The 70523-nt window shown below is 39.3% G+C and overlaps 2 protein-coding genes across 2 annotated transcripts; both read right to left on the bottom strand.

Moving 5' to 3' along the window:
* Positions 1-33992: 33992 nt before the first annotated feature.
* LOC111876217 (uncharacterized) lies at positions 33993-35122 on the bottom strand. The gene has a single exon (XM_023872755.2). The coding sequence runs from the start codon at positions 34996-34998 to the stop codon at positions 34180-34182; it is 819 nt and encodes a 272-aa protein (XP_023728523.1). The 5' UTR covers positions 34999-35122; the 3' UTR covers positions 33993-34179.
* A 28891-nt stretch (positions 35123-64013) lies between these two features.
* Positions 64014-64829, bottom strand: LOC111876218 (uncharacterized). Its single transcript, XM_023872757.2, has one exon. It carries the CDS (start codon positions 64827-64829, stop codon positions 64014-64016), a length of 816 nt encoding a protein of 271 aa, XP_023728525.1.
* Positions 64830-70523: the final 5694 nt, after the last annotated feature.

The following is a 70523-nucleotide window of genomic DNA, read 5'->3' as shown; positions in this document are numbered from 1 at the left end:
TATATATATATATATATATATATATATATATATATATATATATATATATATATATATATATATATATATATGTAAAGTTATCATTATATTAAATTGATAATAAATTTTCATAAATGCTCCAAACAATTTGATTTTTTTCATAAATGCTCCAAAATATTACACTTTGTTATGGAAAAATATTATTTTATAAAATATTTAATGTTTATATATTCATATTAATTTTTTTAAAAAACTCGTGTAATACACGGGTTTCACATCTAATTTGGAATAAAAGGAATACAGGTCTAATTACATTATATTGCTAGTTAATTATTCAAAATTATTGATTGTCGATCGTTTCCTTTTAAAGGAGAAAATACCCATCGAGGTTGTATTACATTTTTTGAAAACTAATAATTAAATGTATAATCTCTTGACAAAACTGCAAAAATAGTTTCTATGGTATGAATTTTTTTAAGGTTTAGTTTAAACCTTGATTTTTTTATCTTTTATTTTATTATTATTATTATTTTTGGCTTCGTGGTCTTTTTGACCATGTTTGTTGGTGATTTTGGTCCTTTGAAAAACTAAAAAGACGAAAATGCCATTCTGATATACTTTTTATGTTTTTTTCTATTTAAATTAAAATTTTATCAATTAGAAAAATTGAGGGCCCACCTCTCTCTCTCTCTCTCTCTCTCTCTCTTGGATAATCACCCTATTAGATCCGTTCATCTCTCATTTGTTTAATCCCTAGGTTGGTCACGTGAATGTTCACACAAACTTGTATATCCGACATTGTAACGGATAAGAAAAACACAAAAATCACCACTCATCCCTTCCCTTTCATTTTTCAACAGATATAAAGAAAAAAAAACAAACCCACCTTGATTCCATCTTCTTCTTCAACAAACTCACACCTGTATCTCCATATTTCCTTCTTCTTCAAATGAATCATGGGTTTTTTTGGTTCATAAACGAACTCGCACACACACACACACATCTATTTCATAAAATAACTCGCGCACACACACACAAATCGATAGTTGTAGATATGTGGGGTTGGGTTTTCTCACTTTGAGCTCTCAGGAATAAACTTTGAAATCAAATAGGAAATCAAATCTGAAAAATTAGTCAAATCTGAAAATGTAGTTACGGATATGCAGGTATGTTCTTGAGCTCTTTTCTCTCTTTTCAGATGAAAACGTAGTTGTGTGTGGGTATGTGAAATCGAATCTGAATACTTCATGTGTCTGTGTGTGAATTCGAATCTGAAAACCTAAACATGTGTGGGTGTATGTATGTATTTAGTCGATTATGGAAAACAAACATATTGGTGTGTATTTTAAGAAAATGTTTATGTCAAGGTGTTCTTGGGTGGATTTGAACTCTCTTTCTTCTCTTCAAGAACAAAATTAAAATTGAACAGGTGATTTTATGAATGAAAGGGTTGCTTTGGGTTCACCAGATCTAGATACGATTTTTGTTCTTAGGTGATCATCAGATCTGGATACGATTTTTGGTGAAAGGGTGAAGAAGATGAAGAGCAAAAACTAATGATGGTGTTTGGTGGTAGCTTCAGTGATGGGTATGGTCGGTAATAGAGAGAGAGAGAGAGAGGTGGGCAATTTTTTTATTTTAATCATTAAAATAAATAAATAATTATTAGATTTTTAAAAAAATGAAAGAAAAATTAAAAAGACAAAATTGCAAAAATGATCCCTATGGTATGCAAAATTTTGGGGTTTTAGTCTAAACCCCGAGTTTTTTGGATTCATGGTCATTTTGGAGTGGTTTGTATGTAAAAATAGTCCATCCAAAAGTTGAAATGACTATAATACCCTTGGGGTATATATTTTTCATTTATTTTCATTTTTTTTAAATTTAATATTTATTTATTTATTTTAACAATTAAAAAAATAATAAAGGACGCACCTCTCTCTCTATCACTCTCTCTCTCTCTCTTTCTTCCAACACCCACGAACACCTTCATAATCTCAAGAACACTCAAAAAGATATTCATGAACTTAAGAATATATTCCACAATCACCACCCTTTGACCACCGTCTACCTCCACCACCAGCCGCCACCACCTTAGTCTACCACTACCACCGTCTTCCACCTTCATATATGGTTCCACCATTACCCATAATCCCCTTCCCCTCCATCATTCACCTCCTCCGACAACCTCTTTTCAACCATTTCCGACAACCGTTCACCTCTGAACATGACCATTGTTCACCTCCAACAAACACCACAGTTCACCTCCGCCAACAACAACCAATCACGACATCCACCACCATTGTTGAAATCTAATTCTAACCTCAAATCAAAACCAATAGCTTAAACTTAAAATCTAACATGCAACTCAAATCTAAGCATGATAACTGAAATTAAAAAGAATTTACCACCTGACTTCAAATCCCATCTCGATTTACATGATTAAAACAAGAATAGGCTTGTTGAACTGATTAGAATTTTGAAACTCGTATGATGAAGGTTCAGACCCAGATACTTGGAAGGTTGAACCATGAAGTTGATAAAGGAAACAATGTTCTAGGGATATAGGACCATCGATATGATATTCAGAGATCAATGAGGAGAAGAGTGATGAACATTGTCGCTGCTTCCTGCGATTGATTTATCCCAAATGATGGTGGCGGTGGCGTTAGATTTAGGGTTCTAGTAGCATCTCCGGTAATAGGGTGGAAGATGATTTTGATGAAGGTATTATCATCAAGTTTGGTTTCATTTGATGCAGATGGTAGTCCCAATGTGTGGATTTTTCTATGGAGGTAGATGTGAAGAAACACAAGAGAAGATGAAGCTGGTGATTGGGTTGTGGGTGATCTAGAGAGAGAGAGAGAGGTGGGGCCCTTCATACTTTTTAATTATTTAAATAAATAAATAAGTATTTTATTAAAAAAATGAAAGTAAAATAGAAAATAAATACCCCAAGCGTATTACAATAATTTTAGTTTACCGAGGGACCAAATATGCAACCAAACAAGCTCAAAAGGACCATGAATCCAAAAAACTCGGGGTTTGGACAAAAACCCCAAAATTTTGCATACCATAGGGACCATTTTTTCAATTTTTCAATAAAAAATAAATATCCCAAGGGTATTACAATAATTTTAGTTTATTAAAGGACCAAATCTGCAACGAAACTAGTTTAAAATGACCAAAAAGCCAAAAAAAATCAATGTTTGAAATAAACCCCATAAAAATTGCAAACCATAGAGATCATTTTTGCAATTTTGTCTAATTTCTTTTTACCTACTTTTAACCTTGTTGGTTTAATTACCTTATATTGCTTTTCTCAATATGTTTTGTAGATTTCACATATTATATATATACTAGGCGAATATCCGCGTGTTGCGCAGAAACACCGATATAGTTGAAGTCTTTACAAATATATATTTTTTAAAATATAAAAATAATGTTGTTGTTAACTTTGATATAATAATTCGTATACTAAATTGATATAATATATTGGTTATTTTGAATTATATAATAATATATACATCTATTATAACAACATTATCTTAATCGTTTGAATGACTTTTATGAGCGAGTTACACATGAATAAAATTAAATATAATATATGGATTAATTTTATTTATAGTTATTTTATTGTTAATTAATTTTTTAAAATTTATTTGCTTAATGTTTTAATTTATGTCATTATAATTATTTAAAACATCAAACAATGTTTCTTGATTTTAAACGTAACAATATAATCATTTATATAAAGTTATGTTTAACTACCGTTATTGTAAGTTATTTTACGCTACTTATTAGAAAAACATTTAATGATTATAAAAATATTTTTAGGAAATATTTTAGTTAAATTGAGATTGCAATTTAGTTTTTGCATTTATCACTATAATTTATCACTTTTAACTAGTTACAAAATATTCTTTGGTTTATTTAAGTGTAACTAAAGTTTATATTTAAGTTCACACTGTAATATTATATTTAAAGTAACAATTTAAGTATTTTGTCTAAACTGTCCAAAAGTTATACCTTTAAACTGATAATGGTTTACATACAACAACATTTTAAATCTAATAAATTAAGTATAACATGTTAAAAGATATAACTTTATAAATAGAAGTAAATATATTATTTTAAAATTGAAATTTAGTTTATTTATGATTACACTTTAGGTTTGATATTTATTTAACCTTATTAAACAACTTATAATCATTATTACAAAAACACTACAATTTATCACTTTTAGCTATTGAAAAAAATATTTTTTGGGTTGTTTAAAGTAAACTAAAATTTATATTTAAGTTGACCCTGTAATATTATATTTAAATTAATAATTTAACTATTTTATACAAATTGCTCCAAAACTGTATCTTTAAAATGACAATCGTTATATCCAACAATATATTAAAACTAATAAATTAAGTATAATATGTTAAAAGTTAAAAACATAAATTTGTAATTAGAAGTAAAGATATTATTTTAATATTGAAATTTATTTTATATATGATTACATTTTAGGTTTGCTATTTATTTAGCCTTACGAATCAACTTATAATTATTATTAGAAAGAAATTGAAAAGTCATTCGAGTTTCAAATGAATGTGGTAAAAGGAAAAATGCATGGGAGTTTCAAATGCATGAGGTTCAAGGAAAAATGCTAGCTTTATTTGATATATATATATATATATATATATATATATATATATATATATATATATATATATATATATAATATTGAAATTTAGTTTATATATGATTACACTTTAGGTTTGATATTTATTTAGCCTTATGAACCAACTTATAATTATTATTAGAAAGAATTGAAAAGTCATTGGAGTTTCAAATGAATGTAGTAAAAGGAAAAATGCATGAGGTTCAATGAAAAATGCTAGCTTTATAATATATATATATATATATATATATATATATATATATATATATATATATATATATATATATATATATATATATATATATATATACTCCATCCGTCCCAAAATTATAGTCCATCTTTCCTTTTTGGTTTGTCTCAAAATAATAGTCCACTTTTAAAAATAAATAACATTTTTACCAAAATACTCCTTCATTATTAGTTAACCAACTAAGCATTTAATGGAAAATTAAATGCAAAGTAAGGACAAAACTGTCATTTTATTATATAAAGTTAGTGGTAATTAATGTTTTTTCTTAATCTGTGTGTTTTTTGTCTGTGGACAATAATATTAGGACGGAGGGAGTATTAAAGTGGGTCATGACTTATGAACAATAATTTTGGAAGTTGTGCAGATTTGATCATTTTATTTATCTCAATAATCTAGTATGGTCCTTGAAATACTAACAGGACAATATCATCTTCATCTAGGAGTACACAGTCACCGTCTCTCCAATGAATTCCTTACACAGTTGCTGCCTCCCACCAATTTCTTTTTCTCACAGTTGATTCTTCTTTTTCTTGGCCTACTTTTTCCATTGATGTAGAATGCTAAAACATCGACGATTTGTCGTCTCCTTCCTAGACCCCTCCACCGGCTCTTTCCATTTGGGTTTCTTCTCCATCTGTTATACTGTTATCGTCTTCCTTTTATCTATCTGCTACAAGTTATACCCAAATCTTTATTTGATTCCTTAACATTAACTAGGTAATTTTGGAAAGATTAGTATCTATTGATCTAGTAGATTAAAAGATCAGTAATGATGTCTCTCTTCGTACAAAAAGGAAGAACCCTAACTTCTTGCAGTAGCCTCGAACCATGTCTTGACTTCCTTCATCATCTTCGACCCCCTCCTCCAAAAGCCACCACTACTTTTTTTCCTGCTCGGAGTATACCATCATCGAGCCCAACACCTACAAAGAACGACCCGCATATCGATTAAAGAAGGAGGAAACCTGTGTTATTTTTGTGGATTTGATTTGATTAAGAGGCAAGAAATGAGGTGGGTATCCATACGCATGTTGCATCGATACAAATAATGGGAAAGGGGTAATTGATTGAGAAAGGGAAAGAATAAGACGTCTCCTTATTGCTGCCACAATGCCAACTGCCACCAGCGCCTTAACGATCTTCACCAAGCGAACACCATAATCTTCAAACTAGGAACAAATTTTGGAATTACCAAACCGGGTTTTAATTAATGTCATTGTATGTGGTACTCTACTCATCTCTACGTCGTTCCTCTATTCCTCAAAGGCCACTAATCATATCTTCACCAAAATCGTTTAATCATTGGTTTTTCTTTTGGATTTTAGTAACAAATCTATAATCCACTAATTATATCTTCACTGATCTTGTGACATCCCCATTTTCACGGTCAGAAAAGACCGATTTTGTTTATGCTTTATGAAAATCAAAGTACCACTTTTAATAAAAATGTTGCGGAATTTAATCCCAAAAAACCACGATAAATACGTTATCAAAGCATTTCCGAAGAAACGTATTTTATTCATTTTAAAACATTTGGGATGTCATCGTCAATACAGAAACATAAGCATAAACAGAACTTACATTCATTTACACTAGTGATCTATATCTCCTTAATCTCTCAGTGTAATGTCACTTCATATCGGCACCTGTGATATAAATAACCTGAGTGGGTCAGGTTGAGAAACCTGGTGAGTACATAGGGTTTTCAACCCACAATAATATAATTATTATGTTTAAACAATCAAACAATCCACCCAATTACTCATCCCCATTATCTTCTTTAGTCTTAAGGATCTGCCCTAAGAATCAGCTATTCCTCGTTCATTCATTCCTAAGGATCATCCTAAGGAATCGACACGAAGTCCATCGTTGCCACGGTTTACACAACGGGCACTAAGTCTGCATAGTCGCCAGGGCTTAGGCACTAAGTCTGCATAGTCGCCAGGGTTTAGACACTAAGTCTGCATAGTCACCAGGGTTTATACAACAGGCACTAAGTCCGCATAGTTGCCAGGTTTTGGCACCAAGTCTGCATGATCGCCAAGGTTTAGGCACCAAGTCTGCATGATCGCCAGAGTTTAGAGTACACCGGGTGAACACATCGTTCACAACACCTACAGGTTGCGAGCCTACTAGTGTTCCATTGGATTGTCTAGAATAGTCCGTGGTTGTCATCCATACTCTGCTAGATGATGGGGCTAACATTTGGGAACAAGGCTTCTCACATCGTCCACCTCTCACCCTTACCTCATGGTCTATATCACCTTTCAACTCATCATCCAACTCATATTTCATCTACCCATGTTTTACCCAACATATTATGTAGATATAAATGCATATACAATTTAAATCATATAAAACCTGTATAAAATCGTTCATTCAACATAGATAGCAAGTATACAGATAATATGCACACATAACACGTAATTTATATAAAATACTTCATATCTATGTGTAAGATGAAAGTAACTATGCACTCACTTGATAAGGTGGTGACTCGATACTCGGACATCGCTTCGTTTACTTTAAAATAATTTCTTTCGACGAAACCTAGTATTATTACCACTAGATTTTAGTTTAATATTTACCGTTACTAATTATTAGTCTTATTATTATTATTATATAAGCGTTTAAACAATACTTTCCAATCACTATGTACAGACAGGGCCAGACATAAAACACCGGAGGGCAGGACCATTTTGGCATATATCACTTTTGAAATCCAACAACCCTATGTGGCCCTTTAAACCAGATTCCCCGTACCGCGAGTAGTTAAAAAGATATTATAATGACACTTATATAAGTCATAATAATAGCTCAAATATTTATTATAAGTTCATAATAACAATACTAATTTTAAATATAAACTATATTTAAAATAGGGTAAACATAACATATTTACAATGAGATTTTAGCTAGGAGTCGGGCTCTGCAGGGGCAGAACTTCGACGCTGAATCTTTCTAAAAAAGATTCGTGCAACGTTTCAGCGCTCACCTTACTATACTAAAACTACAGAAAGAGAAGTCGAATCACGAGGGGCCGAAATGCTCGGGGGGATAAGAAGAGAAAGACTCTTGAATCAAGAGAATGGTGCAAGAAATATGAGATCTAGAGGCTCTTATTTATACTAATTGAATTTTCAAAAACTACTCTCCATAATTACTTAATAACCTTATAGTTATATAAAGGGAAATCTGCGAAAAAGTCCCAATATTTTAGGCCAGTTTACGATTTAGTCCCAAATTAAATTTTGTTTACAAAAAAGGACAGATTACTGGCTAAAACTTCGGATTAACCCTTCGTGGCCGGTTTCATATATTTAGCCGGTATCTCGTTGTAACGCCCGGGTTTCAGGGCTAAGCATTTTTGTCAATGTAATAGTCTAGGTCAACTCTTGTAACTCTTTATTTGAAGTAATAAAAATGAAATATTTGAGTATTATGTGAATTATGTGTATTTATGTGCTTATAATTTAATTATAAATGTATAATTAATAAATAATAAAAATAAGCGTCAAAATTAAAGTATAAGATAATCCCAATATCTCTACATAAAGTTGTAGAATATGTCTCAAGGTTTTCGTACATATAAAGAATGCCGAAATCCGAGTTATAACGAAGAAGTTATGACCCGTCGAAGTTTTACGGCAAAACCGGCACGGCATCGGGAAGCGTAAATAGTGAATTTACGATAGAGCAAGGTTTAGCCTTAGCAATCTAAACAAAAGTTGTAGAATATGTTAAACTAAGAGCGTCGATAAAAAGAACGCCCAAATCTGACTTCGTATGAGGAAGTTATGATTTTTCTAAGATTCGGCTTAGCAGTGCACGACCCGAAACTCGAATTTTAGTTCGAGCGGTTTTTGGCCTACGCAACCTAAATGAGAGTTGAAGATCTCATTAATAGGAACTCAACGGTAAAAAGATGGACGAAAACGGAGTTCGTATGAAGGAGTTACGAATTCTTCGCGGTCATTTAACAGTCTAAAGGCCTCCTACTGTTAAATTTGAGATCGGTCAAGAATAAGCTGACGGAGTCTAAATGAAAGTTGTAGAGTACGTCTTCACATACGCGTGGATATAAAGAACGTCAAAAACGGAGTTTGTATGAACGAGTTACAAATTATAATAACATATTTACGTATTAAAATAAAGTATAAATCATGTATACGTACACATATATATACATATGTATATATCATTAGAAAGGTATCGACGATGCGGTCATTATAAGACTAATGTTGAGTTCTTTCGACATTAGTTTAGTACAAATATCATTAAATCTATTTATAATAGTATTATAGAGGGGTGTTTAGTTGTTTATATAACTAAAAGGTCATTAAGTAATTATGGAGGGTAGTTTTTGAAAATTCAATTAGTATAAATAAGAGCCTTGGGCTCTCATATTTCTTGCACCATTCTCTTGATTCAAGAGTCTTTTTCTCCTTATCCCCCGAGCATTTCGGTCCCTCGTGATTCGACTTCTCTTTCTGTAGCTTAGTATAGTAAGGTGAGCGCTGAAGCGCTGCACGAATCTTTCTTAGAAAGATTCAGCGACGAAGTTCTGCCCCTGCAGAGCCCGACTCCTAGCTAAAACCCCCTTGTAAGTAAGTTATGCTTACCTTATTTTAATATAGCTTATATTTAAAATTAGTATTGTTATTATGAACTTATAATAAATATTTGAGCTATTATTATAACTTATATAAGTGTCGTTATAATATTTTTTTTTTAACTACTCGCGGTACGGGGAATCTGGTTTAAAGGGCCGCATAGGGTTGTTGGATTTCAGAAGTGCTATATGCCAAAATGGTCCTGCCCTCCGGTGTTTTATGTCTGGCCCCTGTCTGTACATAGTGGTTGGAAAATATTGTTTAACGCTTATATAATAATAATAATACTAAGACTAATAGTTGGTCACGGTAAATATTAGACTAAAATTTAGCGATAATAATGTTAGGTTTCGTCGAAGGAAAATAGAATCGTTAGAAGCAAGCGCTGCCCGATTTTGGAATCATCACCTTAACAAGTGAGTGCATAGTTACTTTCAGCTTACACATAGATATGAAGTATTTTATATAAATTACGTGCTATATGTGTATATTATCTGAATACTTGCTATCTATGCTAGATGAACATTATTATACATGTTTTCAATGATTTAAACTGTATATGTATTTTATATCTACGAAAATGTTGGGGTAAAACATGGGTAGATGTAATAGCTGATGTGTGATAAAATGATGAGAGGCCTCGATGTTGATGTTGTTGTTTCTGTCATCTAGCGGAGTATGGATGACGACCACGGACTCTTCTAGACAGTCCAGTGGAACGCTAGCAGGCTCGCAACCTGTAGGTGTTTGTGAACGACGTGTTCACCGGTGTACTCCATCCCCCACATGGTTGCCTTTAGGACATTTATTGCTGAGGAATCCCCTTAGCAGTAGTGTCCGTCCCGATGATGATCCTTAGGCTAGGTCCCTTATGATAGGTGTTTAGGGACGTAAAGTGAGGATAACGGGAACGGGTAATCGGGTTATTGTTGATTGAATTAATAAACTTATTTATTGTGGGTTGAAAACCCTATGTGCTCACCAGGCTCCCAAGCCTGACCCACTCAGTTTTATGTATTACAGGTAGTGGCGCATGAGCATAGGTGTGATGTTTTGGACGAGGGATTACGGATATAGGCCTGTAGATATGAAATAATGTAGTAAGGCTTATATTGTACTGTTTATGCTTTTGATCTGTACGAACATGACATCCCGATTCTTTTAATGAAATACATTTCTATGGAAATGCTTTTGATAAATCTTTATCATATTTTTGTTTTGGGACAAATTCCGCAACACTTTCATTTAAAATGTAACTCTGATTTTTAAACAAAGCATAAACAAACCGGTCTTTTCTGGCCGTGATTTTGGGGATGTCACAGTTGGTATCAGAGCATTAGTTTAAGCGAACTAGGAATTTGTAGGATTTCTAGACTTAAACTTAGAATGCTAAGCGATGATTGTGAGGTGTGAGCACTAGCTTATTTTAGGAATTGTGCCTAAAATGCTTTTATGTGCTAAATGCTTTGTGCATAATATGCTGTTAATTGTTCGGATCTATGGTCTGTTGCCGACCGGATCTGGAAACCTTATGTGTTTAGAATTCTAAACGTACGACTACGATATTAGAACTAGCATGTAAACGTTTCGGAGTGATAAGGACGATTTAAACGTCTATCCTAAATAAAGATCTAAATTCACCTTATTCGGTGTATAGATCAAGATGGCAAGGACTCGTAGCGGAAACGTGAACGCGAATGGAGATAGGAACCAACCCCCAGTGGTTCAACAAATACCTGTTGTAGAAGAAGTTGCACCTGAGCCAGTCACGATGGCCGGAGTGCAAGCGATGATCCAGGCTATGTTGGATCGTCAAATGGAGGAAACTAGACGTTTGCTCCAGCAAAATCGAGAGGAAGGCACTATTCAAATCGAACAGCCCGAGTTGAACGAAGGGCAGACTGAGGAAGGAGACTACAGTGGAACTGTTGGTCAAGTCAACCAACCAATAGTTCAAGAAAATAACCAAGATGACGGATTCGAGAGAAATGGATGCAAGTACAAGGATTTTCAGACTTGCAAGCCATCGACTTTCACGGGAAAGGAAGATCCAATCGGAGTCATGGATTGGATCTCGGAGATGGAGTTAGCTTTCATGACATGCGGTTGCAGAGGGAAGCTACAGACCACGTTTGCAGTGTGTCAGTTTCGAGGAGGCGCTGTACGTTGGTGGAATACTTTGGGGAAGACTTTAAGCCCCAACAAACCCTTGGAACTGACATGGGCAGAATTTCTGGTACAATTCAAACGAAAGTACTGCTCAGCTCAAAACCTGCTCGAGCTAGAGAACCAGTTTCTAACCCTAAAGAAGGGGAGCATGTCAATCGATGAATACACGAACAACTTCACAGAAAAGATGGAATTTGCCTTGCGTCTTGTTCCGGATGAGCTGACGAAAATTGATAAGTACGCAAAGGGATTACCATGGGAGTACGCGGTGCTAGTGCGTCAGGCACCTACTTTGGAGGCAGCTATCTGGGCTGCCAAGTCTGTGGAGGATATGATTAAGGGAAGAGCTGCCAGCAAAGTCGAGGTTGGCGAGAAAAGGAAATTTGACGGATCCTCAAGGTCCAGTAAGAAGGGTAGATTCTCGAAGTCTGGTTCGAGAGGAGGAGGATCAAAAGCGAAGTGGTGTGACAAGTGCAAGAAAAAGCACTCTGGGAAGTGTGACGGAGGGGTCACTTGTTACAAATGCGGAAAGCCTGGGCACTATGCCAATGAATGCACGTTCACTAAGAAGGTCTGTTATGAGTGCAACGAGGAGGGGCACATTTCAAGGGATTGCCCGAAGAAGAAGGAGACGGGAAGACCCAACATACCACCGAAGCCGAAGGCAAGAGCCTTCCAGATGACGCTCGAGGCTGCAAAGGAGGCAGCAGACGTCGCTTCAGGTACCTTTCTTGTAAATGGTTTGCCTGCAAATATACTATTTGATTCCGGAGCCAACTACTCCTTTGTATCACATAAATTTGGTGGGAAATTAGCATTGCCTGTAGAAAAACTAGATAATGCCCTGATTGTAGAAGTTGCCAGTGGCAAATTCGTACCTGTTAGTAATCGTATTAGGAACATCGTCATTGACCTAAACGGAAACGAATTCCACGAAGAGCTATTACCCATAGAGTTAAACGGTTTTGACATCGTTTTGGGTATGGATTGGCTTAGCGCTAACGATGCTGAGATTCAATGCCGAAAGAAGATAGTAAAGGTGAACCCACCCGGAAAGGAATCATTTATGGTGTACGGGGACAAACGCAGAGTGAATTCTGGAATCATCTCCCTGATGAAAGCCAGGAAATGTTTGTCAAAGGGATGTGCATCATACTTGGCATTCGTAATCGATGCCAAGAAGGAGAAGAAAGAGGTGCAGAATATACCGGTTGTGTGCGATTATCCGGAAGTCTTTCCCGAAGATCTTCCCGGATTACCACCTGATAGACAAGTGGAGTTTCGTATAGACTTGTTACCAGGAACAACACCGATAGCAAAGGCACCTTACCGATTAGCACCGACGGAGATGAAGGAGCTTATGACGCAACTTCAGGAGCTGTTGGACAACGGTTTTATTCGACCTAGTTCATCACCCTGGGGAGCTCCGGTGTTATTCGTGAAGAAGAAAGACGGAAGCATGAGGATGTGCATAGACTACCGAGAGCTGAATAAGGCAACGGTGAAGAACAAGTATCCATTGCCGAGGATTGATGACCTATTCGATCAGCTGCAAGGTTCGAGCTACTTCTCAAAGATCGATCTTAGGTCAGGATATCATCAGCTGAAGGTGAGAGAGCAGGATATTGAAAAGACTGCATTCAGAACAAGATATGGACACTACGAGTTCTTGGTTATGTCATTCGGACTAACCAATGCTCCCGCAACATTCATGGATTTGATGAATAGGGTTTGTAAACCATTCCTCGATAAATATGTGATAGTGTTCATCGACGACATTCTCATCTACTCGAAAAGCCAAGAGGAGCATGGCAAGCATCTACGGGAAGTATTAGAAGTGTTGAAGAAGGAGAAGCTTTTTGCAAAGTTCTCCAAATGCGACTTTTGGATACGGGAAGTCCAATTCTTGGGTCATGTTGTTAACCAGGAGGGAATAATGGTTGACCCGCAAAGATCGAGGCTGTAATGAAGTGGGAACGTCCAAAGAGTCCCACGGAGATTCGAAGCTTTCTAGGATTAGCTGGATATTATCGACGATTTATCCAAGGCTTTTCTTCGATAGCTGCTCCATTAACAGCTTTGACTCATAAAGGAGCTATGTATACGTGGAGTGAGAAACACGATGAGGCATTCGAGAAGATAAAGAAGAAGTTATGTGAAGCACCGATACTTTCTCTACCCGATGGAGTCGAAGATTTCTCGGTTTATAGTGACGCTTCTGGAGTCGGGTTGGGTTGTGTTTTGACCCAAAGAGAAAAGGTGATAGCATACGCATCTCGACAATTGAAAGAACACGAAAAGAACTACCCCACTCATGATCTGGAGTTGGCAGCGGTAGTTTTTGCCTTAAAGATATGGAGGCATTACCTCTACGGCACGAAGTGCAAGCTCTTCACTGATCATAAGAGTCTCCAGTATCTCTTTAATCAGAAGGAGTTGAACATGAGGCAACGACGCTGGCTAGAACTTCTCAAGGACTACGATTGTGAGATACTTTACCACCCAGGTAAAGCAAATATTGTTGCTGATGCTCTCAGTCGGAAAGTCAATCTGGAAAGGAAAAGGCCAAGAGCGTTAAGAATTGAAGTCATTTCGACGATTGTTGAAAGTATCAGGAAAGCTCAAGAAGAAGCTTTAGAGAAAAATGACCGAAAGGAAGAACGTTTGGGAAGAACGTCAGTGTTCGGTACAAACAGTCGAGGACTGAAGGTATTCCAAGATCGAATTTGGGTACCTAAGACGGGAGGAATAAGAGATCTTCTGATGGAAGAAGCACACAAGACCATGTACTCGATTCATCCCGATAGCACTAAAATGTATAGGGACCTAAAACCCTACTACTGGTGGCCGACGATGAAGCTCGATGTTGCGAAGTATGTGGCCGAGTGCGTAACATGTGCGAGGGTTAAGGCACAACATCAGAAACCGTATGGGAGTTTAGAACCCTTACCTGTACCCATGGGTAAATGGGAAGACATCACCATGGATTTTGTGACTAAACTGCCCAGGACGAAGAACGGTCACGACATGATTTGGGTAGTCGTGGATCGTTTCACCAAGAGTGCACACTTCATAGCAGCCAACGAGAAATGGTCTATGGATAAGCTCGCAAATGCTTACGTGAAGGAAATTGTAAGACTTCACGGTGTCCCTCTTACGATTGTATCAGATCGTGATAGTCGTTTCACGTCAAGGTTTTGGAGGAGTCTACAAGAGGAGTTAGGTACAAAGTTGTGTTTGAGTACGGCTTACCATCCGCAAACTGATGGTCAGAGCGAAAGAACGATTCAGACGTTGGAAGATATGCTGAGAGCATGTACCCTTGAATTCCAAGGGAATTGGGACGAGCACTTACCTCTGGTAGAATTTTCCTACAACAATAGTTTTCACTCGAGCATCAAGATGGCTCCTTATCAAGCCTTGTATGGGCAGAAGTGTCGTACGCCGTCTTGTTGGCTTGAAGCCGGAGAGAAGCAGTTTATGGGCCCCGAGATAGTCCATGAGACTGCTGAGAAGTTGAAGGAGATTAGGGAAAGGATGTTAGCAGCCCAGGATCGTCAGAAGAGCTATGCTGACAAGAAAAGACGACCGATAACTTTCAAAGTTGGGGATTTCGTTTTGCTTAAAGTCTCACCGTGGAAGGGACTTATACGATTTGGGAAACGAGGAAAGTTGAGTCCAAGGTTTATTGGACCGTTCAAAGTTCTTCAGAAGATAGGGAACCAAGCTTACAAGCTGGAATTACCCGAAGAACTCAATGGTATTCATAACACCTTCCATGTGTGTTATTTGAGGAAATTCACGGGAGATGTTCCCGACATAATTCCAATCTCAGAGTTAAGGATGGATGAGAATAAAAGGCTGATCGAAGAGCCTGAGGCAATTGTTGACCATAAGACTAAGAAGTTACGACGCAAGATGGTCGACTTGGTGCTAGTCCGATGGAAACATTCGAATGGGCCGAATCTCACTTGGGAAACAGAGGATGACATGATGAGTCGCTATCCACATCTGTTTGCTGATGCATGATTCCGGGACGGAATCATCCTAAGGGGGAGAGAATTGTAACGCCCGGGTTTCAGGGCTAAGCATTTTTGTCAATGTAATAGTCTAGGTCAACTCTTGTAACTCTTTTTTTGAAGTAATAAAAATGAAATATTTGAGTATTATGTGAATTATGTGTATTTATGTGCTTATAATTTAATTATAAATGTATAATTAATAAATAATAAAAATAAGCGTCAAAATTAAAGTATAAGCTAATCCCGATATCTCTACATAAAGTTGTAGAATATGTCTCAAGGTTTTCGTACATATAAAGAATGCCGAAATCCGAGTTATAACGAAGAAGTTATGACCCGTCGAAGTTTTACGGCAAAACCGGCACGGCACCGGGAAGCGTAAATAGTGAATTTACGATAGAGCGAGGTTTAGCCTTAGCAATCTAAACAAAAGTTGTAGAATATGTTAAACTAAGAGCGTCGATAAAAAGAACGCCCAAATCTGACTTCGTATGAGGAAGTTATGATTTTTCTAAGATTCGGCTTAGCAGTGCACGACCCGAAACTCGAATTTTAGTTCGAGCGGTTTTTGGCCTACGCAACCTAAATGAGAGTTGAAGATCTCATTAATAGGAACTCAACGGTAAAAAGATGGACGAAAACGGAGTTCGTATGAAGGAGTTACGAATTCTTCGCGGTCATTTAACAGTCTAAAGGCCTCCTACTGTTAAATTTGAGATCGGTCAAGAATTAGCTGACGGAGTCTAAACGAAAGTTGTAGAGTACGTCTTCACATACGTGTGGATATAAAGAACGTCAAAAACGGAGTTCGTATGAACAAGTTACAAATTATAATAACATATTTACGTATTAAAATAAAGTATAAATCATGTATACGTACACATATATATACATATGTATATATCATTAGAAAGGTATCGACGATGCGGTCATTATAAGACTAATGTTGAGTTCTTTCGACATTAGTTTAGTACAAATATCATTAAATCTATTTATAATAGTATTATAGAGGGGTGTTTAGTTGTTTATATAACTAAAAGGTCATTAAGTAATTATGGAGGGTAGTTTTTGAAAATTCAATTAGTATAAATAAGAGCCTTGGGCTCTCATATTTCTTGCACCATTCTCTTGATTCAAGAGTCTTTCTCTCCTTATCCCCCGAGCATTTCGGTCCCTCGTGATTCGACTTCTCTTTCTGTAGCTTAGTATAGTAAGGTGAGCGCTGAAGCGCTGCACGAATCTTTCTTAGAAAGATTCAGCGACGAAGTTCTGCCCCTGCAGAGCCCGACTCCTAGCTAAAACCCCCTTGTAAGTAAGTTATGCTTACCTTATTTTAATATAGCTTATATTTAAAATTAGTATTGTTATTATGAACTTATAATAAATATTTGAGCTATTATTATAACTTATATAAGTGTCGTTATAATATTTTTTTTTAACTACTCGCGGTACGGGGAATCTGGTTTAAAGGGCCGCATAGGGTTGTTGGATTTCAGAAGTGCTACATGCCAAAATGGTCCTGTAACATCTCAAATTTTTCAAACAAATTTTTCATTTTTAAAACATAATATTTTCCATTAAAAACAAGGCATAAATAGTTTAATTATTCGGTCAATACAATTATTCAAACTCCCAAGATCCTAAAACAATCTTCAGTGTGTATCGATCATGCCGGCGCCTTCCCACGGTCCTCGCTAGTACCTGAAATACATACATACACAACAACTGTAAGCATAAATGCTTAGTGAGTTCCCCAATATACACTTACACACATACGCCTTTCCAGGCCCTGACCTTCTGGTCCTCATTACAACGCCTTCCGGCCCATAACATAATCGCCTTCCGGCCCATAACATATTGCCTTCCGGCCCACATATCATACATAGCACATATAACACCTAACTTACCACATTTAGCATACATATCCACATAACACTTAACTTACCACTTATAGCATATATATCCATATAACATATTCGACCTTCCGGTCACACAGTCAAACCCTTCCGGGTACAGTATAGTGAGAAGACTCACCTCGTAAGTGCTGAAAGCTAGCAACTCCTGAAATCACTCGCGCACCAACCAACGAGCTACAATCCTCCTATAACATTACATAACTCATTAACACTCATATCATCTAAGTGTGACTATCCCTAAGAAGTCAGACTTAGGTCAACTCTGGTCAACGGTCAACGGTCAACTCGACTGGACTCGGCGAGTACCATGGCGACTCGGCGAGTCTAGTCGTCCTCACAGATTCCTGAATATTCCCTTTCTACTCGTCGAGTATACCTCTCGACTCGACGAGGTCCTCGTGGAAGAATCGCGGGGCCACCCCGACTCCACTCGCCGAGTCTGATGAACAACTCGGCGAGTCCCAGCACATCTTCAAGCTACTCGCCGAGTCTGAAGAACAACTCGGCGAGTCCATGCCATGCAGACGAGTAACTGCTTCCTGGGATAGGTCTCGTCCCGAAGTACAAATGCATGGGACCTTCTGGACCTTTAAAGGTCCTAATACAAGACTATAATCGTGGGGTAACAAGGCATTTCTTCATCAAATCACTAAATGGGTTCTATAAACCCTAATTTCATAAATACATCAAGGTAACAGATTTGGTCCGAGTTATTACCTGGAAACGCACTCTCTGTGTCCCCCAAATCTCAGAACTCAATCCTGCTTGATATTCCTTTAGGCGAATCCCCCTTCTTCTTGCTTAACCAATTCTTCCAAGTTCCAAAGCTTTCTCCCTTGCTCTAGGCGTCCACAGCGATTAGGGTTTCTCTCAATTGACCAAAAGACTGAAAATGACGGCCTAAGAGGCGTTAAATACGATCCAAACTGAACGGTTAGGGTTTCTGCTGAACAGCGTCGACTCGCCGAGTCCATAACTGGACTCGTCGAGTCCAGCCGCGGACCCGCGACCAAGTCCGCGATCCTACTCGGCGAGTCTAGGCTCCAACTCGCCGAGTCCCCTCTTAAATCACCCCAAAAACATAATTTTAATAATACCTGAGATTCCGGGCTGTTACAATTCTCCCCCACTTGGATTAGACTTCGCCCTCGAAGTCTCATTCTGCAAATAGTTCCGGATGCTGCTCCCGCATTTCACGCTCCGGTTCCCAAGTCATTTCTGATCCCTTACGGTGTTGCCATTGAACCAACACCAGAGGTACTTCCTTATTCCTCAGAACCTTGATCTTCCGATCCCTGATAGCCACTGGTCTCTCCGCGTAATTCAGGCTCGCATCCACCTGAATATCCTCCAATGGAACCACTGCCGACTCATCGGCTATGCACTTCCTCAACTGCGACACATGAAAAGTGTCATGGATCTGACCCAACTCCGCTGGCAACTCCAAACGATAGGCTACCCGGCCTACCCTTGCAACCACACGAAATGGCCCAATATACCGGGGCCCCAATTTGCCCCTCTTCCTGAATCGAATCACTCCTTTCCAAGGAGAGACCTTCAGGAGAACGTAGTCGCCGACTTGAAATTCAAGCTCGGATCGGCGCCTGTCTGCATAACTCTTCTGTCGGCTCTGGGCAGTCAATAATCTTTGTCTCACTTGTTGAATCTGCTCTGTCGTCTGGAGTATGATCTCCGTGCTGCCCATCACTCTCTGTCCCACCTCTCCCCAGCAAATGGGGGTCCGACACCTCCTACCATACAACAGCTCGAAAGGTGGCATACCAATGCTCGAATGATGGCTGTTGTTGTAGGAGAACTCTGCCAATGGTAAGTACGCATCCCAACTACCCCCGAAGTCTAACACACAAGCTCGGAGCATGTCTTCCAGCGTCTGAATTGTCCGTTCGCTCTGACCGTCTGTCTGGGGATGGTATGCGGTACTAAAATGCAATTTAGTACCTAGCTCCTCATGGAATTTCTTCCAGAATCGGGAAGTAAAGCGCACATCACGGTCTGACACAATCGAGATCGGCACCCCGTGCCGAGACACCACCTCTCTAACGTATATCTCCGCCAATTTCTCCGCCGAAGAACTCTCACTGATGGCAAGGAAGTGTGCACTCTTTGTCAACCTATCCACGATCACCCAAATTGCGTCAACTCCCCTAGCAGTCCTCGTCAATTTGGTGATAAAATCCATAGTAATCTGTTCCCACTTCCACTCGGGGATCTCCAATGGCTGTAACTTGCCATGCGGTCTCTGATGCTCAGCCTTAACCCTACGGCAGGTCAAGCACCTCTCAACGAACCATGCCACGTCCCTCTTCATACAGGGCCACCAATATTCCTTCCTTAGATCCAGATACATCTTTGTAGCACCGGGATGGATCGAGAATTTCGATTTATGAGCCTCTTCCATCAACGTAACACGCGTACCGCCCACGAACGGCACCCAAATCCGACCCCGAAACGTCATAAGGCCTCGACCATCCTTGACAAACTCTGAGACTAACCTCACAACCCGCTCCTTCTTCTGCATTTCTGGTCGCACAGCCTCAGCCTGTGCCCTACGAATATCGTCCAATACAGGAGTCATCACGGTCAGTCTCAAGCACACATCTCGCAATGGAGTGCTCTCCGCCCTGCGGCTCAATGCATCGGCTACCACATTAGCCTTGCCTGGGTGGTACAGGATCTCACAATCATAATCCTTGACCACATCCAACCACCTCCTCTGACGCATATTTAGGTTGGGTTGGTCCATCAAATACTTCAAACTCTTATGGGCCGTGTATATCGTACATCGAACCCCATACAAGTAGTGGCGCCAAATCTTGAGAGCGAACACTACTGCCCCCAGTTCTAAGTCATGCGTGGGATATCTCGCCTCATGAGGCTTCAGCTGCCTCGATGCATAAGCTATCACATGACCCCTCTGCATCAATACTGCACCCAATCCCGAAATCGATGCGTCGCAATACACCACGAAATCTTCCATCCCTTCTGGGAGAGCTAATACCGGGGCTTCGCACAATCTCTGGCGAAGTGTCTTAAAGGAGGTCTGCTGCTCGGGCCCCCATGAGAACGTAACACCCTTCCGGGTCAATCTGGTGAGTGGCACTGCGATCTTGGAGAAATCCTTGATAAATCTCCGATAATACCCTGCCAACCCAAGGAAACTTCTGATTTCAGAGGGTGACTTCGGCACCTCCCAACTCATCACCGCCTCAACCTTGGCCGGGTCGACCAATATCCCTTTCTGATTAACCACATGTCCTAGAAACTGGACCTCCCACAACCAGAATTCACATTTGGAGAACTTTGCATAAAGTTTCTCCGACCTCAATACCTCAAGGACCTCCCTCAAATGCTCCTCATGCTGCTCTCTCGATCTCGAGTACACCAGAATGTCGTCGATAAATACGATCACCGACCGATCCAACATCGGTCTGCATACCCTGTTCATGAGATCCATGAACACAGCCGGGGCATTGGTGAGTCCAAAAGGCATCACCACAAACTCATAATGCCCATATCGCGTCCTAAATGCTGTCTTCTGAACATCCTCATCCCTTACTCTCACCTGATGGTAACCCGACCTCAGATCGATCTTGGAAAACCAAGATGCTCCCTGCAACTGATCGAATAAATCATCGATCCTCGGCAACGGGTAACGGTTCTTGACTGTTAGCTTGTTCAACTCCCGGTAATCAATGCACATCCGGTGTGAACCATCCTTCTTCTTGACGAACAAAATAGGTGCTCCCCATGGCGAGCTGCTCGGCCGAATGAATCCCTTTCCCAGCAACTCCTGGAGTTGCGAAGACAGCTCTTGCATCTCTGGAGGTGCAAGACGATAGGGCACTTTAGCAATAGGCGCTGCCCCCGGCACCAGATCAATACTAAACTCTACCTGCCTCACCGGCGGTACTCCCGGCAACTCCTCGGGAAAGACATCTGAAAATTCGCGCACCACCGGGACTTCCTCAACTGACTTCGGTCTCTCGGAAACCTTCCGCGTATCCATCACATACGCCACAAAACCTTTACAGCCCTGCCGTAGACACTGCCTCGCCCTAGCGGTCGAACAAAAAGCTGATCCCGAACGGGTACCCTCGTCGTACACCGAAAGAGCTCCCCCTCTAGGGTCTCGTATAGTCACCAACTGACGCTCACAGTCAATGACAGCGCCGAACCGGCTCAGCCAGTCCATGCCCACGATGACACAGACATCCCCCATCGCGATAGGAATCAGATCAATTGGAAATCCAATCCCGAAAATCTCTAGCACACATCCCCGAAGAACCTCCGTAGCACAAATCACCTTCTCGTCAGCTATAGAAACTTTCAAAGGTCGACTCAACGACTCACGACTAACGCCGATATGCTGACTAAAGGCCAAGGACACAAAGGACCTACTCGCACCCGAGTCAAATAACACTAAGGCAGGCACAGAGTTCACAAGGAAAGTACCTACGCGCATGATAATATAAGCATAACATATCGACATTAAATAAATACATGAATTACAACATACCTGCCACAACATCGGGCGCAGCGCGGACCTCCTCCGCAGTCAGCTGAAAGGCTCTCCCACGAGCCCTCGGGGCCTCGACCTTCACCGGTCGAGTCTCAGTAGTCCTGGCAACAGGTGCAGATCCCTGACGAAGCTGAGGGCACTCGACCTTCCGATGGCCGGTCTGGTTGCAATGAAAGCAAACCATAAATCCCTTGGGACACTCCCTAGCAATGTGTCCCTCCTTGCCACACTTGTAGCAAGCACCGGCTCGACACGCCCCATCATGACCCTTACCGCACTTTACGCAAGTGCGGTTCTTCGAACCTCCCGTCCTCGAATCGGCGGACTTGATCCGCTTGGCTGCCGGCTGTGACTGAGCCGGTCGCCGGTCTGCCTGCTGAGACTCGGCCTCCTCCCTGGCCTGAGTCTCTAACTCGATCTCGCACTTCCTGGCATTCGCCTGAAGCTCAGTAAAAGTATGGTAAGTGGAGTTTGACACAAACTCCCGGATCTCCCTCCTCAGAACACCCAAGTACCGGCTCATCCGAGCCTGCTCTGTGGCCACTAGCTCAGGGCAAAACATCGCCCTCTCGTGGAACTTCCGCGTGATCGCCGCCACCGAATCAGTACCCTGCTTGAGGGCTAAGAACTCCTGAACCAATCGTTCCCGCTCCACCGGGGGAACATACTCATCCCTGAACATGGTAGTGAACCCCTCCCATGTCACTGCCGCAGTCTCTGCTAAAGTGAAGTTCGCCGTCACGAACTTCCACCAGTCCTTGGCTCCCAGACGGAGCTGGTTCAAAGCGAACCGTACCCTCAGGTGCTCCGGGCATGAACAAGTGTAGAAGCACCCCTCTATATCTGCGATCCACCTCATCGCAGCAATCGGATCCTGCGTCCCATCGAACTCTGGTGGCTTCGTGTTGCTGAACTCTCGGAACAGCAATGAATCACCCCCCTGTGGCCTAGCAGCGGCCACAGCTGCGGTAGCTGCAGCGGTTGCAGCCTCAGTCAATGCGGCGTACCGCTCGTCGAACGTCTCCATAAGGGTGGTCTTGATAGACCCAAACATCTCCGGGATCTCAGCCCGGATCGCCGCCGCCACCTCCTCCTGAATCATCTGACGAATAGCCTCGTCACTCACACCGCTCGTACTCGCCCCGTGCCGCGGTCTAACCATGATATCTCTGAAATACAACATAAAACTATCAGAGATTCTACCGAGTATAATCGTACTCGACACGCAACCCTACTCAGTCCCAGATATCCAGGGATTCTTACTTGGGCCTCCCACTGACCCGGTGTCCTCGGTAGTACGGGCCCAATACTACCGACCACACCGCATCAATGTTCATCCCAAGTCCTCCTCCCCAAACTCCAGATAGTGAGTACTCTACTTCTGATACGCTCTATCTACCCGCATACTAGCAAAGCATCACATATAGGCAACTTCCCTAGACTAAGGCATCACAAATCAGGCCACTCTAGTCCTATCATGAATACCTAGTCTTCTAGCATGCATAACAATTCATATCATATAATATTGTAAGGTATTTTGGGGATCTTTTACCGTTCGGGCGCTGACTGATCGTACACACTGCTTCTTTCTTGCTTACCACAAAACCATTTACAAAAGTTTATGCCTTTATTTGAAAAGTTTCCTCAAATCCTCGGTTTGAGTTCAGTTACCCCCGAAGGTGCACCCGAATCCCTCAAACCAAGGCTCTGATACCAATTGTAACATCTCAAATTTTTCAAACAAATTTTTCATTTTTAAAACATAATATTTTCCATTAAAAACAAGGCATAAATAGTTTAATTATTCGGTCAATACAATTATTCAAACTCCCAAGATCCTAAAACAATCTTCAGTGTGTATCGATCATGCCGGCGCCTTCCCACGGTCCTCGCTAGTACCTGAAATACATACATACACAACAACTGTAAGCATAAATGCTTAGTGAGTTCCCCAATATACACTTACACACATACGCCTTTCCAGGCCCTGACCTTCTGGTCCTCATTACAACGCCTTCCGGCCCATAACATAATCGCCTTCCGGCCCATAACATATTGCCTTCCGGCCCACATATCATACATAGCACATATAACACCTAACTTACCACATTTAGCATACATATCCACATAACACTTAACTTACCACTTATAGCATATATATCCATATAACATATTCGACCTTCCGGTCACACAGTCAAACCCTTCCGGGTACAGTATAGTGAGAAGACTCACCTCGTAAGTGCTGAAAGCTAGCAACTCCTGAAATCACTCGCGCACCAACCAACGAGCTACAATCCTCCTATAACATTACATAACTCATTAACACTCATATCATCTAAGTGTGACTATCCCTAAGAAGTCAGACTTAGGTCAACTCTGGTCAACGGTCAACGGTCAACTCGACTGGACTCGGCGAGTACCATGGCGACTCGGCGAGTCTAGTCGTCCTCACAGATTCCTGAATATTCCCTTTCTACTCGTCGAGTATACCTCTCGACTCGACGAGGTCCTCGTGGAAGAATCGCGGGGCCACCCCGACTCCACTCGCCGAGTCTGATGAACAACTCGGCGAGTCCCAGCACATCTTCAAGCTACTCGCCGAGTCTGAAGAACAACTCGGCGAGTCCATGCCATGCAGACGAGTAACTGCTTCCTGGGATAGGTCTCGTCCCGAAGTACAAATGCATGGGACCTTCTGGACCTTTAAAGGTCCTAATACAAGACTATAATCGTGGGGTAACAAGGCATTTCTTCATCAAATCACTAAATGGGTTCTATAAACCCTAATTTCATAAATACATCAAGGTAACAGATTTGGTCCGAGTTATTACCTGGAAACGCACTCTCTGTGTCCCCCAAATCTCAGAACTCAATCCTGCTTGATATTCCTTTAGGCGAATCCCCCTTCTTCTTGCTTAACCAATTCTTCCAAGTTCCAAAGCTTTCTCCCTTGCTCTAGGCGTCCACAGCGATTAGGGTTTCTCTCAATTGACCAAAAGACTGAAAATGACGGCCTAAGAGGCGTTAAATACGATCCAAACTGAACGGTTAGGGTTTCTGCTGAACAGCGTCGACTCGCCGAGTCCATAACTGGACTCGTCGAGTCCAGTCGCGGACCCGCGACCAAGTCCGCGATCCTACTCGGCGAGTCTAGGCTCCAACTCGCCGAGTCCCCTCTTAAATCACCCCAAAAACATAATTTTAATAATACCTGAGATTCCGGGCTGTTACAGGTCCTGCCCTCCGGTGTTTTATGTCTGGCCCCTGTCTGTACATAGTGGTTGGAAAATATTGTTTAACGCTTATATAATAATAATAATACTAAGACTAATAGTTGGTCACGGTAAATATTAGACTAAAATTTAGCGATAATAATGTTAGGTTTCGTCGAAGGAAAATAGAATTGTTAGAAGCAAGCGCTGCCCGATTTTGGAATCATCACCTTAACAAGTGAGTGCATAGTTACTTTCAGCTTACACATAGATATGAAGTATTTTATATAAATTACGTGCTATATGTGTATATTATCTGAATACTTGCTATCTATGCTAGATGAACATTGTTATACATGTTTTCAATGATTTAAACTGTATATGTATTTTATATCTACGAAAATGTTGGGGTAAAACATGGGTAGATGTAATAGCTGATGTGTGATAAAATGATGAGAGGCCTCGATGTTGATGTTGTTGTTTCTGTCATCTAGCGGAGTATGGATGACGACCACGGACTCTTCTAGACAGTCCAGTGGAACGCTAGCAGGCTCGCAACCTGTAGGTGTTTGTGAACGACGTGTTCACCGGTGTACTCCATCCCCCACATGGTTGCCTTTAGGACATTTATTGCTGAGGAATCCCCTTAGCAGTAGTGTCCGTCCCGATGATGATCCTTAGGCTAGGTCCCTTATGATAGGTGTTTAGGGACGTAAAGTGAGGATAACGGGAACGGGTAATCGGGTTATTGTTGATTGAATTAATAAACTTATTTATTGTGGGTTGAAAACCCTATGTGCTCACCAGGCTCCCAAGCCTGACCCACTCAGTTTTATGTATTACAGGTAGTAGCGCATGAGCATAGGTGTGATGTTTTGGACGAGGGATTACGGATATAGGCCTGTAGATATGAAATAATGTAGTAAGGCTTATATTGTACTGTTTATGCTTTTGATCTGTACGAACATGACATCCCGAGTCTTTTAATGAAATACATTTCTATGGAAATGCTTTTGATAAATCTTTATCATATTTTTGTTTTGGGACAAATTCCGCAACACTTTCATTTAAAATGTAACTCTGATTTTTAAACAAAGCATAAACAAACCGGTCTTTTCTGGCCGTGATTTTGGGGATGTCACACTCGTCTTTTTTCTTTAATTAATCAAAATTTTGGGGTTTTTTCATTAATTAATCAAAATTTTAGGGTTTTTTCATTATTTATTACCAATAAACAAAAATATTTGGACTTTTCTGAAGATTACCTTTAAACTAATATATATTATATGATCTAATTTAATATGTACTATTCCATGTCTTCTTTCTTATGCTGTTGTAGGCTCACCGTGTGTTTTTATCGGTGTCGTCAAACCCAACAACAAAAATCTCACTCACAAGCCTTGTTAACTCCATCGATTTTCCAAAATTATCCATTTATAACTCTATGATCATATTTCAATCTCCAAATAAAGAACGGAGAAAATCCTTGTTGATTATGTGGATGTCCGTATTACCTAACCATGACTTAAATCGTGGTTCCAACACTTGGATGTTCCTGTTACCTAACCTTGACTTGAATCCTATTTCAAACCCATACACTATTCGCATTGTCCATAGTGTTGTTCACAACAAAATACGAATCCCACATGGTTTAACCACTGATACCTTGGCTCAAGTCTTACATGACCATTGTTTCCTTACAATAGGGCTTGAAAACCATGAAGAATGAACCATTAAGCTTAAAAAACTCAACATAGGTAAAAAAATCAACTCAATATTATGTACTGAAAACCATGAAGAATGTTAACTCTAATTGTATAAAAAATGTCAACAAGCTATCCATCTTAAACTATTAAAATATTAATTTGGTATACCTAAGAGCTACGGTTCCAACACTCAGATGTTCCTATTACCTAACCATGACTCGAACCTTATTTCGAACCCATACACTAATGGCATTGTCCAAAGTTTTGCTAACAACAAAATACGAATCCCACATGGTTTAACCATTGATACCTTGGCTCAAGTCTTACTTGACCCTTGTTTCCTTACAATAGGTGTAACATCCCGACTCCCATGTATAACATTTAATTAATTTTTATTCTTGTTGTCTGATCAACTTGAGGAGTTGGAGGCCACAACTCGCTGAGTAGAGAGTGTTAATGATCGCGTAATTTCTAGAGTCTACTCGACGAGTTGGAGGACCCCAACTCGACGAGTAGGAGTTGAGTGTGAAAACCCTAATTTTCAGGGTTTGTGTCCTATTTAAAGGACCTTAAGCCTTCATTTCCGCCTCCCTTATCATCTTAACACTTTGAGAGAAACCCTAATTGAGCTATATGCTTGTAGGAGAGAAAGAGGGGCTAATATTGCATATTGTAGTGCATTTTTTGGAAGAAGGTTGAGGAGAAAAAGGCTTGGGACGAGAAGGAGATCTTGGATCCATCAATAAGATTGTGTTCCGATCTTTATCAAAAAGTTCATAATTTGTTGGTTTTTGTCTTGCCAAAAACTAATGCATTCTGGAAGCCCCAAACAGACTAAAATGTAATAATGACAATTGTTGTAATGTTACGTTTAAGTCATAATGACAATTGGTGTGATATTACAATAATTGTCATTATTATGTTTTAGTCTATTTGGGGCTTCCAAAATGCTTTACTTTTTGACAAACAAAAAACCAATAAATGATGAACCATGTGGGATTCATCTTACGTTGGGGCTTCTATAGTGTTGTAAGGAAACAAGGGTCAAGTAAGACTTGAGCCAACGTATCAGTGGTTGAACATGTGAGATTTGTCTTCTATTGTTAACAACACTATGGACAACGCCATTAGTGTATGGGTTCAAGTCATGGTTAGGTAATACGGACATCCACGTAATCAACAAGGATTTTCTCCGTTATTTATTTGGAGATTGAAAGATGATCATAGAGTTATGAATGGATAATTTTGGAAAATCAATGGAGTTAACGAGGCTTGTGAGTGAGATTTTTGTTGTTGGGTTTGACGACACCGATAAAAACACACGGTGAGCCTACAACAACATAAGAAAGAAGACATGGAATAGTACATATTAAATTAGATCATATAATATATATTAGTTTAAAGATAATCTTCAGAAAAGTCCAAATATTTTGGTTTATTGGTAATAAATAATGAAAAAACCCTAAAATTTTGATTAATTAATGAAAAAACCCCAAAATTTGGATTAATTAACGAAAAAAGACGAGATACCGGCTAAATCTGTGAAACCGGCCACGAAGGGTTAATCCGAAGTTTTAGCCGGTAATCTGTCCTTTTTTGTAAACAAAATTTAATTTGGGACTAAATCGTAAACTAACCTAAAATATTGGGACTTTTTCGTAGATTTCTCTTATATAAACAACTAAACACCCCTTTATATTACTATTTTAAATAGATTTAACGATATTTGTACTAAACTAATGTCAAAAGAACTCAACATTAGTCTTATAATGACCGCATCTTCGATACCTTTCTAATGATATATACATATGTATATATATGTGTACGTATATATGATTTATACTTTATTTTAATACGTAAATATGTTATTATAATCTGTAATTCGTTCATAAGAACTCTGTTTTTGACGTTATTTATATCCACACGTAGGTGGAGACGTACTCTACAACTTTCATTTAGACTCCGTCGGCTAATTTTGACTTTATTTTTAAAGTTATATTTTTAACAGGCCGGGACAGGATTGGTCCGTTAAAATCTCATAACTTCTTCATCCGATGTCCATTTTCGTCTTTCTTTTTATCGTTACGCTACTAATAATGAGATCTTTGATTCTCGTTTAGGTTGTGTCGGCTAAAAACCGCTCGATCTAATACTCGAACTTCGGACTGTACACTGCTAAGCCAAAACTTCGAAAAATCATAACTTCCTCATACGAAGTCAGATCTGGACATTTTGTTTATGGGCGTTCTTAGGTTAACATATTCTACGACTTTCATTTAGATTACTAAGGCTAAAAAGTCTTCCATCGTAAATTCACTATTTACATCTCCCGGTGTCATGCCGGTTTTGCCGTAAAACTTCGCTGGACCATAACTTCTTCGTTATAACTCGAATTTCAACGTTATTTATATCTACGGAACCCTTGAGACGTATTCTACAACTTGTTTAAGATTATTTATTCTAAATAATCTTTTGTCAAAAAGTCGTTTTGACCCCTATTATCTTTAAATTGACTAGCCCGAATCTACGGGCGTTACAGATATCATTGCCCCATGATTTCACTAACTAACCCCAAGGTAAGGCACTTTTTTTTTTTAAATTGGGCAAAAGGAAAACAAAGGGAAAACAATCTCATGATGGATACAATTTGATTTTGGTGACGAAATCATTAAATCAAATATGTTTATTACCAGGTGTGTTTATGGAATGTAACTTTCTCTATTAATCGGGACATGCTAATCTATATCATATGGTTTTAACTTTCACCATGTAACTTTTTTGGAATGTATATTCGTTACTGAATAGGTCCATGTCAACACAATGTATGGGATTAACGGTGGCTTGACTAGAAGTATGAAGTGTAAACATGTTAATACCTTAGATTTGTTAATGTGGTTGCACTATCTTGATGTTTTAAGAAGTTGAGATAGAAGTCAAAAAAACTTGATTTGGATGGACTTCTCATCAGTTGTGGGGACTACTCAGATACAAATGCTTTCCTCTAACAAAAATTTATAGGTATGTGATGTTTCGATTTTGCTAAAACAAGTGAGTAATGTTAGTGCTTAACATATAGATTGCCAATAAATAAATATTTTTATGTACGTCGGATAGTTACCCAAAGGAACTTTTATACTGTTTTCAAGATATCGTGAGTATAGAAAACATATCTTGTGGCTTCATTAAAGTATAATCGTGCTTTCATATCAAAATAGGGAAAATCTCATAAAAACCCTATGTTTTATACTCCAATGCTTAAAAAAACCTTTACATAATTTTTTTGTATAAATCAACCATTATTTTTTCTAACTTCGATTGTTTTCATGCTTTGTGACCGGTTAGCCGTAAGCTACCAGTAACATAGCTTACGTGGCGTTAAATTGGATGAAAAGGGTTAAAATGATGATGTGCTTTTAAATCTTTTCAACGTTAAAAAAGTGTGTGTTTCATTCTCATCTCCGGAAGTTGTTCTTCTACTTCTTTTCAGTTGGTGCTACATCTCGAATGGTGATCCATCATATTGATCTTCTTTTTCCTCAACTTCAAGCTATAAAATCATATACTTCAAGCTATAGAATCAGATACCTCATTTGAGAAGGGGTCCTACACAAATCGTATTTTCCTTTCTCAAATTCTTCATGAGAAAGGGTCGATTTGAAGTTGAAAAACGAGACCCTCCTTCACCTAAAAAAATCAATTCGCCATAAGGGTATTGTTCATGGCTAGATTCCAGCACCTGCTTTGCAGATGACAATAATAGTCTTTTTTGATCATTGATCAAATGTCATCCTTGAACCATTTATATTTAAGGAATCAACATCAACTAAAGGAAAGAGAAAATCAAAGAGAAAACTAGCAGCCAAGCTTGATCGATAAGCAGGATGTGATGTCCTATCTCTGGTGGTACACTAGCCCTTATTAACATGAGAGCTTTATGCATCAAACCAACACTCAACTTGATCAATAAGCAATATATGAACACTTAAAAGCAAACTTCTTGAATCTAAAGCAGGTTGTGCAAGAAACTCTTGTAATGTAAGAACTTCCTTTTTATCCCATTCAAGATTGTAACTTCTGACTTCACATCAAGAAGTAAAGTGACTCTTACACCGGGAAGAACACAAAGTCTTCGGCTCATATCAATAATAGAATCCAATTCCTCTTCTTGCTCGAGAAGAACCACAGTATTCAATGAAAGCTTTCAAGCGATCAAAGCTAGTGAGATGTATTCAACATCTTTGAAATCGTTGCAAATCAGGAGAGAGTTAGAACTTCCTTTGCAGAGATAGCTCATGGCTAGAAGGAGCTCCGGTTTGGATCCGACTTCCAATCCGAACCTGAAAGAGGAACCGAATTTCACAATGTCCTCAACGACGAACCAGTCATGAATGCATTTTACGGGATAAACTCCCTGGTAATGGGAGCCGTATTCATGTAACTCGACGACACAATTAAACGCCGACTGGATCGACTCCAGGCGGTTCTTGAGGACGTCGAGAAATCGGATGATGAGTGGAAGCGGCAGGTCGAGACCTCTGGTCGATTTCGGTTCAAACGCCTTCTTCACAACCTTCAGGAGATCAATCTCCTGATGGTCCATGGTACCGGAACCATGTGGACGGACGGTGACATTGCCGGAGGAGTTAACAGAGAAGTAAGGCGCACCCCATCCATTAATTCTGTAGAGAGCAGCGGAGAGCGGAGTGATTCAGTGACCAATGGGTGGCGGATGACACATGGTTCTTGGCAGTCAATTGAAGAAGAAATGGAAGAAAGAAGAAAAATAAGAGAGAGAGAGAGAGAGAGAGAGAGAGAGAGAGAGAGATGATACGTTAGAGAGAGAAGAGGGAAGCTTCATTCTTAAGCGGTGTATTACACGTGCACCATGAGAACGGGTAACTGCATAACCAAGATATGTTACACGGTTTGGTAAATAATAATGGTTAAATCGTACAAAAAAATATTAGAAGGGTTTTTTTAAGCTCTCACTTATACATGATATAGAATATTGTTTTTAGTTACAAGAGATATTGTAGAAATTGTGTTACTTTATGATTATCGCGAAATAAACATTTTCTATACTAACTTCAATTTATCATTGTTAGATGATAGAATCGACTTTGTGATTGAAATGTACTATTTAAAAAAAAAAAAAAAAAAAAAAAAAGGAGTTCTTTGTTTATTCGTTGATTACATTTTCACAAACATGAAGTTGTCCTCCCGTCGCTTTCGCTTCTAGCATTCGCTTCCCTGGGGTCAATGTGTGTCTATTTCTTCTGTTTGCCAAAATCGTAAATTAATAGCCACAAGTAATCATTTTGTATTACTTATTGAGAGTTTTACCTATACGCTCAAAATTGATGTAACACCAAAGGTCAATTAAGACATGTTAGTAACCAAAGTGATCAACATAAGGTTTCACTTTCAAAACTTTTCAAAATGTATTCATAATTGCTTTAATGAGTTTAGAAATAACTTCTTCTACTGAAAATTTGCATTAATCTGAGCAACTTCCCAAGGAACAAATGGTTTTGGGTCCCCTAATTAATGTCGATCATTTATAAGACTTCATCAGCTTCATAACGGTATTGAAGCGTCAAAAGCTGATGCATTAGTGACGATAATTTCCTAAACAAACGAGCGAAGAGGCCAAGATGAAATGAAGCCCCCTATAGGACTATAACTCTATCTCTCTCACTCTTTGAGTTTTCTTATGAGAAATTAAATATCCTTTTATTTTTGTTCCTACAAATCTTCCTACCCAATTAAATGATTACATATATCATTTTATTATATTTAGATATCATTAAATGAACATTAAATGTGACACATGTCATCATTTAATTGGATAATAAGATTTTTAGGAACAAAAAAGTAGAAGGATATTTAATTTCTCTTTTCTTATTTCTAATTGTCTAATTTTTCAACTGATTTGTTAATCTGTTCTGATTTCTAATTCTCTAAATTCTACAAGTTCAAAATACTGATTTCTAACATCTATACTTCTAAAGTTCCATTGTTAACTGAACTGATTTCTCAATCTCTATAACTCTATTCTCATATCTGAGTCTGAATCTCGATGGTAAGTGAAGTATGTTAATCACTTAATTTTTTTTCTCATGTCTTAAGTTTTTTGGTATTTCAAGTTTGAGTTAGTTTGAGAAAGAATGAAAGATGTTGAAGATGAAGAAGCAATGCATGAGCGACACCATGAGTATGATATGAGCGAACTCTTTTGAAGGTTATTTTAATTTCAACTTTTATTTCATGGGTACACAATTATTTATAGAGCCACTTTAGTTTTGTGGTCTTCTTGATTTCTGTTACATGATCATTTGCTAAAAAGACTAATTTTTATGAGTTTGAAGGGTATTAAGGAGTGAATTACTACGAGGATTTTGAATTTTGTATGGCTTCAATATTTTGTTAGATAGATGTTGCTCTTTATTATATTTTATGGAGTATAAGTTACAATTCAATCTAGGTATCCAAAATTGGTTGTGTGGTTATATTTTGTTTTACTAATAATTAATAAAAGCAATATGAAATTGTGTTTATGATTAGGTTGCTCAAGTTATTTCGGAAGTTTGATTTGGCCCAACTTCATGGGCACAAAAGGCAAAAGCTAGTAAGTAAGAATGTGTGATCAAGTTCCTAAAAGCCCAACTAATGTGGTGAGGCATGTTCCTCGAAAGGAGTGGGGTAAAAAATTGAAGAGATATTTGGAAGTTTGAAATGAGATCGAATAGGCTTTGCTTCATTTATACAGTTACATTATTCTAATACAACTGTTAAACCTCATACTTCATTGATTTTAATTATTAATTCTTATTTTAGAGCAAGTGGCCACCATGGAAAGAACTCAATCCTTTGATGAAAATAGCAACAAGGAATGCAAGGAGAAATACAATGATTAAAAGAGTAATTGAGGATAATACTAATTGATAATATCCATATAAATTAAATACAAGTATCCTATATATGTACATACAATAAGCCAATAACAAACTTAACAACAATAGCCGAGTTCAAACCACCTAAATCAAACTTTCTTGCTATAGTTGAAATCAATGTTTTCCGGAGACATTTTGCACATCTTCCTACGCATTGAAGGACAGTCCTCCTAAAATGCCTTGTTTGTATGGCAAGTATGTTTTCTTCTTCATGTCATTCGCAACTGCCCTGTTCATATTGTAATGTAACTCGTGAGCCGACACCTGTCCTCTTCTCTTTGAAATGGATCCAGATTTGGATGAGTTACTAAAATCTTGATCCTGTTTCCTGAAGATGGTTGAGTATTTCTTCAAAGGGTATTTGTCCATTGCTCTCCCATCTGAAGCACTTCTGAACAAGAACAGATCCCTGAAGCTCCATTTTCTCGACCCATTTTCCGACGAACAATCAGGAGTACTTGACGACACTGAAATGGATGGTGGTTTTGTATCCATGGCTATTGGTTGTTGCTGACGACGATTATCTGAGCCCCCGATTGGAGACATCGATCTTGTTCTTCTACTTCTCGATGAAGGTAAACGAGATGAAGATGGAGAAACGCCTCTCTCTCGTCCTCTTTCTCTCTCTGTCGTCTTCTCTCGGGGAGGATCACCGGTCTTGATTACACCACCGTGGAATAAATCTTCAGCCGAGATTGAATCCCTGGGGAGATGGAAACTTACATCAAATGAAAAATCATCTTCGAATAAGTTTGCGGATGCCTTCGGAACGCCGGGTTTCTCTTCCCAAGCAAATGGAACGGTGGCAAGAGAACTGCTCCGGTGAGTTCCTGCGGAGATTAACAACTCATCGAAGCCGCAATACAACTCTGTCAGTCGTGTGGGGCTCGACGGAGCACTAGTGTAGTAACCGCCGGTGCATGATGAAGAACTGAAGTCGAAATCCATGGTTGGAGCAACTTCCATGGTGGTAGGTATGTTTTAGAAGAAAGTGAGAGAAACATCCATGGAGGGTTGATGCTTTATATGTCAAAGGAAATAAGGGATACGACTGAAGAAGGAGAGAAGAAGGTAAGGGAGCCAAATAAAGTTGACTGAATTTAAAACTAAATAAAATAGAATGGAGATGGAAGTCTAAATTGTCGTCTTTGTTTTTTAGTAAGGGAAACTTTGCCTTTCCTGTTGTTTGTTAACGTGGGGACTACAAGCATATCAATTCACAATTTTTAAATATCGGCAATACGAACAAAAGTTTAGAATATCATTTAAATGAATCATTGAGTATTTATTTGTTTTATTATATTGATGGCACAAAATTTCACCATCATCTGCTTTTATATGATTTTTTTAACAAATGAAAAGAAAATATATCTGTTTGATCTCGGACATATATAAGGTTTGACAGATTGATAAAAAAAAATGTATGGTGTAAATAATAGAAGAGTAAGTAGATAGTGTGATAGTGTAATTAAGGGACATGGAGGTTAAACATGTATGTTTTGATACAAAATGCATTACCTACGCAATTCGATTTGCCGTTTAGGGCATCCACAATACATTGAAATCTCTATATTTTAATGGATTGTCATATCATTTTTCTGTATCCCATACAACTCAATCACTTTTTTTTTTACAATGCATTGAACTCTACAAAGTTCAATAGAAAGTTACAAAAACTAATTTATAGTATGTATTTAAGATTAAAAAACTTTCATTTTTCCCATTGAAGAGTTCAATGTTCATTGAACTCTAAACCCATTGAATGTCAATGTGACATCTCACTATGATAGACTTTCATCCATTAAATAACAACTAGACCTGCCACCTCATTTAACCCTCCCATTGAACTCACCATTGTGGATGCTCTTAACGAAAATGTAAATAAAAGGAAGGGACAATCTAAGAGCATCTCCAATGGAAGGGTTTTTTTTTTTTTTTTTTTTTTTTTTTTTTTTTTTTATATAACTTATTACTATTGACTTTTTATAAATGAACATTTATTCCCATTAGAGCACACCACATTTTTTCTTATTTTTATTGATCATTCAAAATATATTAAGTGGTCAATATATTTTAACTTTTTGTATATTTTACCCCCTCACCTTTTAATTATATTTTAATTTACATCTTTATTATATTTTAGTTTTTAATTAATTTATTAATTTAGTAGTTAAATTGGTTTGTCAATTTATTTAATTTATCTATCAAATATTTTGTGACATCTTATGAACTTATAGAGGTATTATCAAAATGTGTTTAATACAATATGTGTTTAAAAATGACTAACTAAATGGAAGGGGTTATATACAACACTTTAAATAGATATGGATATATTAGTTAAATTTAAAAAAAAAAAAAAAAAAAAAAAAAAAAAAAAAAAAAAAAGCTAGTGGAAGACATTAACCATTGGAGAGACCATTTATTTAGAGGTTAAAGTTAATGGAATTGTGACAATAATTTTAAGCTATAGAATAGATCAACCATTAAAGATAGAGATATTTTGAGGCAGGAAGGAATGGTGCTACAAGAACCGCACTATCTCCGCTGCTACATAGGCGTTACATCACATTTTACCACAAAAATATGGTTCCTTGTCACACCCATAGAATGATGTCATACTTCTTTTTTAACAATTTAATTTAAACTAAAACTTTAATTTTAATAACAAACATCACATATTATTACTTCAAAGTAAAAAAAAAAAACATTACTCATATTAACACATTAACATAAAACAATACTTCTTATTTTTATATAATAAAAAAGATTCATTATTATTAACAAATTCATTATTATTTAGATATGTATATATTAAATGAAAAGAAAACGGAAAGTAAAAAAAATAGACAAAATTATAAATTTGGTCCCTATGGTATTCAAAAAACTTTGGATAGGGTCCAAAAAGTTTTTAATTTGTATGGAAGGTCCAAAATCAAAGTTTTTCTGGATTTTTAGTCCTTAATACACTTGAAAAGTCGAGTTTGCCCTTTTCATTTCTTTTTCTATTTTATTTATTTATTTTGATATTTAAATAATTAAAAATAAAAAATAAATAATAAAAAATAAAATTTCACCAACCCTCTCTCTATATACAGCCACCACAACACACACTCTCACACATACACACTTCCGGCCGCTTCATCTTCAGTCGCCCACTTCATCTTCTCCGGCCATGGTTAAATTTTCTTCCAGGCTTTCGGTTCACATCATCTCCTCTTCTGGGTTTTTTATTTGCACGAAGAGGGGTAGGATCAGCAACCAAAAACCCCTGTAACTACAGGAATGGAGATCAAATTAGGGAAGCCGCGAGCTTTAGCTTCCTGAGTCGTTGGTAGAGGCAAGGTAAGTGACGAAGGCTTGGTCTCACTGGAGAGAGAGAGAGAGAGAGAGAGAGAGCCTGTTGCTCTGAATCCTTCAATTGATTTCTTCTTGTATACCTTAATCATTTGGTTTACTTACAGAGCTTCACAATCTGATGTCTTGCTAGGAATCGTCTTTATGCCTAAATCTTCAATGTATTCATATGATTTCTATAAAGAATAAGCATTACAATGTTTAATTAAAGGCAATTGATTCACATATACACTTTCGGTGCATCTACTTTCATAACCTTCTTTTAACTTCAGCTTTACAACTTCAGAATAATTTTTAAGGACTGAGATTGAACCTGCAAACCATCACAGTTCTCCTCCCACTCATCCATTACAGTATATAAGTCTGATTTGCATTCCCGATAGTGAAACAGAAACCTATTCTTGAATTTTAACAAACAGAGAGAGAGAGAGAGAGAACAAACCCAGTCGGTGTTCTTCGGGTAGAGTTTTGTATGTGGTTTTCGTTTCAAATCTTGCCTTTTCCATCTTCCTTTCGGATATGGAAAGAACAAACCCACCTTCAAGCATAGTAACCTTTTTGTTCATGTGTAAAATTGGAGGTGGGAATTGTAAAGCTTTTATCTTGATGCAACCTTTGAAGATTATTAAGATCGACATTTTACAATCTGTGTTTTAGAGAGAGAGAGAGAGAGAGAGAGAGAGAGATGGGTAAGATTTTATTTTTTATTTTTTTTAATTATTCAAATACCAAAATAAATAAAGAAAATTGAAAAAAAAATGAAAAAGGATAAAATCGACTTTTCAAGTTTTTGTGGACCAAAAACAATGAAAAACCTTGATTTTGGACCTTCGGTGCAAGCTAAAAACTTTTTGGACCCCATCCAAAGGTTTTTGCAAACCACAAGGACCAAATTTGCAGTTTTGTCAAAAAAATAGAAAGCGGAGAGAAAAGAGTTAAGTTTAGAAAAAGAAAATTAAATACCCATATTGGAAATAGAGGTTATAGTATTTTGTTTTAATATAAAAAATATTTAAAAAAAAATAGATTTCTATATAAAAATAAATGAGAGAGAGAGAGAGAGGTGCGACCAAATTTTGGCACACTGTAGCTAGACCGCACTCTAGACCACACACAGAGGGCAGTGTACCCTTGTCACAGTGGCGAGACCGCACCTCCCTCAAGCCTAAGGTAGCACGCAAGTGGCCACATGATGTTTAGGAATATATATATATATATATATATATATATATATATATATATATATATATATATATATATATATATATATATATATATATATATTGGTTCTAATGATTTTGTTTTTCAATTTAACCACTGGAACAATTATTACTTGCAATTTAGCTTAATTTTCAGGTTAACACAAACAATAAAAGGTTTTGTTGGTTAAATTGTAAACAAAATATTAAAGATAATTTTTCTATCAATATGCCAAAATATAGATACTTTTTTTTCAATGTATAATAATTTTTTTACCTAAACTCTTATATATTTTAAGATTAAGAGGGTGTTTGAGATTTCTTTTTGAAACTCAAAAATATTTATTTGGCAAAATGATTTACTGACTTATGGTGATGAGAAATGAATTTTTTAAAAATTATTTGGATTAGCTTATGTGGTGAGGAAAAGTCAATAAGCCAATAATTTCTTATTTAAGAAGTGTTTCTTAAGTTATAGTATATGTTTTAAAGGGTATTTGACATTTACAACCCAAAAAGTTATAACGAGTTTTGAAAAGTTAGAAATCATAACATATTGAATTTTTTTTTGAAACACCTTCTAAATTATATTATATTTTTTTTGAAACAACCATTACAATTTGTTTAATTTTTAATATATGATAATAAATACATTATATTTCTATTTAACAAAATATAAAAACCGATTAAAATATAAAAATATATTGTTATGAAATGTATTTGTCACTTTTTGATTATATAACTAAATCAAAACTTAATATGAAATATGCATCTATACACCAAATACTTGGTTTAAAACAGTGTATTAATTCATCCATAGATCAATAAAGAATATGCAAAACAGTATTGTCTGTATGACAAAGAAGTTCTATTAATGCGATAATTCAACAATAAGTATTCTTAATTTATATAGATTACATGTTACAACTACTTAATATACACCAACCCAAATGAAGATTTTCAATTAAGTACTAGGTATGGGGATGTATTTCATATTAAATTTTGGTTTAGTTCCATCATAAAAAATCGATGATACAATTCATAACAATATATTTTTGCATTTTAATCGACTATTACATTTATTAAATATAAGTGTAATTAAAAAATGGTATTTATTTATAATCATATATTAAAAATCAAACAAATTGTAATGATTACTTCAGCAAAAATAGATTATAAATTAATCTTAAAATAAATAATGTTTCAGGGCTACTTGGTGGCCACTTGGCCATCACATGAGGTCGTTATTTGCTAGTTCTTAGCCCCCTTTCTCTCAAACGGTTTTCTTGAAGATCGAGATTGTTGTTTTTCAATGTATTTACTAAATTGATTTATTATTCAAATATTTCATCTTGGGTTAACTCTGGAACAGATGTAACAAACCTAAACACACATATCAATTTAATACACCTACCGATACACATTATTTTAACAAATCTACTTAAACATAAATACACATACCAATTAAGAAACTTAAATATGCATATCAATTTAAGAAATTAAACCATATACATTCAATTTAAAAAAGGTAAATTGACTTATCATTGTAATTATCTTTTTGGTTTGTTCATGTAATACCTGTCTTTCGTAACCAAGTATCATTTTAGAAGATATAAAATGATATGAGGTGAGTATGAGAAATAGAGTGTGCAGTTACTTTAAATTGATAAATTCTAATTAGCAAAAGACAACTGAGAATGTTGTAGAGCTTGTTGAGAGGATTTCGTGCATTTAAAGATCGTCGAAAACATAGTTCGTACAAGAAAGTTATGGTCGTTTGAAGTTTAGTCGGAAGTACGTTGCTATTTTGAGGAAGTCAACGGTCAACTCTTGACCACCAGGACGTGGTGGTATACTTTTCACGATGTGGCAATGAGTGAGTCGTCACGACATGTGTCAAACGGAGAGCGACACGTGGCAATTTGATTCCCATGATGTGGCACAAGTCGAGTCGCAAAGACACGTGATGGGATAATGTCACACATGGAGAAACCATACTACATTTGATCGCCACAACGTGGCACACATAGGCCACGACATGGCGATGCCCCAAAGTATAAAATTAAGTGTTTTGAGTCATTTGGGAGAGTTTTAGATGCGTTCGATCGAGGTCCTGCCGAGAATCGTATTTGGGGCATTATATAGGAGGAGTTATACTGATATATAGGAGATACGAGGTCAAGTACGAGGTCCGTTAAGGCATATTTTACCCCGTTAATTAGTAATTTCTATATTATATTATTTGTAAGATTTGATAAACCCAAGTATATTAATGGTATCCATGATATGGTGCTGCTACAAACTCATTAGTAAGACCAGTGAGTAAATCTTACGATTAGAGATTTAGTCAAGGTTGTAAGGGTTATAAACCCTGATATTTGTGAAATACCCATTATGAGAGGTTTAGTTGATTGCTTGCGGGTTAAGTCTATAGTGATTAATTATGAGATTTGATTCGTTTAATGACAAGAAGTCCCGCAGGGTAGCTAGTAATGAATTGTGACAAGTTTTGAGAAATTTTTTATTTAATGATTATCTTGTAACGCTTGATTCCGGTATAAGTTTATTTCTCCAATTGTTTATAATACCTTTCGGACTCGACGAGTTGAAAGCTTCACGTCGAGAGGGTTTTGGCCGCAGAAATTAATGAACCAACCCGGCGAGTCGGGGTGTCCCAACTCGGCGAGTTGGCGGATGGGAAGGGAACCATAATTTTTAGGGTGTTGAACCCTATTTAAAGGCCTTAAGTCCCGTGGCTAGCCTACTCACCAGCCTCCCCTGTCCGGAAACCCAAAATAGCATGTATCATCTTCTTTTGTGAGTGTGTGAGCTTGTGGAGGGCCTTAGGTGTTGATATTTTGTGCTCTTTTGATGAAGATTGGAAGATTGGAGGTGTAAATCTTGGAGGGAAGACTTAGATCTAGAATCTCCCCACTTGTTACAGTCTCTTGGAGGTATCAATTTTATACCTTGCTTTGTTATCATCTAGATCTCTTTGTTTTGGGGTTTTATCTAGATTTTGGGATCATGGTTAGTTTGCTTAAGAAGTTGAGTGTTCCAGGGGTTTTTATGTTAGATCTGACCCTTTTATGGCCTCATTTGGCTTAAAGTTGCAAGCTTTTCTAAGTTCTAGGTCCCATTCATGCAATAAATCCTTTAATAGCCCATCTTGGACCCTAGATTTTCTTTCTAGCATGCATGGACGTAAAGTTGGAAACTTTACGTGATTTCCTAGCCTTTGGATGCCATATCTACATTTTGGGAGTTTAAGGGCTTAATGGGTCAAGCCCCACTCTAATGAGTCTAGGGTTTGGGTTTGGCTCATTATGGTGGTTCCTAAGGGTAAAGTTGGAAACTTTACCCATCTAAACTTCATTTTAGAGGAGATCTGTGATTTGGAGTTCCTAGATTCGGTGGAAACAGATTAATGCATTAACTTGTTGGATTTATGGCTAACTCAGCGAATTGAGAGGATGTTTCCCGATCTGTGCAGTTAATGGAGAAACACGACGAGTTGAAGGACAACTCGGTGTGGTTTGGGGCATTTTAAGTTGCACTTAAGGAATTGTTTAACTTTGACTTTGACTTTAATCTTTGACCAATTTTAACTTATAAGGGGTTTTGGGGCATTTTAAGTTGCATTTAAGGAATTGTTTCTGTTAAGGGGTTGATTAGAGCTGATACTCAGAGTTGGGACCTAGTCAGCTATCGTTCAATATTCAAGGTGAGTCTTCTTACCACACTCATGGGTTGAAGGCACCAAGGCTGGCTCATTAATTGTTATGAGATGATTTGTATTGGAGTATGTAATTATTTGCTATTTGATCTATATGTGGACTTATGTGTAGACCATGGGAGGAGCCCATGGCATTTGGCAAGACCATGGGAGGAGCCCATGGCATTTGGCAAGACCATGGGAGGACCCCGTGGCTCAGAGATATAAGACCATGGGGGTACCTTAAGGCATTCCAATGAAGACCATGGAGGGAGTCCATGACAAACTTATATGTATGTGTGCATGATATTATGTGATTTTATGTTTTTATTTTTTTGGAAAACTTACTAAGCGTGTGCTTATAGTTTTGGTGGATGTTTCAAGTACTTCTGGTTCTAAGGGCTAGGGTCCGGCTTGATGGTGCTGCATGCATTCTCCAATATTTCTGCATCTTTTTTTTGATACTCTGATCTTTTGAAACATTGTGGCTATGTAATGGGATTATTTTGGAAACAATTGTGGTTGATTTTTATATGTATAAAAGTTAATTTTTTTTTTTATAAAATGTGGGTTGTTACAAGTTGGTATGCGAGCCTTGTTTTGAGAGATTCAGGCACACTCTTGGGGTGTGTCAGAACTCAAACTGAGGAAACGCTAAGAAATTGTTTTTCAAAAAGAAACCAAAAGTTAAATTTTTTCTGAAAAAGATTTTTGTAAGAAAAGGGGAGAGTGCAATGCGCGTAGTTGGCTAAGCTCAAGTAAGTGTTCCTAATGTTTTAGCCATGCTATATATATATATATATATATATATATATATATATATATATATATATATATATATATATATATATATATATATGTGTGTGTGTGTGTGTGTGTGTGGAAATTGATGTTGAATGGATTATTTGCTAAGTGTGTGCTTTCAAAGTTCTACATGCTTAGGATTGCATAGCCCTAAAATGAGGGAATATGTCTTATTCTTGTTCCTTGTCTGGTTGTGGTTTAGGGTAGAAGCTTTATTCGACAATTTATGTGATTCTCTTTGTGTATAACTTGCATCCATAGGGCAACCTGCTATGACCGATTTGAGTTCTGATTTGATCGGGCTTGAGAATCCTAGAATAGTTTAGGATTTGAGTTAGTGTTTTATTATTGGGTCATGATTTGTGGTTGGGTGATTTAGGGATATCAGGTATGGCCTTGAGGAAGGTACATGTAGGTGTGAAAGGTAGTATTGGACCCATACTACTGAAAGCACAGGACCTATACCTGAATCAATGACAGACCTGATAGCTCTTAGGAGTCCAGTGAAGAGGAATCCCTTTCGAATAATTCATCATTGTTATTTGTGATATTTTTAGTTGAGGATCATTGTTATTTATGATATTTGCAGTCGAGGTTACTCGTGGCATCCTTGACGCTACCTCGGTAATCTTTGGTACAATCAAGGAGGGCATCATGGAGATCATAGAGGAGCAGCTTAGGTCTTTCTGAGTTGAGATTGTTGCAAGCCAGATTGGGGCCCGAGTTCCCTCTTTTAGGGAGTTCAAGATCTGTGGAGCGCCAAAGTTCTTTGGGGCGAGGGATCCCATCACTATTCGACGCTGGATGGCAGACATGGAGAATGCCCAGCGCATGAGATTTTTCCCCGATGTAGCAAACGTGGGGTTCGCATCTTGTTTGTTGAGGGATCGAGCATGAGACTGGTGGGAGGAGGTTACCCGCGAGGTGGGATCAGCAGGTGTGGCTAAGATGTCTTGGTAGGATTTTGTGAGGAGGTTTGATCAGGAGTTTGCATCATCCATTGAGGTGTAACGTTTGGTGAGAGAGTTATAGGATTTACAGCAGACTACCGAGATGGTGGCAGAGATCACAGCCAAGTTTCGGGAAGGGGCATTATTGGTCTCGTAGTACGCTGCAGATGAGGAGATGAAGAAGACGAAGTATCATTCCATTTTGAGGGATGATATTCGGGATTTTGTGAGCTTTTCGGGGTGCAAGACCCTGAATGACATGGTGGAGAAGGCCCGGGAGTAGGAAATTGAGTTTGAGCTCTGCACGAAACAGAAGTCGGAGTAGGTTTAGGAAGCTGTGGGTCAGGATAAGAAGCCTGAGACCTCTTATCCTCCCAGTAGGGGCCAGCAGGACCATGACCGATGTGCCAAGTGCAGTAAGCCGTACAACGGAGACCAAGAAGGGCTTGATTTGTTTCCACTGCAACCAGACCAGTCATTAAAAGGTCGATTGTCCGAGGTTGGATAGAGGAGGAGGAACGGTGGCGGCGCCTGCGCCCGCCATGATGAGAATTACTGATGGCCTCCCGATCAAGAAGGAAGCTCATGCGGTGAAGAGTCATGTATTTCAGTTGATTACTGAGGAGGCCCATGCAACACGAGACGTCGTGACTGATATGTGATCTATTTCTGTCTAGTTTATCTTGTTATTATGCTTATGTTGTTATTATTTCATATAGGGACCTTTATGGTCAATGGTTTGTTGGATCAGATTCTTTTTAATTCAGGGGCTACCCGATCATTTGTATCTCTTGCACTCAACAAGAAGTTTCTAGATGCTCCGGGGACTTTGGATTCCCCACTCGAGGTGGAGATTGTGAATGACCGCACCGTGAGTTCTACTTGGGTATTTCGGAGGAGTGTTCTGAATATGTATGGGGAGAGGTTTACTAACGATTTGGTTCTGATTCCTTTATGTGGTTTGAAGGTGATCATCGAAATGGATTGGTTAGGGACCAATGGGGCCATGATAGATTGCGAGCATCGGTTGGTGAGAGTTCGAACCCCAAGTGGGGGAGAACTGGTTATTCATGGAAAGAAATCCTCACATGGACCAGCTCTCTGTTCGACTGCGAGGGATAGGAGACTCCTTCAGCAGGATTGTTCTGGGTTTTTAGCTTATGTTTCAGATACGAGGGTGGAGGCCACACCAAATATGACCAGGGTACCGACTGTGTGAGACTTTCTCGATGTATTTCTAGAGAAGGTGTATGGGTTACCTCCCGAGAGGCAAGTGGAGTTCCGTATTGATTTAGTGCCGGTAGACTGGGGAGGCAGGAGTTGTCTATGCAGCTTCAGGATCTGCTAGACCGAGGATTCATTCGTCCGAGGAGTTCCCCTTGGGGAGCACCAATCCTTTTCGTGAAAAAGAAGGATGGGTCGCACAAGATGTGTATTGATTATCGGGAGTTGAACAAGCTAACGATGAAGAACCGTTATCCGATTTCGAGGATTGATGATTTGTTAGATCAGCTTCAGGGTGCATCTTGGTTTTCCAAGATTGATCTTCAGTCAGGGTATCATCAGATGAGGATCAGGGATGAAGACACACCGAAGACGGCGTTCAAAAATTGTTCTGGTTATTACGAGTTTGTGGTGATGCCATTTGGACTCACCAATGCTCCAACAACATTCATGGATCTCATGAACCGGGTTTGCAGAACAATGTTGAAACGGCCTATGATTGTTTTCATTGATGATATTTTAGTTTATTCTAAGACCAAGGAGCAGCACAAGCGACATTTGAGGGAGGTGTTAGAGACCTTAAGGAGGGAGAGGCTTTATGCCAAATTCTCCAAATGTGATTTTTAGTTGCGTGAGGTGTAGTTTCTGGGGCACATCATTAACCAAGAGAGTATTTTGGTAGATCCAACCAAGATTGAGGCAGTAATGCGTTAGGAAGTTCCAAAGAACGCTTCCGAGATCCGGAGTTTCTTGGGTCTAGCACGGTACTATCGGAGATTTATTTAGGATTTCTCCAAATCTTCGTACCTGACCCGTTTGACCAAGAAAAGTGTGATTTTTCGGTGGGGTGCAGATCAACAATCGGCTTTTAAGACATTAAGGCAGATATTATGCGAGGCCCCGATTCTAGCTCTACCCGAGGGATTGGATGATTTTGTAGTGTATTGCGACGCTTCAATTTCGGGGTTTGGAGTTGTTCCGATGTAGAGAAGGCATGTGATTGCTTATGCCTCAAGGCAGTTGAAGACTCATGAGGCAAATTACCCTACACGTGATTTGAAATTGGGGGCAATGGTTTTTGCGCTCAAGATTTAGAGACATTATTTATACGGGATCCGATGCACCATTTTCACCGATCCCAAGAGTTTGAAGTACTTGATGGATCAGCAGAATTTGAATATGCGACAGAGTAGATGGCTGGATGTGGTAAAAGATTATGATTGCAAGATTTTGTATCATCCTGGAAAGGCCAATGTGGTGGCCGATGCTTTAAGCCGTAAAGCGTCAAGTGCTCCGATTCGAGATGTCTGCTTGAAGATGACAGTAATTTCACCTTTATTGGATATGATTAAGGATGCACAGGCGGAGGGTTTAAAAAGGGAGAAGTGGAAAATTGAGCGGATTCGGGGGCAAATTCCTTTGTTTTTTGAGATAGTCGGGGGTTATTGACTAAGTGTGGTAAAGTTTGGGTTCTACCATTTGGGGGTTTGAAGAAAAGGATCTTAGAGGAGGTGCACAAGTCCAATTTTTCTATTCATCCAGGGGCCACGAAGATATGATAAGACCTGAGATTGAGCTATTGGTGGCCCTGCATGAAGCGAGAGGTTGCGTGGTATGTGGAGCGGTGTTTGAGCTATAGGAAGGTCAAATCCGAACATCAGAGGCCTCACGAAAAGGTCCAGCCGCTACATATTCCCATGTGGAAATGGAAGAGATCAGCATGGATTTTATCACGAAGTTACCTAGGACGGTGCGGGGTGTGGATTCCATTTGGGTTATAGTTGACAGGTTAACTAAGAGTATGCATTTTATTCTGAATTCCAAGATTATCTCCGCTAAGAAATTAGCAGATATTTATGTGCGAGAGGTAGTGGTCAGCCACGGACTGCCGATATTGGTGGTCTCGGACTGCGATGTTTGTTTCACCTCCAGGTTCTAATGGAAGTTCCATGTGGAGTTGGGTACTCAATTGCATTTCAGCACCACTTTCCGCCCCCGGACCGATGGTCAAAGTGAGCGAATGATTCAGACACTCGAGGATATGTTTCGGGCACGTGTATTAGACTTTGGAAGGAGTTGGGATACTTACCTTCCACTATCAAAGTTCTCATACAACAATAGTTATCATGCTAGTATTGACCGACCCCCATTTGAGACGTTGTATGGTTAGAGGTGTAGAGCTCTGGTTTGTTGGGGTGAGGTTGGACATAGAGTTATGGGAAGCACCGAAGTAGTGTTTAAGACTACTGAGTTGATTTAGTAGTTGCGTGATAGACTGAGGGTTGTGAAGAGTCGTTATAAGAGCTATATTGACCGACGTCGATCAGATCTTGAGTTCCAAGTGGGTTCTTTTGTGTTGCTAAAAGTGTCACCATGGAAGGGTGTCATTCGATTTCGGAAGAGGGGAAAGTTGGGGCCCCGATACATTGGATCATTCAGGATCTCCGCCTGAGTTGGCAGAGTTGCTTATCGGTTGTATATTCTATTCGAGCTCAGTCAGATCCATAACACCTTCCATGTGTCCCAGCTCCGAAAGTGTGTATCAGATGAGACTGCAGTTATTCATTTGGAGGATACTTAGATGGATGACCGCCTGAACTATGTTGAGAGATCGGTGGAAATATTAGACCGGAAGATGAAAACCTTGAGCAACAAGGTTGTGGAGCTAGTGAAGGTGCAGTGGCAGCACCGCAAGTGGTCGGAGTGGACTTGGGTGCCCAAGGAGGAGATGAGGGAGCATTACCCAGGATTGTTTGAGACAGCGGACTTCGAGAACGAAGTCTGATTCAAGTGGGGGAGATTTGTAACGCTTGGTTCTGGTAGAAGTTTATTTCTCCAATTTTTATAATTCCTTTGGGACTCGACGAGTTGGAAGCTTCAACTCGGCGTGTCGAGAGGGTTTTGGCCGCATAAATTAATGAACCAACTCGGCGAGTCAGGGTGTCCCAACTCGGCGAGTTTGCGTCTGGGAGGAAATCCTAATTTTTAGGGTGTCATTCGGTCACTCGCCTAGCTCGCTCTTATAGGATTTTGAGTCCTAACTTTATTAAGAATCCGACATGTTTTAAAGACTTAAAAGTGATTACTCAATTTTTGAGTCTAATGCGAGTTGTGGTGAATACCGGCGATGGATATGTCATACCCCTGGGAGATGATGAGCAACCACTTGGTCAAAAAGGGGGGCAACCAAGGCAAAGGGGAAGGCGAAATGTTAGAGCTCGTGGGGAAAGAGGCCAACAACAACACCCACCTCAACCATTTGAGGGTGGGTACCAACCGACCCATTCCAAAGTCGGGTTGGTACTTATTTGGACAATCTCCGTGGGGGTGTTAATTATCATAATCAAGTGATCAATGTTTTATTTACACACATTAATGTTGAGCGGCCACCGACCATGCTACATCATTACCCGTACATTCCGACAAAGGAGGTGTTGTGGATGACGCAAGGAGATGGAGCCAGGACGAGTGGAGCACGAGAGGACGACGATGATTATTTATTAAGTTTTTATTTGGTTCATTTAAAACTTGTTACCAAACTATGTGATGGATTTTTTTTCTTCTTTCCATAATTTATTTGCTTTGTTGTAGATTTAGTAGGACATCATCAGAGAAAATTGAGATAATAGAGATAAGAGCGTACGAGAAAAGTCGTGTCATTTAGAGTTAATAGTCGAAACCCATGATTTTTAATAAGTGTGGGGTCAATATTGTGCGAGAAAAGAGATTAGAGATAGATTCTAGAAATATTGAGTTTTGAGAAGAATGTTAATTCATTAAGGAGGTCAAATTAACATTACTTGCATGGAAGAGTCTAGTGTTGCATGGGATGTTCCAATCCGAACTCAAATGTTTAATTGAGCCAACATATTTTATAGTATATTTGTGGCTTCCCAGGCTTTAGTGAAAAACCATGAGATACGGAAGATAATCCAGTAGTTTATATGGCATAAAGGTTAAAGTTAAGCTTCTTTGCTTAAGCATGTAGGAATTGAGTGAAAAAGAGAGATATTTAAAAAAAACAGATAGAAATTACCAATAGTTGTAAGAATTTTGGAGCAATCAAGTATGAAGATCAAAAGATCAAAATTCTTAAGAATCAAAAAGTTGAAGATACCAAAAATCAAAGATCAATTGCTCAAAAAAATGAAGAATTCCAAAGAGCTCCATTGTGGTATCAAAAGTTGTAATTTTTCTAGATTATGTATGCTTGGGTAGCTTAACCAAAAATACCTCGAGGTTAAGAAAGATTTCTGAGGATGGATTCGGAGGGTTGCAAAAATGAATGTCGTATAAACTAAGGGATGAAGTTCATAAGGATTGTGAGTATTTAGGATTGAGAAGTTGTTAGGATCTTTAGACACAAATATATGCATTAAGGTCTTGGTATAATGGCTGAGTTCAAAATGGATTGTCTTATGTGATGTTGGTGATGAAAGTTTAATACGTTTTTATTTGATATTGCCATATTTATACACATTTTTACGAAATATTTTATTATATTTTTATTAATATTTTGGTTAATTGTAAAGATTTATGATACTTATTAGATTAAATTGTATTTGCAGCTAAAAAGGACACTCTTGAAGATAGGGACCATAATTAACAAGAATTAGAACTTTGGAGGGTGGAAGCTTAAAAAAAGAAAATTCCAACGAAAAACCCAAGGCACGACGTGTCCATCAACATCACGAAGTGGAGTGAGTATTCTCAAAGATAAGTATGCGGGAAGTCAGAATCGTTGTCCGCTAAGGATTTATACCCTAGTCACGACGTGAAATCCTTGTTCACGTCGTGTAGCACGACATTTCCAAAACTATAAATACTCATTCACTTTTACGATTAAAAGAGGCTTGGGAGGTTTTTTGAGAGTTTTCTGGAGGAGAATTATTCAAAAAAACCGAATTTGAAGTCCATATATCAAAAGATTGAAGAACAAATTCATTACATTGGTTTGTTTACTTTAATCTTGTCAATTTATGTGGAGATTTCGTCTATGTTTTTAGCCATGAGTGGTTGAATTTAGTTGCTTTCATTTAGCTAGATGAAGCTTTAACTCTATGGTTTAGTTTATCAAATTATGGATTTTAATAGTTGGTTTTGAGCTTGTGTTTGATTATCATTACCTAGCATGTTAATATTTGATACTTTGATTTCTTGAATTCAGTTTTTTTGTAGCTTAGTGACCATTAAATTACATGAACTTGTTACTTAGTAGTTTAGTAACTATTAAATTGCTAGAGCTAGGATTGACCAAATCTTAGATAAGTGATAAAAGTAACTAATTTAGTTGTGTTGGAGAACACAAATTATGACCATAATTGTGTTTATTAAGATAAATCTTACATAGCTTATCTATATCCAATAATTGATTATGTGTTTACTTGTGTATGAACATACATAGTTTTACATGAATTAGTGAAACATTAGTAAATATGGAATTGAATTGCTAATAACATAATATTTGATAACCAACTTTAATAATCCATAATTAGTAGCTATCCATAGAGGAGAAGTGGATTCGAACTAAAAGGAAGTGTTTTTAGTAGTTGATTGAAATCGTTAGTTAAGTGATTAAGTTTGTCCGAACTTGAAAAATCGGATAAGAACCATTTAAACTTTTGCTTGCTTTTAGGTTAATTTTTAGTAGTTAAATTTGTTAATTAAATCCATTCTCTGTGTTCGATACCCTACTGTTAGTGCTATATTATTTGCGAGAAGGTACACTTCCTTAAATCCTAATAATTAGGTAGATAGTTCGTAAAACTAATAAGTGTAGTAATATTACATATCAACCATGTTATTGTGTGCGCTTCGAGGTAGTTGACCTCATGAGGCAAATTATCATACTCACGATTTGGATCTGGAGCGGTGGTTATTACCCTCAAGATTTGGCGTCATTGCGTATATGGAGTTCGGTGTACCATATTTACAGATCATAAGAGTTTGTGTTATCTGATGGATCATCCTAACCTGAATATGAGGCAGCGTCGTTGGTTGGATGTACTCAAGGATTATGTTTTCAAGATTCTCTATCATCTAGGCAAGACCAACATGGTGGCCGATGCATTGAGTCGGAAGGCGAATAGGGCATCTTCTTGGGGAATGTGTTTAGTTGTGAATGTTGTATCTCCATAGTTAGATTTAATCAGAAAGCCACAAATCGAGGGGATAAGTGAGGAAAACTGGAAGAAGAAGAAATCAGGAGCCATATTCCCATCTTTATCACCGATACTCGTGGATTGTTGACTCAATATGGTCGGGTTTGGGTTCTAGTTTCTGGTGGGTTTCGGCACACGTTGTTGGAGGAGGTACACAAATCCAGGTTTTTTATCCATGTTGGTGCAACGAATATGTACAGGGATTTGAGACTTAAGTATTAGTGGCCCATCATGAAGAGGGATATAGCTTGGATTGTGGAGCGATGTATGACTTATCGGATGATCAAGGTCGAGCATCAGAGGCCTCATGGGAAGCTGAAATCCTTAGAGATCCCATGTGTAAGTGTGAACATATTTGATGGATTTTATCACCAAGCTTGCAAAGACTTCCCATGGCATTGTCATTATATGGGTATTAGTTGACAGGTTGACTAAGAGCGGCCATTTGTGCTTATTTAGGAGAGTTCATCTGCATAGAAGCTTGCATACATTTTTTTCAGAGATGTAGTTTCCCGACATGGTATACCGGTATTAGTGGTTTTCAATCGGGATGTTCGTTTTACTTCTAGGTTTTGGAAGAGATTTCACAAGGATTCGGGCATACAATTACATTTTAGTAATGCATATCAATATATCCTCCCCGGACTAACAGACAAAGTAAGAGGATGATTCATACCTTGGAAGACACGTTGAGGGCTTGTGTTTTGGATTTCGGTGGGAGTTGGGATACATATTTACCACTGGCAGAGTTCTCTTACAATCATAGTTTCCATGCTAGTATCAGTATGCCTCCTTTTAAGTTGCTCTATGGGAGAAAGTGTAGGACTCCAATCTGTTGGGGCGAGGTGGGATAGAGAGTCAATGGGAGAATTGAGATAGGATGAAAGATGACATAACTCATTCAAAAAGTTAAACAGAGACTGCAAACAACATAGAGTCGACATAAGATTTATGTTGACATACGTCGATCTGAATTGGAGTTCCAGGTTGAGGACATGGTTTTGTTGGAGGTGTCGCCTAGGAAAGGCTTTATTCGTTTTCGGAAGAAGGGAAAGTTAGGCTCCCATTTTATTAGACTAGTCCAAGTGATTGTTCGGGTATGCGAAGTTGCTTACCGTTTGGATCTACTCAAGGAGCTTAGTCAGATCCACAACACTTTCCATGTTTCCTAGTTTCGGAAGTGTTTAGTATATGATTCAGTTGTGGTACCGTTGGACGACATTCTGGTAGAATAGAACCTGAATTATGTAGAGAGTCTGATTGCAATTTTGGATAAGGTAGAAAATTACACAATAAGGTGGTGAATCTAGTGAAAGTGTAATGGCTACACCGGAGGGTTCCAAATGGACTTGGGAGTCCAACGAGGCAATGCGCAAGCACTACCAAGAGCTTTTTGTTGTAACGTATTTCAAAGATGAAATATGGTTCAAATGGGGGAGAATTGTAACATTCATGTAAGGTAAGCATTAAATTTACGCATGGTTTAAGTTAACTTGGGAATTTAGAAAATTTTCCCTTCCACGGCACGGTGGTTGTCGCACCATGACGTCTTGTTTCCACATCACTACGTCATGGCGGTTGTTTAACGATTGCGACACAACCATTAAAGACTAAAAATTTTCTTTTAATAAAACATTACTTAAGCAAAACCATTACTTAAGCAAAACCATCAATCTAAACATAATCAGAGTGTTAATTTCCAAAACACAGGTTCATTATCAGAGTAAAACATTCCCAGGCTGTCTAATCTATGGTGTGTGCCATGCGATCACCCGGAGCTCTTCCCTCCGCTACCGGAAGTACCTGAAATGTAACACCAAGATTTCCAAAAACAAAATTTTCATTTAATTAATCAATTTGATATTAAAAACACTTGTTTAAAATCTTATTCACATTCGAATTACAAAACGTAGTTTCATTTTCATTATAATAGAAGGCCAGGATCCTCCAGAACACAACTCTTTCTTCAGTGTGTACAATCGAACCGTTGCCATCCCGCGTTACTGTAAGAACCTGAAACAACATAACATAAACAACGTAAGCACGAAGCTTAGTGAGTTCCCCAATATACCTTACGCACATACGCCTTCCGGCCCGGACCATTCGGTCCACATAACATTGCCTTCCGGCCCGGACCATTCGGTCCACATAACATTGCCTTCCGGCCCGACCTTCCGGTCCATGTGTCTCAGGGGACTTCCGTCCCTGCTGGGTAAACCTTCCGGCCTTACCCACGCCGACCTTCCGGTCCATCACACATCATATCGCCTTCCGGCCCATAACATATTCGCCTTCCGGCCCATAACATACATAGCACATATAACATATAACATACCACATATAGCATACATATCACATATCATATCCGACCTTCCGGTCACACAGTCAAACCCTTCCGGGTACAGTATAGTGAGAAGACTCACCTCGCGGTCACTGGGAGATAGCAACTCCTGAAATCTCTTGCACTTGATCCTCCGAGCTACAAGCTCCCTGTCTCATCATATATCTCTTTTTAATACTTCTATCTTCCACGTTAACTGACCCTAAGAAATCACACCAGTCAACTCTGGTCAACAGTCCATTGTCAGCTCGACTGGACTCGGCGAGTTCCCTGGCGACTCGGCGAGTCTGGTCGTCCTTCAATCCTCTAAGATTCCCCTTCTACTCGTCGAGTATCCTCTTTGACTCGACGAGTCACTCCTGGAAGAATCGCGGGGCCACCCCGACTCCACTCGCCGAGTCTGAAGAACAACTCGGCGAGTCCCAGTGAATCTTCAAGCTACTCGCCGAGTCTGATCATCCGACTCGGCGAGTCCACGCCATGCAGTCGATCAAACTGCTTCCTGAGATACATATTTTCCCGAATATACAAACATAGGACCTTCTGGACCTCTAAGGGTCCTAATACAAGGTTATAAACATTGGGTAACGACACAATAATCCGTCTAATCTCCAAATGGGTTTCACAAACCCTAAATCCATGCACACATTCACATCACAGAAAATAATCCGAAAGGTTACCTGAATCATGCACCCTCAGTGTCCCCAAGCCTCAAAACGTGATTCCCTTGCTGTCCCATTAGCCAAAACCTTCTCCTTCTTGGACAATAACTTCCTCAAACCACCAATGATCTTCAATCCTTGCTCTAGCCGCTCCAGTCGCCTAGGTTTCTTCCCAATCGATCCAAAGTCGTGAAATGACGGCATAATAACCCTTATATACGACCCAATACTGAACGGCTAGGGTTTCCGCTGAACAGCGTCGACTCGCCGAGTCCATATCTGGACTCGTCGAGTCCAGTCGTGAACCCGCGACCAAATCTGCGACCCTACTCGGCGAGTCTGGCTCCAACTCGCCGAGTCTCCTCTTTAAAACACCCCCAAAATGCAACTTAACAATACTTGAGATTTTGGGCTGTTACATGAAACCAAAATTGAAAACCGTAAGAACGAAGCTTAGTGAGTTCCCCACCCTACCACATACCATACATAACCACATACTGAACATACTGGGCCACGCCCGCTATTCTAGGCCTTGCCCCTACCTCGGGCCTCGCCCGCTACCTTGGGCCTCGCCCGCTACCACGGCCCCGCCTGGCTTCGAGCCCCGCTCGGATACAGATCTGTTTCACTTAGGCCTCGCCTGTCATAGGGCCTCGCCAGCTAACATATAATAGCACATAATCATACTACAAAACATAAGCTAAACATATACAATGGATCATGTCCTAAGGCCTCGCCTATCCTGGGCCTCGCCCTTGTCCTGCTACTGATGAGACATGGAACCCCGTCCATGCTCCTACTGATAGTGAGATACGGGCCCAGCCCACACTCACTCCTTCCCTAACTTGGGCCTCGCCCCTGCTATGCTGCTAATGAGATGTGGAACACCATCCACACTCTGCTATCGGTGAGATACGGGACCTTGCCCACGCTCACCTCCCTACCAAGCACATACATATATCAAACAGACAACAAGTATAAACTATCATAGAAACCAATCCTTGGGCACCCGCCCGCTATCATTGGACCTCATCCTGAATATCATACTAGCATACTGTGCCTAGGGCTAACCCCCGGGTCTTCTACTCATAACTACATGGGCCGGCATTGTGGCCTTAGACCCATTCACACAAAGGGAGACTCACCTGCACTGGCTGAACTGGCTGATGAACCCACTAGCTGCTGGACGGCAACTCTCTGAACTTCAGCTCCACTCGCTCCCCGAACTACCAATATCAAAGCAACGCTGAGTCTGACTGACCCCCGAAAGACAACCAAGTCAAATTTGGTCAAAGTCAGAGTCCTGGTCAAAGTCAACCTTCCAGGTCAACCCTACTCGCCGGGTCACCCTATAGACTCGCCGAGTTCATATGTTCAGAGTCCTTCTATTCGCGACTCGACTCGCCGAGTCAGTCCATGACTCGTCGAGTCTATCGATTTCCGAGTCCTGACATGTCCAACTCACCGAGTCTCCATTCGACTCACTGATTCGAGCCTTAACTCGAAGGGTTTGGGGTTTCGCGACCTGACTCGCCGAGTCCAAGAACAGACTCGCCGAGTCCAAGACAACATTCAACAGACTCGCCGAGTTGTTTATCCAACTCGCCGAGTTCCTGCCAAACTTCATCTGACTCGACGAGCTGTTCATCCCACTCGTCGAGTTCCTCCAAATCTTCATGCTACTCGCCGAGTCCACTCAAAGGACTCGCCGAGTCCATTCAGATCTCCATACATGCAAAGGAATTTTGAGTCATGCATGGACTCCAAACTGTAGATCTACCCTTCCCAAGCCTATTCCTCACGTAAAGTTGCAAACTTTACGTGTAGAGAAGGAGATCTAGGCAAAATACACCATACACTAGGGTTTAAGGCAAAGAGGCTTCATAATCAACTCTAGGGCTGATACTTTATGCTTTCCAAGACCAAAATATGCTTAGATCTGAAGTAGCAACTCCAGATCCAACTTCTAACTCAAATGGACAACTTAATCATGGCTAAAAAGCCCCAAAACTCACAACCAAAATAGATCTATAGGGAAAGAAACGACTTAATACCTTCAAATGTATAGAAATATCTTCCCAATCCCAGATCTATAGCCCCCTTTCTTGCACCCTCAAGATCCTTCTTCCTTTCCCAAGTTTTAGTGCACTCTTCAAGGCAATAATTGGCTCAACAATGGATATGGCGGCTAGGGTTCGATGTTCTGGGTGAAAGAGGCAGTAAAGGAACCCTAGGGGAGAGAATGAGACGTTTAAATAGGCTCCAAGTCCCGAATTTAGGGTTTTCCTCGCACAGACCAGACTCGTCGAGTCCCCTTGGCCGACTCGCCGAGTCGGTCACTTACTCCTCGACCCGGATCCCGCTCGGACTCACCGAGTTCCTCCTTGGACTCGTCGAGTCCCCCCTTAAAGTTAGGGGTTTCATTCCTTTCTTGGCCTTCAAAACTTTGGGTGTTACAACTCTCCCCCACTTAAACTAAACTTCGTCCTCGAAGTTTGCTATGACCCACCACCTGCGATCTGCCTCCAAAATCTCACCAATTGTTCCAACACCAGCTGCCTACCTTCGCTGGCCTTGCGCTTAGTCATTCCGGCTAACACTAATATTTGCGGATAATAGACTCGGGTCACCCTGACCTTGAACATCCTCGAAACACAACTTACTCACCGACAATCCTTCTGGTACTCACCGAGTACTGCACTGAACCTATAGGGGTTCACCCCTTCTTTCCTTGCGCAAATTCCTTGTCTGCCTAAGGCAAAGCTCCATAACCAACTATTTCCTTTGTCACTGTGAAGGTCCTATCCTTCACCAACTCCATCACCCCCGCTATTTCCAGTACGGGTCATCACCGTCAGTAACAACTGACACTCCTCTCTGTCAAAACTTAGTGCCGAGCACCCCTCGATTCAACTAACTGAATTCCACCATACACTGCTTACCCGCAGTACTACTGACTGAAAATTCTGCTATTCCTTGTCTGCCCCCCAGACGAACTGAGACCACCCTGGTCCCTACCAACCTTTCGGTGTCTGGATTACTGGCTCCTCTCGGTAGCTAGTCCCAACACCACCACTAGTCGCTCCCAGCGACTTCCGAAGAAACTTCGACCACCTATAACTGCTCAATCTATTCTGCCATTCAGGCACTACAAACCTGGGATCCCTGATCCCCTAACTTGACACTAAGGTCCCTACCAGGTCTCACCTGCGCTGCTAAAACTCACGGGCCTCACCCACGGGTCCCATCCGCCTCAAACCTTCTAGTCCCACTAGTCTAACCACTCTCGCTCGGTCCTCGCCCACGGGTCTCACCCAACCATACTACTGAGCAACCTTACTCTCAGGTCTCACCTATACTGCTAATCTCTTACGGGCGTCGCCCACGGGTCTCACCCAACTATATCCTGGAGCGGCCTCTCCCAAGGTCTCACCTCTCTAGGGCTATACATGCAAACTCCCTATCATTCTCATCCAATACCCATTCCTGATCCCTATCTGATCACTAGGAGATAAGGGCCTCGCCCCTACTCCGCTAACGAAGCTACTAAGGAATGCTACGACCTACCCGTAGTCTTACAACACTTCTACCTCTGACTGCTAGTGAATGCTATGGCTGCCCCGTAGTCTTACATCACTTTCTACCACTGACTGCTAATATGAAGGCACCCATGTGCCATCAGCTCTCAAGATCCTCATTCCGACTCCCTCGAGTCCTACGGGCGATCCACACCCTGAATTCCCAACCACGTACTAACCATTACCATCACACGCACTAGCTGATGGGGAGTTTCTCAAACTCCCAACCCTGAAACCCTCAATCCATCAAACGTTGAACCACTTCTTTTCCTTCTCGGAGGTCGCGCACTCATTCTGGGTCTGCGTGCTCCTACCTTTGCACACTCGGAGGATTCTCCCCCACTTCGATCCTGCTTACCCCTTGTTTCTCAATACTCAAAAAGAAATCCCAATCCTTGCTACCATTCCATAATCAATCTGCTGAGGAACCCAAGCTTACCATAGCTAGGGATCTAACCAATCCATCTCTAACACTATACAACTCCGATCTAGCGAGACATACCAAGCCCCTCCCAAGCATGCTACAGTTACTGCATCCTATGTAACCTTCTCCAATAGGGCACATCGCCTCACTACCAATCGAATATCCAAGGTATACAGATGGCATATAACTCGATCACAAATCAACCGCTCAAAAAAATAAAATACTCATACCGATAATGATGCAGAACCATAACACTATAATCATGCACAATTAAAAGGACTGAAAACAGAAATCGCATACCTGCAACGTCCGATGCTAATCGCGCCTCTAAGGTAGTCATCTGAAAAGCTCTGCCTCCTACCGCAGGCGCCTCTGCACGGCCCTGACGGCCGTCTGTGATCCTCAAAGTTACAGGGGCAGGTGCCATCACCCGTCCTGCTGAAAACAAACTGGGGCACTGGGCCTTCTTGTGGCCCCGCTGGTTGCAGTGAGAACATAACAAGTCTGATCCCTGTGAGGTGGTAACAATACAATCCCTGCTGAAATGACCAGTCCGACCGCACTTGAAACAGCCAGACTCACCACCGCTGCCACTCCTGCACGCGCCCCCGTGCGCCCTGCCACACTTCCCGTGTCGACTGTGGTCCTGATAATCCCTCGATCTCAAATCCGATCCCTTGGGCCTTTTTCCCGAACCTGCAGCTACCTGAACCTCATCCAGCTTTCTCTTCCGGATCTGCTCCAAATTAATTTCCCTTTCTCTAGCCCGAGAAATCATATCTTCCAGCGTCTTACAGCTGGATCTGCTCACGAACTCCCTGATGTCATCCCTCAACATCTCATGGTATCGGGCCTTCTTCATCTCCTCATCCGCGACATACTGTGGTACAAGAAGATCCCTTTCCCTGAACTTGGCGGTGATCTCCGCCACAGTCTCAGTCGTCTGCGTCAAATCCTGAAACTCCCGTGCCAACTGTTGCACCTCAATAATCGGCGAAAACTCCGCCCTGAACCTGGCCGAGAAATCGCTCCAAGTCATCGCGTCCAACGCGGCATCATCCCCTAAAGCATGACCAATCTTCTCCCACCAATCCCTCGCTCTGTCCTTCAGAAGACAGGAAGCGAGTCTGACCTTGTCCCCCTCAGGACACCGGCTCGTACGGAATGCGTTGGCAACATCAGCCAACCATCTGCTGCTAGCGATGGGGTCCCTAGCCCCATGATAATCTGGTGCCCCGCAAGCCCTAAACTCTCGAAATGTCAAGGTACGTGCTCCCATCAATGCCATCATCTCAGTACGCAAGGCTCCCAACCTCTCATCCAAAATCTCCAATATACCCTCCTTGACCCTGCCAAAGATCACAGGATTCTGATCTAGAATACTGCGCGCAACCTCGGCGGATATCAACTCCCTCATTCACTCCTCGAGCTGCTCAGCTCCTGAGCCCGAGCCTGATCCCTCTCCGGTGCCTGATCCGCCCACTGGTCTTTCTCGCAATGTCACCATACTGAAAATATAATACATCCACTATCAGAATACTCATCACTGCTGCGAGACCAAACACACTCCCTACTAGGTTCCCGGTCTTATCTCGGCCTTTCCCGAATCGAGTACGGATCCTCTGCTTTCAGTAGTACGGGCCCATACTACCTTCCACATCTATCCGTACTTTCCTCAGGAATTGCTTTGACTCCACCAAGTCCCTTACCCACTACTACTGCTCCCAACACTATCTCATCCTAGGCTTGACCTAGGGAAACCTCTGAATCAACTCAAACCAGTCCTCAGTTGCTAAAGGTCTCCTTGTGATGCCAATTAGCCATCACCTGGATACCATCACATGTGACGAGGCTCAGATAATCCTTCAAGTAAAAGACTCGTCCCTACAACGATTGGACTCAAACAAGAGTTGCGCAATAGGACCAAATCCAGCACTCTGAGATTATTCAACCCTGATCACATGTGACGTGTCGTATCCACCTAATGGCTAACTTTCATCACTCAGAATCCCACAATGCACAAAGCAAGCAGCATTCAGACAAGGGAAAATCTAACCACAACATACTCAAGCAATCATATCCACATAGCAAGAAACTGAACTAGCATGCAACACAAACTCATAGATCCACACAAACTCATAAACTCAGGCATAACCTAAACAGGCTATCCTGCTACTGTCTAATCAGCACTATCATGCAGCTCAAAACACATATAATAGGCACATAAGGCATCATCCTTAGATCCTTAGTCCTAATCTAGCATGCTGTTCTATCAACTGATAATCATAACATAAACTTGTATGGGTATTTTGGGGTACTTACTTGAGCTCGGTTGATTGCATGCACCACACCCTTTTTCTCTTTTCAAAGTTCTTTTCTTTCTGAATTATTTTTGCTTTTCTAAAATAGTTTTCTTTCTCAAAACTCTCTTTTTACAAAACTGTCTTTTCATTTTGAAATCTTCCATACCAATTCCTCGGTTTGAGTTCAGACACACCCGAGAGCATGTCTGAATCCCTCAAACCAAGGCACTGATACCAACTTGTAACGTCCCAAAATTCAAGACTAAAAATTTTCTTTTAATAAAACATTACTTAAGCAAAACCATTAATCCAAACATAATCAGAGTGTTAATTTCCAAAACACAGGTTCATTATCAGAGTAAAACATTCCCAGGCTGTCTAATCTATGGTGTGTGCCATGCGATCACCCCAAGCTCTTCCTTCCGCTACCGGAAGTACCTGAAACCAAAACTGAAAACCGTAAGCACGAAGCTTAGTGATTTCCCCACCCTACCACATACCATACATAACCACATACTGCACATATTGGGCCACGCCTGCTATTCTGGGCCTCGCCCCCTACCACGGCCCCGCCTGGCTTCGAGCCCCGATCGGATACAGATCTGTTTCACTTAGGCCTCGCCTGTCATAGGGCCTCACCCGCTAACATATAATAGCACATAATCATACTACAAAACATAAGCTAAACATATACAATGGATCATGTCCTAAGGCCTCGCCTATCCTGGGCCTCGCCCTTGTCCTGCTACTGATGAGACATGGAACCCCGTCCATGCTCCTACTGATAGTGAGATATGGGCCCAGCCCACACTCACTCCTTCCCTAACTTGGGCCTCGCCCCTGCTATGCTGCTAATGAGATGTGGAACACCATCCACACTGCTATCGGTGAGATACGGGACCTCTCCCACACTCACCTCCCTACCAAGCACATACATGTATCACACAGACAACAAGTATAAACTATCATAGAAACCAATCCTTGGGCACCCGCCCGCTATCATTGGACCTCGTCCTGAATATCATACTAGCATACTGTGCCTAGGGCTAACCCTCGGGTCTTCTACTCATAACTACATGGGCCGGCATTGTGGCCTTAGACCCATTCACACAAAGGGAAACTTACCTGCACTGGCTGATGAACCCACTAGCTGCTGCACGGCAACTCTATGAACTTCAGCTCCACTCGCTCCCCGAACTACCAATATCAAAGCAACGATGAGTCTGACTGACCCCCGAAAGACAACCAAGTCAACTCTGGTCAAAGTCAGAGTCCTGGTCAAAGTCAACCTTCCAGGTTAACCCTACTCGCCGAGTCACCCTATAGACTCGCCGCGTTCATATGTTCAGAGTCCTTCTATTCGCGACTCGACTCGCCGAGTCAGTCCATGACTCGCCGAGTCTACCGATTTCCGAGTCCTGACCTGTCCAACTCACCGAGTCTCCATTCGACTCACTGATTCGAGCCTCGACTCGAAGGGTTTGGGGTTTCGCGACCTGACTCGCTGAGTCCAAGAACAGACTCGCCGAGTCCAAGACAACATTCAACAGACTCGCCGAGTTGTTCATCCAACTCGCCGAGTTCCTACCCAACTTCATCTGACTCGACGAGCTGTTCATCCCACTCGTCGAGTTCCTCCAAATCTTCATGCTACTCGCCGAGTCCATTCAGATCTCCATACATGCAGAGGACTTTTGAGTCATGCATGGACTCCAAACTGTAGATCTACCCTTCCCAAGCCTATTCCTCACGTAAAGTTGCAAACTTTACGTGTAGAGAAGGAGATCTAGGCAAAATACACCATACACTAGGGTTTAAGGCAAAGAGGCTTCATAATCAACTCTAGGGCTGATACTTTATGCTTTCCAAGACCAAAATATGCTTAGATCTGAAGTAGCAACTCCAGATCCGGCTTCTAACTCAAATGGACAACTTAATCATGGCTAAAAAGCCCCAAAACTCACAACCAAAATAGATCTATAGGGAGAGAAACGACTTAATACCTTCAAATGTACAGAAATATCTTCCCAATCCCAGATCTATAGCCCCCTTTCTTGCACCCTCAAGATCCTTCTTCCTTTCCCAAGTTTTAGTGCACTCTTCAAGGCAATAATTGGCTCAACAATGGATATGGCGGCTAGGGTTCGATGTTCTGGGTGAAAGAGGCAGTAAAGGAACCCTAGGGGAGAGAATGAGACATTTAAATATGCTGCAAGTCCCGAATTTAGGGTTTTCCTCGCACAGACCAGACTTGCTGAGTCCCCTTGGCCGACTCGCCGAGTCGGTTACTTACTCCTCGACACGGATCCCGCTCGGACTCGCCGAGTTCCTTCTTGGACTCGCCGAGTCCCCCCTTAAAGTTAGGGTTTTCTTTCCTTTCTTGGCCTTCAAAACTTTAGGTGTTACAAAAATTTAGGTTGCATTTGGATACGTATTATGGAAAATCTGGCATCAAATTCGATTTCATTCAAAGGATTTGGATGTAGTTATAATTTGGTGGATAGGTTTCATCCAATCTAGTTTGGTTAAAATCCGAATTTTGATCGGATCCGATCAGATCCATTCTAATCGGATGTTCGATCATGTTGTGTATCTATACTTATCAATGAGCCTAAAAGTACCCACCATAATGGATTAAACTATATTATTATAAGATTATAAGATATTATGTTGACGTTCAATGGATATGAAATTTAGTGGTCACTGACCTCTCCGGTTAATGGAAAATGCAACTTTTCAATAGTTAAATATGTCATAAATTAGATTTTACAAATATGTTTTGTTGAAATTTATATATATCTAAATTTTTTTGGTAGAGTTGTTTAAAGAACAAAATGATAATACGTAAATCTATTAAACTCTTATGACTTCAATGTATTGTGGATGATCTATATTTGTTCCCTTTCTATTTTTGGAAATTGAAATATGATCTTAGCGCACAAGAACTATATAGATCGATTGAATTCATATTACAAAAAGAATTAGTCATGCTAGTAGAAAAGCTAACCATACGACCACATAAGACGAATGACAAAAAAATATATAGATCGATTGAATTCATATTACAAAAAGAATGACTCATGCTATAGAAAAGCTAACCATACCACCACATAATACCTTAGATATCATGGGTTCGAATCTTGAATAACTATAATTACATGTAAGTTGACTAAATTCGTTGACTTAGTTTAAAGGTATGATAGCATCTTTGATCCACATTATCCACCATGTCTATTTCAACGAAGTCGTTTGTTTTGAGAATCTTCTTATGGATTGAACGAGAATCTTCCCAGAATTCCTTGCTTGTATGGCAAATATGTTTTTTTCTTCATGTCATTAGAAACTGCCCGGTTCACCGTGTAATGGAGTTCATGAGCCGATACTCGTCCTTTTCTCTTCGACACTGATCCAGAGTTCCTGATATCTTGATCATGTTTCCTGAAGATAGCTGAGTATTTCTTCAATGGGTCTCTATCCATTGCTCTCCCTTCTGAAGCACTTCTGAACAAGAACAGGTCCATGAAGCTCCATTTTCTTGAACCATTTTCCGATGAAAGGCCTAAAGGAGTGGAAGAACTCGAGCTGATGGGAGGCATCATGTACGTAGCCCTAAGTTGTTGTTCCCGCCGTTGATCTGAGCTCCCAAGTGGTGACAATGATCTCGTTCTTCTACTTCTTGAAGAAGGTAAACGAGAATAAGAAGAGCCCCTCTCTCTTCCTCTTTCTCTCTCTTCTTTCTTCTCTTGCAGGCGAGTCTGAGGATCGACTGTCTTGATTACGCCGCCGTGGAACAATTCTTCAGCCGTAACTGAATCCCTACCGAAATGGCAACTTACATCAAATGAAAAATCATCTTCAAACAAGTTGCTGGATGTCTTGGGAACCCCCGGTTTCTCCTCCCATGCAAATGGAACAGCGGCAAGACAACTACTGCGGTTAGCACCGGCAGCAATCAACAGCTCGTCGAACTCACAATACATATCCGTCAGTCGATTAGTGGGGCTCGAGGGAGCACTAGTGTAGTAACTGCATCCGTCTGATGAAGAATTGAAACCGAAATCCATTGCTGCTGCAATGTCCATGTTGTTGTGTTTGTGATGAAATTTAGAAAATCAGCCATGGATGATTGATGGTTATAAGTGAAAGGAGTAGGATCAAGGAAGAAGATGAGAAGGTGCATAAACCCAAATAACGTTGACTGAAAAATAAGGAAGTCTAAGTTGCCGCCTTGTTGTTTAATTAGTTCTTATAGCGACGTTTCTGTTGTGTTGTTTCTTGGAATATTATAAGGTATTCAAGAAGCTTATCATTTATCAATTTTAAATTGGAAATTTTTAAGTAGGAGAAATATATTGATATATTTTAATTTAATTGAGAGAACATGTTTATTTAACCGTTATCTGGTTAACAGGATGTTGTGACAATCTTGACTTGTAATTTAACGTTTCGAACGTCACACCATAATATTTTAGTATGGTAGAGTGACAATCTAATATATATCAAGATTTTTTTTCTTTTTTGGAAATACATATTTTATAAATTTTAAAATTAGGTAAATATATCTTAGTTAAATTTTGTCGTGTAGATGTTTAAATATGGTTACTACATATCAAACACCATGATATCATATAGCAAATATATTCTTTTTCATAATTATATATAACTATATAAGTATATTTTCACATTAATAACAAGCTAAACAAATTATTCACGATTAAATGTATAACATTAATAAAGGTAAGCAACTTACTCACGACTTTTTTTTTTATCTATAATCGTATAAGAGTTACGTTTGCGCCCTAGCACTATTGTCGTCGATAGTACAAAAACACCAACAAATTGTCTATCCCTCTCTTAATCAAATATTTTGTTTTATAAACGTAGATAAACATATTTCTGATATTGAATGTAAAATGGATATCGGTGAAGGTAAGAATTATGAAGAAGTGGTGAAAAGATTGGGTGTACCACAAAAATCAAGTCAACAAATTGTCTATCCCAATCTTGGCTTCCAAATCCGCTTTCTTATATCCTACAAGGCTACAACTTGAAAATCAAGTCATAAAACCTAAAACGTACCACAAAAATGTGTATAATTCCAAGATAACATGCAAGGCATATATATATATATATATATATATATATATATATATATATATATATATATATATATATATATATATATATATATATATATATATATATATATATATATATATATATATATATATATATATATATATATATATATATATATATATATATATATATATATATATATATATAAAAGGCAATAGTTACGGGACAATCCGTAAGTATTCAGTAGATATAAGGCAATATCTACGGATTTGCTACGGAAAATGACATGTAGCACAAATGTTTGTGGGAATTTATACCTACAGATTTGCTACGGCTTATTCCGTAGGTATAATACCTACAGATTAGCTACGGACACTAATTGCTACGGAATGCCTACGGATTACTGACGGGAGGCAAGTTTGACTAAAGTTAACTAGTTTCCTACGGAATGGTTACGGAAATACATAGCAAGCCCACTTTGACTAACATTGACTTTATTACCTACGGATTTCCTACGGCTCACATTACCTACGGATTTTCCGTAGGTAATTACCATTTAGTTAAAAAAAACAACAAAAAATTATAAAAAAAAAAAATCTTGTTCTTTCTATAAAAAAAAATAATAAAAAAATAACCATTACATAAAACTTATAGTAATATTGAAATTCAACCACAAAACAAATAACATTATAATAAAACTAATAAACTTAAAAAAGTATCAAATACAAATACATATTATTAATGAACATTGTCTAATTTCTAAATATTATTAAAGGAGAAACCTTATGACATCATTTTAAATAATATGAACCATTGATTGTATTTTAGTCTTATTTTTTTCACCATTAAATCAAATTGCTGACATCGTCTTCCTCATATGGAATGTATTTAATTTCAATAAATGATTTCCAATCGTTAAACAATAACTTACATTCGTTGAAATGGAATGTATTTGATTCCAATAAAAGTTTTTCATATTTTAAATCTTGAATTTCAGTTATACAGATTTTAATATGGTCAATTTTAAAAGCATATTCCTAATAAAGTCATTTCAATCAAGACATTAATATCAACAATTAATATAAACTTTGTTTATATTAGTAAACCATTAATAAAAAATCTATTTTTATTAGGAAATCATTAATACCAAAAAATCATATTCAAATTATCACATACATATACGATTCATCATTGAATCCGCGGCTCACACTTATTTTCAATCGTTTCTTTTCTTCAAACTTTCTCCTACAACATCATTCTTATTGCTTATAACTTTCATCATCATTCTCTGCTTCAAACATTTGCCCTTGTGCACCAGAAGGTCAGTACCTTCTTTCGTTTTTTATATTTTTTTCAATTATATTTTTGTTCCTATATCAAATATATGTATTCATATATTTCGATTTTTTTTGTCACAAATTACATGAAACCAGTTAACTATTTTTCTGAAACTTTTCAAATAAATAGGAAAAGATATTACGTACCTTTAACAAAACAAAAATTAACTATCTTGGGAACTTACATTAATTACGAAAATGTTACTTTTATATATTAGAGATGATTATGATTTTCTTTTAATCTTTATGTCATAAGAATCCAGTTAATTTTTGCATGATTTTAAAATATCACTGAAATTATTATGATTTTGTATATCATACCAACCTACTTTTTTATATTTATATAGTAACAATAAAATTTATAAATTTACACAACAAATATACATATTTCGAATTCTGTAATATTATTATATTTTACAAAATACAACTCTCTACAAAATAGTTTTCGCCAGTAATTTCATCCATAATTTCACCAAATTTAAATTTGTAATTTCTTTATATAAATTTTTCTAATGATCCTGATTTTTCTCCTCCAAAAATATATCAAACATTTACGTTTTAGATAATGTTGTCTCATTATAATTATTACTTTCCAAAAATATATCCGTTTAATGAAGAATTTAATTTAATGAAGGAAGTAAATGTTAATTAAAACGAGATATATTCCATAATTACTACACGAGTTTATTAAAAAAAATTAATATCAAGGTGTAAATATTAAACATTTTTTAGCACCTGGTTCCTGGTACGTACTCCATGTAATTAACATTTTTAAAGTAATGCATTTTTGCCTTGGACTCGGCGAGTTGATGGACCAACTCGCCGAGTAGGAGCGGGATAAGACGCGGGGACTGAACTTTGAACTCGGCGAGTTGGTTCTCGGACTCGGCGAGTAGACCTGTTTGGGCAAAAACCCTAATCCGAGTGTTTGCACCTTATTTAAACGCTCTATCTTGGCCTCCTTTGTCCCTAACACTTCCAGAGAGCTGAAGAGCGAAACCCTAGCCCCCATTTTGTTCTTGAGATTGATTTTGGCTTTGTGAAGAAGGTTTGGAGCTTAAAAGAAAAAGAAAGAGGTTGTAGTGTGCAAGGAGGGGAGGTAGATCCGAAATCTACACTGCAAGAGGCTTCCATTCAGGTAGAAAAGCCCCTACCTTGATCACTAGTTCTTTAGATTCCCTTTTGTCCCTAAAATAGTGGTTTTCAAGCCCTAAAACACCATACTCCTTGTGTTTGTGCTTAATGATCCGAAAGGACTTTAGATCTAGACATTATGGACGTATTAGAAGTATAAAGTTTATGTGGTTGGAGTGATTGAGGTCCCCATTGGGTGTATGACCTCATAAAAAGGTTGGATTTGCCTTTTGGAGCTTGTAGGGCCATGCATGCACGTAAAGTTTGCAACTTTACATGATAAGCATGCCCTAGGAACATAGATCTATGGTTTTGAAGCGTTGCATATCTCAGATTTGGTCTATATGGGAAATGGGTCAAGGGAAAGGGACTCGGCGAGTCCCAAAGTGGAACTCGACGAGTTCTATGAAGGTGGCCTTAGACTCGGCGAGTTGGATGAACAACTCGGCGACTCCTATGAAGATTGCCTGGTACTCGACGAGTTATTCTTCAAACTCGGCGAGTCCGATGAATTGTTACTGAGTGAGAGGGGTATAAGTGTTGGCGGTCCAACCCTTCGTATCTGCACGCGGAATTAGCAATTTAGCGTGTAGCAATAGTCCCATAAACCCAAATCCTCAAAAAAGATGCTCTGGTGAGGATTTGGAAGCGAGCAGGAGATCTGCTCGTGGGGACTCGGCGAGTTGTTCTTGGACTCGACGAGTCGGGTCGCGAGTCGGTTCAATCGTCCCAAGTAGTGAGTTAAGGGTGACTAAGTGAGTGGGAGTGAGTGGGAAGAAGGACTTGTTGAGTAGGACCGGTTTAGTAGGAGAAGGACTCGGCGAGTCAAGTCAACTGGAAGTTTACTTTGACCAAGGAGTTGACCTTGGACCAGGGGAGGGTCATTCATTTGACCTAAGGGTATTTATGAGTGTCTAATCTATGTTCGTGATTTATAGCCGGAGGATTACCGGTTCAGCAGTCAGGCGCTCAGCAAGCACACTTTCAACAGCTACTTTCGAGGTGAGTTACCTTCCAGTAGCAGTGGGTCTAGAGCCACAATGTCGGCCCACCAGTAGGAGTTGTATGATTAGATGACTGTCTCTGTGATATTCATCTAGGGTTTCTACTACCTGTGTTATGTTTATGTGCTAGTATGATATGATGCTATGTGCTAGTGACAGTAGAGGAGATAGTCTCCAGTTTACTGGTCGATAGGGCCGAAGGGGCAGTCATGCCCAGCCATGCTAGATAGATTATGTGATGTGTGTTATATGGTAGTAGTAGGGGGTGAAATAGTCCCCTAGCATCCGGTCGAGAGGACCGAAGGGGAGACCAGCACCCATATATGCTAGTTAGTATCCGGTCGAGAGGACCGAAGGGGAGGCCAGCACCCAGATATGCTAGCTAATATTCGGTCGAGAGGACCGAAGGGATAGGTCGGGCACCCAGATATGTCTGACAATATATGTTTGATATGTGGTTATATGGTATGTGGTACAGTGGGGGAACTAACTAAGCTTCGTGCTTACGGTTTTTAGTTGTTGTTTCAGGTACCTCTTCAGCCAAGGGGAAGGAGCTGGCGCGGTAGCGGCATATCACACACACGCTCTTGTTTTTCCGCACTATGAGACATTCTGGGATTTGTACTCTGATGTTATTATGATTTACGTTTTGGTTTACAGACACGAGACATGTTTTATTAAATGATATGGTCGAATGATATTTTGTTAGAAACATTTGCAAATCACTTAATTAAAAATGAAATTTTTGGCCCGTATTTTGGGGTGTTACACATTTTTAAAGTGAAATTTCAGAATACATACAAATGATGATGTTGTACAATGAAATATAAAATTGAATAGACTGAAAAAAAAAAAAAAAAAAAAAAAAAAAAAAAAAAAAAAAAAAAAAAACTATTAAGACGGTCAATCTTGAAAATAACATAGTTATGAAAAATTATAAACTAAGATAAAAATTATAAGATATTATGAGATTTGTAAAAAGTACAATTAGTAAAAAGCATTACAATTATTAGAAAAAAAAATAAAACCGTTAAGATTAGTAAAAATATAATATATAAACTAAATTATCACAATAGTAATGAAATGCCATTATTTGATATTTCATATAATTGAAAGATATACCAAATTACATTGATGATATACTAAAATAATTCAAAGTTGCACCAAAACTAGTTCAAAGTTCTTGCGAACACCAAATAAATAAGAACAAACATAAAAGCTA

The sequence above is a fragment of the Lactuca sativa genome, chromosome 1, assembly GCF_002870075.4.
Source record: "Lactuca sativa cultivar Salinas chromosome 1, Lsat_Salinas_v11, whole genome shotgun sequence".
Lineage (NCBI taxonomy): Eukaryota > Viridiplantae > Streptophyta > Magnoliopsida > Asterales > Asteraceae > Lactuca > Lactuca sativa.
This window is presented reverse-complemented; position numbering and strand designations above follow the sequence as displayed.

Coding starts and splice junctions, on each gene's coding strand:
- LOC111876217 (XM_023872755.2), bottom strand. CDS start 34,998: ATGGAAGTTGCTCCAACCATGGATTTCGACTTCAGTTCTTCATCATGC.
- LOC111876218 (XM_023872757.2), bottom strand. CDS start 64,829: ATGGACATTGCAGCAGCAATGGATTTCGGTTTCAATTCTTCATCAGAC.